This window comes from Piliocolobus tephrosceles, chromosome 19 (assembly GCF_002776525.5).
Source record: "Piliocolobus tephrosceles isolate RC106 chromosome 19, ASM277652v3, whole genome shotgun sequence".
In the NCBI taxonomy this organism is placed as follows: Eukaryota; Metazoa; Chordata; class Mammalia; order Primates; family Cercopithecidae; genus Piliocolobus; species Piliocolobus tephrosceles.
In genome coordinates this window covers 18,970,095-19,040,276 of record NC_045452.1, presented here as the reverse complement: position 1 = coordinate 19,040,276, position 70,182 = coordinate 18,970,095, and the positions used below count along the sequence as shown (strand labels likewise).

General features: G+C 52.5%; 1 protein-coding gene across 2 annotated transcripts; it reads right to left on the bottom strand.

Annotated features, from left to right (window-relative positions):
- Positions 1 to 11,847: 11,847 nt before the first annotated feature.
- CYTH4 (cytohesin 4) lies at positions 11,848 to 44,214 on the bottom strand. 2 transcript variants are annotated; one of them, XM_023222063.2, is made up of 13 exons: positions 44,060 to 44,214; positions 34,281 to 34,363; positions 32,301 to 32,365; positions 31,006 to 31,072; positions 29,343 to 29,461; positions 27,903 to 27,983; positions 26,163 to 26,275; positions 23,761 to 23,909; positions 17,899 to 18,010; positions 16,111 to 16,187; positions 15,648 to 15,719; positions 15,012 to 15,166; positions 11,848 to 13,754 (listed from the first exon to the last, which is right to left on the bottom strand). In XM_023222063.2, exons 1-13 carry the CDS (start codon positions 44,076 to 44,078, stop codon positions 13,682 to 13,684), a joined length of 1,185 nt encoding a protein of 394 aa, XP_023077831.1. In that variant the 5' UTR covers positions 44,079 to 44,214; the 3' UTR covers positions 11,848 to 13,681. The 2 variants fall into 2 exon arrangements, with proteins under 2 accessions (XP_023077831.1, XP_023077832.1); XM_023222064.3 differs by lacking the exons at positions 11,848 to 13,754; positions 15,012 to 15,166; positions 15,648 to 15,719; positions 16,111 to 16,187 and adding exons at positions 16,225 to 16,536; positions 17,119 to 17,222.
- Between the last annotated feature and the right edge of the window lie 25,968 nt (positions 44,215 to 70,182).

Genomic DNA, 70,182 nt, shown 5'->3' with positions numbered 1-70,182 from the left:
ATGGGGAGGCAGCAAGCAGCAGAGGCTTGGCAAAAGTCAAAGGCATTTTTTTTTTTTTACTTTTTCTTTTCTTTTTTCTTTTCCTTTTTTTTTTTTTTTTTTTTTTTTTTTTTTTTTTTGAGATGGAGTCTTGCTGTGTCACCCAGGCTGGAGTGCAGTGGCACAATCTTGGCTCACAGCAACTTCCATCTCCTGGGTTCAAGCGATTCTCCTGCCTCAGCCTCCTGGGTAGCTGGGATTACAGGCATGCATCACCACCCCCAGCTAATTTTGTATTTTCAGTACAGATGGCGTTTCTCCATGTTGGTCAGGCTGGTCTTGAACTCCTGACCTCAGGGGATCCATTCGCCTCAGCCTCCCAAAGTGCTGGGATTACAGGTGTGAGCCACTGCACCTGGCCAAAGGCATTTCTAAGACAGGTGTTTCCAACTGTGCTCAGGGCTTTCCCAGCCTTCACTTCATCCTCACTTAATAGCATTCCCATTCTTCCAGGTGAGAAAACCAAGGTGTAGAGGCTTCATCTTTGCCCCATTAGTGCAGGGATGGGCAAAGCTTTTCTGGGAAGGGCTACGTAGTAAATATTTTTTACTTTATGGGCCATGCTTCTTGGTCAAAACTATTCAGTGGTGCCACCATAGAGGGAAAGCAGCCATAGACAGTAGCAGAAATAAGTGGGTGTGGCTGTATTTTAATTAAAAATGTGGATGAACATGGAAATTCAAATTTCATGTAATTTCCACATGTCAGGAATTTCTTTTTAATATTCAAAATTAGAAAAAACCCAGCTGGGCGCAGTGTCTCATGTCTGTAATCCCAGCACTTTGGGAGGCTGAGAAGGGCGGATCACCTGAGGTCAGGAGTTTGAGACCAGCCTGGCCAATCTGGTGAAACCCCATCTCTACTGAAAATACAAAAAATTTAGCCGGATGTGGTGACAGACACCTGTAGTCCCACCTACTTGGGAGGCTGAGTCAGGAGACTTCTTTGAACCCAGGAGGAAGAGGCTGCAGTGAGCCGAGATCATACTACTGCACTCCAGCCTGGGCAACAAGAGTGGAAACTCCATCCAAAAAAAAGAAAGAAAAGAAAAGAAAAAAAAACATGTTTGGTTTCTGGTTGTACCAAAACCGTTGATGGACAGGATTTGGCCTAGGGGCTGTAGTTTGCCCATCCCTTGGGGGATGGTTGGGAGGTGGCAGAGCTGGGGTTCGAACTAGGTTCTGCGGGCCCACGGGTTTCTGGACCAGATGAGCTCCAAGTCTGTGCCGGACCTCAGTCCCCTCTTCTTTCCCTTTCGGGTTTGTTCTCCCATCTTGAGATGCACAGAGCATCCTGCTCCTAGGCTGCCCATTTTGGGCAGGAGGCAGTGTGCCGGGCAGGTCACGGGCTCTGAATTTCCCAACTCAGAAAAGGGTCCCCGCTCAGCCACTTGCCAGCTTGGAAGACTGGAAACCTCTCCAGGCCTCAGTTTTCCCACCTGTAAAGTGGGGCATAGTAGATAACTCACCCGCAGGGTCGCTGTGAGGCTGCAGTGAGAATGTATCCTGAAACTTCTCCCCACCCCGCGGCTGCCTCAGTTTCCCTCCTCCCCTCCTTGCCTCTGAGCCTGGTCTACTCCTGCGCCACCGCCTCTCCCACCTCCCCACACGGCCGTCCCCCTCTTTAATGCAGAGAACGACATCCTGGGTGTCTCCCAGCTGCCTCCTGCTCACGGACGGTTTCTCGAAAGCTTTTAAAAACGAGGCTCCCTCCGGGGCGGCGGCAGGGATGGTGGGGAGAGGGGCGCCCACCCTCGGGAGCTTCCCCGGTGGGCGGTGGCGGCCACTCCCAGCCTTTTCGGGAGATCTATGGCGATTATAATGGAAATCAGGCCCCAACAGCGCGCCTGGGTGGCACGGGAGCGGGAGGCGCTCGGTGCCGCTGAGACGCGCGCAGGACCCGGTCTGCCAGCCAAAGGAGCGGTGTAGGCGGAGGGGACGTGGGAGCCTCCAGCGCTCCTGGGACACGCGTGGCCTGTTCTGTCCCGGGTGCCCGGGTGACACTGTTCCCGCGCAGGGCCGATGGGCTGAGCTGCAGCCAGAGGGGCTGGGGGTCGCGCACGGGAACCTGGGCGCCCAAGTCTCGGAGTTCATTTCCGCGGGGCCCTGGGCCCTTGATATCAGCGGTGCTGGATATTTTCAGTGCAATCAAAGGCAAAAGCGGTGGGGTTCACGCCACCACCCCAGGAACAGAATTGGGGCGTGTAATGAGCTCAAGCCCTGTGTACTGGGCGCGTGCACTCAGCGCCCGGCACCGACTTCGGGCGCTGATCTAGTTAAATCCTTCCGTTGACTTGGGCATGGTCAGGCCCATTTTACAGATGAGACAACAGAGACTCAGAGAGGCAAAGCTCACACGGCCAAAGCAGTCGAGGAGAGACCTGAGCTGGGAGTTGTCCAACTCCTCTGGTCAGTTCTTACATCTTGGGTCATCCTGTCTCCAACCTAAGGATGACGCCTTTAACCTTCCAGCAGCGCATCCAGCTCTGGCCTGCCCTGTGCCTCTCTGCGGGGGGACTCCACAGATGAGGAGAGAGACAGCGTGGCTAATACTCGGGAGAGCTGAGGGTGAGGGGTTGTCCTGGTGCTGAGGGGCCCTTGGTTTCCGACTGTGCCTTCTATCACCACCACAGCGTTTGAGGTGAGCCAGGATCCCCCACCCTCGCCACCCCTCAAGGTGCAGGAAATCTCATCATTCAAAATCCGTTTCCTTTATATTGTCACATTCTGGAGAAGGGCTCCAATCTAAGCTTAAAAGTGATAGAGAAAATAAAAATGGGACAGTCAGATGGATTCAGCCACTCTGAAAGCCAGAAAAATGGCCCCAGCAGACAGGTGAGCAACAGCTTTGGAAAAATCTCTAGCAATCAAGAACAGCCATGGGGGTTTATCTTTGCTCTGTAATGAGCCCGGGCAGACAGAGAGGAAAGGCAGAGAAACCCGCAAGTGAATGAACGGGCAAAGGGCAGGAGCAATGATTCACACTAGAAAGGAAACACAAATACTTAACCCTAACAGGGAAAAGGTTCATTCCCACTCGGATATGAAAGGAATACAAATATTCATCAGTGCAATTCCATTCAAACTCACAAATATTTTAAAACATAAAGTTATTTAATCTACCACTGAATAACTGTAACTAGCTTTAACTGAACTCTTGGTTACCCTGGCAGTCCATCTTCCCAATGGCTCCAATTCACAGATAGGAACCTAGGCTAAGAGAGGCTAATTGCATAATTTGCTCCAGGTTAGACCTCTGGTGAGTAGCTGAGCAGGGTCACCTGTCCTGTGACAAAGCGGTGGCAGCTGGCCGGGCGTGGTGGCTCATGCCTGTAATCCCAGCACTTTGAGAGGCTGAGGCAGGTGGATCACCTGAGGTCGGGAGTTTGAGACCAGCCTAATCAACATGGAGGACCCCCCCCCCCCCACATCTCTACTAAAAATACAAAATTAGCCAGGCTTGGTGGTGCATGCCTGTAATCTCAGCTATTTGGGAGGCCGAGGCAGGAGAATCACTTGAACCCAGGAGGTGGAGGTTGCGGTGAGCCGAGATTGAGCCATTGCACTCTAGCCTGGGCGACAAGAGCGAAACTCCGTCACAACAAAACAAAACAAAACAAAACAAAACAAAACAAAACAAAACAAAAAACAAAACAAAAAAACAAAGCCATGGCATCCGTAGTTCTCAAGTGTGATTCGGAATTCAGAAAACAGCCGCATCAGCATTGCCTGGGGACACATTCAAAATGAAAAGGTTGGCCGGGCGCAGTGGCTCACGCCTGTAATCCCAGCACTTTGGGAGGCTGAGGAGGGCAGATCACGAGGTCAGGAGATCAAGACCATCCTGGCTAACATGGTGAAACCCCGTCTCTACTAAAAATACAAAAAATTAGCTGGGCGTGGTGGCGGGCTCCTGTAGTCCCAGCTACTCGGGAGGCTGAGACAGGAGAATGACGTGAACCCGGGAGGCGGAGCTTGCAGTGAGCTGAGATTACGCCACTGCATTCCAGCCTGGGCAACAGCGAGACTCCGTCTCAAAAAACAAACAAACAAACAAACAAAAAAACCGCAAAGGTTAAGCTTCACCCTACCCCTAGTGGATCAGAAACTCTAGGGCTGGGGCCCAGCAATCTGTTTTAAGGAGCTCTCCAGGTTGGAGAGTTGGAGGCCACAATTAGAGAATGACTGCTCTGGGCTCCAGGAGAAGGTAAGGAAAGCAGGCACACGCTTCCGCTGCAGAAGGCAAGTTATATTGGTCCAACCGTTTTGAATTACATATGGACAACAGGTATTGTGAGCCTGTAAACGGCCACCAGTGGCACCTCTGAGAAGCCACGTAGACATGGGTTTATCCATGGAGGTATTTAAGACAATGTATTTATAAACATGGCATACTGGAAACTGAGTCTCCAGCAATAGGGGACTGGGGACAGAAACCTTGGTTCATCTACGAGATGGCTGTTGTGCAGTTTTGAAAAGTGAGTGTGTGAAGGCCACACAACGTGGTACGATAGGAGCAGACAAGTCCTCCTGGGTTGCCCAGGACTTTCCCAGCTTTAGCATGAGAAAGCCTGCGTTTTGAAAAACTCCTTGGTCCTGAGAAAATGGGGACAATTGGTCACCCTAGCCATAATCGGCACTAGTGCCGCACACCAAGTGTTACTGTCCTCCCATGTTGCAGGGCCGGTGGTAGGATGGTATTTCATCTTCCCTTGCAGTGAGGTAGCTATGTGACATGTTTTGGTCAATGCAACGTGAGCAGAAGTGGTGTGTCACGTCCAGACAGCGATCCTGGCAATTCATGCCATGATGGCACCTCCTCAGCCTTGGTCCCTGAGTGACTATGAGCAGAGACTCCATGCCAGCCCCTCCCCTGCAATCCCAGGGCATAGGGTGTGAGCAAGACATAACCTCTTGTGGTGTGTGAAGCCACTGAGATTTAGGGATATTTGTTGCCATGGTGTAACCTAACCTGTCCTGGCTGGTATACACGTGGACATCTGGGTTTCATAGTCTTAAGGCTTAAGTGTTAGGCCGGGCACAGTGGCTTATGCCTGTAATCCCACTACTGTTGGAGACTGAGGCGGGCGGATCACCAGATCACTTGAGGTCAAGAGTTCGAGACCAGCCTGGGCAACATGGCGGAACCCTGCCCGCCTCCAGTAAAAATACAAAAATTAGCCAGGTGTGGTGGTGCATGCCTATAATCCCAGATACTTGGGAGGCTGAGGCAGAAGAATTGCTTGAACCTGGGAGGAGGAAGTTGCAGTGAGCTGAGATCATGTCACTGCACTCTAGCCTGGGGGACAGAGAGCGAGACTCTGTCTCACACACACAAAAAAAAGGCTTAAGTGTTAAGGTTACAAAACTGCATTTGCTGTATCATTGCAGAGACATAACACATAAAGCATACAGGTGTGCTGGAAATATTCTGAAATGTTTACAAAAATATCAGGTAGAGGAATTCTTGGTCTAGTTTTTTTTTTTTGTTTATTTGTTTTTAAACTTTTAGGTTTGGGATACATCTGCAGGTTTCTTATATAGATCAACTGCCATGTGAGTTTGGTATACAGACGATTTTGTTACCTAGGTAATAGGCATAGTACCCACCAGGTATTTTTTTCTAATCCTCTCCCTCCTCCCACTCTGCACCCTCCAGAAGGCCCCAATGTCTGTTGTCTCTCTCCTGGTATTCATGTGTCATCATTGTTTAGATTCCACTTATACGTGAGAACATGCGGTATTTGGTTTTCTGCTCCAGTCTATGTTTGTTTGCTTAGGATAATGGCCTCCAGCTCTAGCCATGTTGCAACAGAGGACATGATCTCATTCGTTTTTTGGTCTATGATTTTTCTTCCTCGTCATTGCGCTTTCCAATTTTCTGCAATGAGCATGTTTTATTAATTTTTAAATAGGGGATGTTTTCTTAAAAAATCATTTCTTTGGATCAAAGGTTGGTCCCCTCTGGGCTCTTATTTATGAACTAAAAATCCCTTGGGGGAAGGAGAAAGAGAAGAATTAAGCTTTAGCTTCAAAGGATCAAAGGGACTGGAAAGGTCACAGAATTAATCTTCCGCTTCTGCTGGAGCCTTCCGGCCAGTGGGTCCTCCTGGCCTTAACAATCGGATCAGATGCCTGTTCCTGGCTGTGTGACTCCGGGCAAGTCACAAGCTCTTTGAGCCTCCACATCCTCGTCTGTTAAATGGGAATAATCCTGTGTACCTTGTGGGTTCCTGGGAGGATCAGATTTGTATGTTCTACAAATGCCAGCGCCTTCTGCCTCGGCCTTCTTCATGGAGCCTCTGTGCTGGGTGATTTAGGGCTTGTCCCTGAATGTCTGTGAGCTTTGGTTTCCTCATGAAAGAACAGGAAGGATGCTTTTATAGGCCAGGGCATTTCTGGATGAGGCTGGAGGGCCCCGTACAGAAGTCGAGAAGGATGGAAAAGGAGAGGGCTTGTAGGCCTTGGCGTTCGGCAGCCGAACAAAAACTTTGAGCCTGGCAACCCCAGACCAGGAAGCCACCCCACCAAAAGCCAAATTGTGAAAGCTCTGTAGTCTTAAAGGAGCCCTCGGGACAGGGGTGGTCAGGGAGGGCTTCCTGTAGGAGGAGAGCTGGCAGGATGGCATAGACAGCCCCCATTACCTTCCATGCTTCTATCCTGTTCAGAGTCCTTGATCTCAGCCCTCTCAAGGGAGACTCCATCAAGAACATAACAGTGACAGCTAATATCTGCTGAGGGCATGCAGTAGACCAGGTTTACCCAATCTAGTGTCAGTCCACACGGTGCCACTTTGGGGTAGGACTTGGGGAGACTCACCGTGGAGAAAAGTTCGCTGGGTGAATTGGTAGCGGTAGAGGCTGAGTCGGAGGAAACAGCTGTCCTTTCCTTCTCCAGGATAAAGCAGCCACGGGGCACAACTCTTCCAGTCCACAGGACCACCCAGAGTGACCCCAGTTCCTTGCTGCGCCTTGTGCATATGTCTGATATCTAGGGTGATATCAGACATATGTCTTGGGGTGCCTGGAGCAATCCTGGTTTGTGCCTGTTGTCCTGGCATCCCCTGAAATCCAGATTCTAGCACTCATAGGAAGGGCCTATTATGGATGATGAGTTTGTGGCCGCCCTGACACAGGTTTCAAATCAGAACAAATCAGATGGCGCTGATTCCATGCCGGCTCAGGTCCTTCTTGGCTGGGCCAGATCAAGCCTCACGGCCCTTCTCTGTAAAGTGAGGATAGTCACGCCTGCTTAGGGAGTGCTGGAAGGTTAGAAGACAGCATGTAGGGGGAGGCGCTGGCCTTAGTGAGTGCTCCCTGGTTGGCGGCTTTGGCCATGACATATTGATGCTGGGCATGGTGGGGGTGGGCAGGGGTGTCCAGGACAAACCTGGGTCTTTGTGAGTTACTTTTGAGGGTCACGTGCTGTTAAGAACCCACACACTTGGATTGGAACCCAGGCCTGCAGGTGGACCCCAGGACTCAGGTGCCTGCCAGTACACACCACTGAGCCAAGACTAAATGGCCAAGAAGTGGGAGGGGGTGGAATCAGGTAGACAGGGGAGGGGGGGCAAGTGGGAGAGGTGAGAGGGGGGAGACGAGGAGGAGATAAGAGGGTGCGGAAGAGGAGGTGGGAAGGGCTGTCTGCTGAGCCCAGGGCCCTTGTCTAACTCGCAGCGGAAGGTGTCCACGGGGAGGCCCTGCTGCCCCTCTGACACAGTGTGACCTGTTCACCTCCCCTCTTCCCAACTCCTTCCCCCCAGCTGCCCTTTGCTGGGCTATTTTGGGGAATGCTGTCACCTCCCACAAGTCTTAGTCCCAGAGGCCCTTCAAGCCTCTTTCCTCCTGTTCAGGAACCGCTCTGTTCCTCCCTCACCTTCTCCAGCCCCCTGTGGCCCACCTAGCCTCCTTAATCCATCCCTTGAGGGGTCAATCTGAGGGGCTATCCCCAGACGGCCTCCAGCAGTGTCTCTCTCCTGCTTTGAACCCTTCCCTGGCTCCCCGTCATCGTCCTGGTAAAGTCACCCACGCAGGCTGGCCAGCGTGGCTCCGCTTCGGTTCCATTCCAAGTCCCGCTATTCCAGGCAGGCCTCCTCCAGGCCCACCAAAGAATTCACCGCTTCTCAAATGTGCCAAACTCCTGGGTGAGGTCTCTGTGCTTTGGTCTCCCCAGGCCCCACAGCCCCTCTTCCCTCATCCTTGCTGTCACTCCTCACCGCAAGGTCATTTCTTCCTCCTCCGCTGGCCCTGCCTGCAGACCAGATTCGCCCACGTTTCTCCAGAGCCCAGCGCCTGGCCTGGAACTGCCACGGGAAGAGCTTGTTCTCCCCAGCGAGGCCCTGCCGAGTCTGGCTTTTCTCCTGGAGGGTGGTTGGTGGATCTTGGGCAGAGGAGGCTGTGCTGTCAGGAAGAAGCTGAAATGGATGGGACAACATTGCCAGACAGGGAGGGAGGTGGAGCTGACTCGTGGGGACGGTCCAGAGAGGGTCTGCCACTGGGCCAGCTTCACATGGCAGTTTGGGACAAGGTCAGGATTTTGACCCAGATGTGTCTCACTCTCCGGCTTCATTCTTCAGCCATTCTGGGTGCAGTCTGGAGAGTTGGGGGGCATGCAGGTGTGAGTGGCTGGGTCTCTGGTACCCCTCAGAGGCCAGGCTCTCAGGACACTTGGGGTAGGAGGTGGTCCTCCCACTGCAGGGAAGGAGGGGCTGGAGCCTGCCAGTGTCCTGGTGGGAGCAGGCCTGTCTTTGATGCTCACCCTTGCAGACCCCTGGGGAAGGCCTGAGTCATTGCTGAGCCAGCAAACATATTTAGCTCCTTTCAGGTCCCTAATAAATCAATTTCTCCAGGTCTTTCACACCTGCCACTCGACTTGGGCTGCCTGTCCCCATCTCCTGTCCCCCGGCAGCTCTGTGTGCCAGGCCTCAAGATGGAGGGGCTCCTCCTCCCCAGGTACCTGGCAGGGGCCCATTCTGCCTTCTCCAAGCCCCGCTGCCCTGGTCTATTCCAACCCAGAGCCTTCTGTGCCAAGTTAGTCCTCCCTCAGGCTGTGATGTCTCCGTTCAGCAGCCACATTACTGGATGTCCCATTCAGAGCTTCATGTAGCCAGAGCTGCGGCCCCAGAGCTTTAAGGATCCTGCACTGTGCACGCAGCTCAGTCCCAGCCGGCACCCAGCCTCCCTCAACCTTGCGTTCTTTTGACCCACTGGGGCTTGTGTTTGGGGCCCAACGGAGTTCCAGAAATACCTTGCCTTGACCTGCATCCTTGTCCTGTCTCCTACTGGCCCCACTGGCTGGAAGGCTCAGGCCTCCACTTGGCTTATCTTTCCTAAGCACACCTCTTCCAAGAAGTCTTCCCAGATCTCCCCCACTGCCCCACTGCCCACATGAATCTTTCCCCCTCCAATGGCCCCAACTCCATGTTTTTGTAGCTGCATGAATGCACGCCCACAGTCTGCCTTGTGATCATAATAATAGTAGCACGTAACATCCCAGGAGCTGCCCAATGCTGTTGTTAGCATTTTACATATATTTAATTATTTCCTTTTTGTAGATGGGAAACCTGAGGCTCAGAGAGCTTAGGAAACCTGTTTAAGACACAGGGAAGAGGTGAGCCTTCACCGTGGCCCTCTGGGTGGCTCTTGCCGCTGCCACCCCCACCCCTGTGCCCTCTCACAGTAATGGCTTTCATGGCACCTGCTCATCTTTCTCCCCTGCCATCCCTCCCAGGGCAGGAGCTGTGTTGCACTGGGGCCTGAGACCCTCAAGGGCCCCTTTTGCATGTGGAAGTCCCCGTTCAAAGTTTTCATCATGGAACTCACCTGGCCCAACCCCTCAGGGAGGAAAATCCCGACCAGAGAGGGTAAGCAACTCGTTCGGGGCCCCACAGCCAGAAAGCAAGAGTACAAGAGTCTCCCAGTGCCAGGCCCAATGCCAGCCCTAGCAGGGTGACTGTGCCCAGCACGGGTGGCAGGGAGGCCCATGCTTGTTTGTGTCCATGGGTGTCTACTGGGCTGCTCGAGCCCTTGGGCCCTGGTAGATCAGATGCCTCCCCCTTTAGGATGTCCGGGCCAGGGCTCTACTGTGGACAGAGATCCCACCCCTGCAAGGGACAGCCGGTCAGTCCTGGGACCCAGTCTGGCTGCAGCGTTGAAACCTCTTATCCACGTGTGGTGGGAGCCCCCTGCTGACCAGAGCAAGGAGCGGCAGAATGGCAGGAAGGTGAGCAGAGATGCCCTGGAGAGACTCAGGGGGCCAGCGAGTCAGAGCCCAGCTCGCCATGCTCCTGGCTTGTGATGTGGCCTCTCCAGGTACTCCTGCATCTCCTGGAGGCACCAACGTTCTCATAGCTCTCGAGGCCTCCGGACATTTGCACCTGCTGATGCTGAGACCCAGAGGGCCTTTTATCAGTTAACTTCAGGTGAACTAGCAGTTATTATGCATCTATTGTGTGCTGGGCACTGAGCAGGTACACGGTCTGGCCCACAAGGAGCTCGCAGTTCTGTGTGGAGCAGACATGAAGTGAGCTCACTGCATTATCAGGTGTGTGTCCTGTTCCCGGCCTGGCTACCAACACTCGAGCACCCTCCTCAGAGAAGCCTCTCTGGATTGCCCTCTGCCCAGCCCAGCCCAGCCCTCCACTGCCTGCTCTGCCCCTCTGGAACAGCATGTGTTCAGGACTGCAGGGATGTGAGTCCTATGCAGGCAGAGATTCTGCCTTGTTGTACCAGTGTCTGGGACAGTGCCTGGCACACAGTAGGTGCTCCATAAACATTTGTGGGATGTACAGATAAATGAAGGTTATTGAATTCAAGCTCCTCTATTACCTGCCAAGTGATCCTTGGAGCAGCAGTGCTTGCACTCCTCCAGCAACGGGGAACGTACTACTCACCTCCCATGGCAGAGGCTCTTTTTCTCTTTCTTTTTCCTTCTTTTCTTTTCTTTCGAGTGTCACTCTGTTGCCCAGGCTGGAGTGCAGTGGCATGATCTCGGCTCACTGCAACTTCTGCCTCCCAGGTTCAAGCTATTTTCCTGCCTCAGCCTCCCAAGTAGCTGGGATTATAGGCGTGTACCATCACACCTGGCTACTTTTTTGTATTTTTAGACTGGGTCTCCCCAGGTTGGCCAGCCTGGTCTCGAACTCCTGACTTCAGGTGATCCGCCCGCCTCAGCCTCCTAAAGTGCTGGGATTACATGCTTGAGCCACCAAGCCCAGCTCTTTTTTTTTTCTTTTGGGATGGAGTCTTGCTCTGTCACCCAGGCTGGAGTACAGTGGCGCCATCTGGGCTCAATGACACCTCCGCCTCCTAGGTTCAAGCAATTCTCCTGCCTCAGCCTCCTGAGTAGCTGGGATTACAGGTGCCCACCACCACACCCAGCTAATTTTTGTATTTTTAGTAGAGACGGGGTTTCACCATGTTGGCCAGGCTGGTCTCGAGGTCCTGATCTCAAGTGATCCTCCCACCTCGGCCTTCACGAGGTGTTGGGATAACAGGCGTGAGCCACCACGCCTGGCCGGCAGAGGCTCTTTCTATCTTTAGACAGCATTGCCTGCTGGAAAGTTCTTTTGCCTTTCCATGGGCTTGTCAGAACCAGCTTGCCTACCCCTGCTTTGTGGAAGCCCCATTGGCTGTCCAGCCTCTGGTGATGGCTCCTGTGCCAATGTCCCGGGGATGGCGTCCTAGGGCCCTCTGAGTGACCAGCTTCCCTGCCTGGCCCTCCTTTCCTCCACTGGGACAGGGACGGAGGTGGAGGGCCCAGGTGGGGTCAAGGTGGCAGCCGCAGTCACAGAGAGGACAGAGCGCACTCATGAGTTGGATCATGAGTTTTATTCTCTCTTTGGAGTGACTCTCAGAATAGCCATTTATGCCCAGAAAATCCATGATGCCATCCCCTCCATGATGGAGGAAGCTGAGGACCAGAGAGGGGAAGGGAGTCGACTAAGGGAGTAGCCAGTGTATCCCAGGGGCAGGACAGAATCTCTGACCCCTGACCCCTAGCCCAGTGCTCCTTCCACCACCCCTGGCTGCTCCTTCATGGACCAATGAGGTGACAGAGGCAGGGCTTAGTTCCCAGGCTGACAAGAATCTGTGGATGTCCTCAAATGTCCCATAAGGTCTCCTCCTACAGACGCCCAACCCAGACCTTGTCTGGTGCAATATCACTATTGGGTGCTTGCAGATCTCCAGAGACAGGAGTCTCACCACCTCACAAGGCAGTTACTCCATCCTGACCCTGTGGAAGGTGTGCACATGTGGGGGTGGGTGGGGACGAGGAGAGGCGCCTCGCGAGCTGCGGTTCCTTCTGGGGGATCCACCTGCTTCCTTGCCTACTCAGGCTGGCAGTGGGGCAGAGGCGACCACATTTCCTGCTCCCCCGCCAAGGAATTTCCCTCTAGGGGCTCCCCTGGGCCTGTGTGAGGGGGTGAGAAGTGTTTCCTGTTAGTGGACTCCTCCTCCAGGCAGGCCTCCCTGGAGACAGAGCTGGCTGCTCGGGTACTGGAAGTCAGCTCTACTCTGACGATACTGCTGCAGAGGGTCTCGAGATGCTGGGACCTGCCAGTCTGCCCCTTATCACCATGGAACTGCTGGTCAGTGGTCTCGAAGGAAAGCCATGGCCAAGACTCTGCCTCTCCAAGCATGAGTTCTGTGTTACTTGCTGGCTCAGCCACTGCCTCCAGGCAGCCCTCCTGGTAACCACAGTGCACAAAACTCTCTCTTCTTGGCTTCTTGGATATAGCACCCATCCTGCTTGAGTCCCATCTGTCTGGGATGTTCTCTGTCATTTTCTCGAGGGTCCCACCTGCTCCTCTCCTCAAAATGAACATCCTTGAAAGGTGGAGTGTCTACTGCTCTTCTCTTCCCAGCAACCTTGAATCCAGGGTCTGCCCCGGCTCCGTAAACAAGGGCTGCCGTCTCCAGCTGAAAGCTGGGGCACAGGGCTAGCAGGGGCCAAGAGATTTCTAGTCCAAACACTGCAGTTTTGCAAGAACTAGAGAATGGGCATGACTTGGCAGAGGGCACACAGCGAGTCAGACGTGGAGCTGGGACTGAGCTCGTGGGGTCCGGGCTCCTAGGGCAGTGCTCCTAGAGTTCCGTCCTGTGGTCCTGTCCGTGGGTTTGAGCTGTGTGTACGCTGAGCTCTGCTCAGGCAGAGACGGTCAAGTCCAACCTGAGGGCAGGGGAGGGGCTGGCAGAGATACCCCTGAAAAGGAAGAGCCTTGCCAGGGAGAAGAAGCACTTAGGGACCCCACAGCTCCTCCTACGTTGAGGGCTGAGAGCATCTGAGTGCAGAGAGCTCCTTCAGAGCTGAGGACATGGAAGTCCAGAGAGAAGAGAAGATCCAGCCTTCTGGGGCTGGTTTTCCTCTGGCTGCTCTCATCACCCCTTCCTGTAGTGCATATAGGGCAGGGGCTTGCAGCTGGGTGCCCAGGCCAGGGGGCCTCATTGCTGGACTCAGCCCGCTACAGCTCCCACCCACCCTCCTGAGCTCTGCCTTCCCCACTAGAGTCAGCTCAAGGTAACGGGGGAGAGCAGTGATGTCTGTGGCCCAAAAGAGTGTGCTGGGGTGGGAGGTGGGCCTCCAGGTACTGCAGGCGATGGGACTCTCAGGATGACCAGACCCCAGTGCCACCTCCAGGAACCTCACTGCTTGCTGGCAATCTTCTTCTTCCGAGTAGAGACCAGGTCATAGAAGGGGACACGAGTGATGCTGGCTCTAGAATGAGAGTGGGAGGAAAGATTTTAGGGCTGGACTGGCCATCAAGGGGGTCTGGTCTCTCAGGGCTTGTATCAGGGGCATGAGACTCCCAGGGAGGTGTCAGCCTGCTCTGCCGCAGGGGAAAAGCCACATGGCCCCAACAAGAGCTGTGCCAGCCTTGCTAGCCTAGCTCAGTGTCCCATGGGCAGGGCCAGAGTGGGTGAGGCCTCTGATCAGGAGCTGAGAGCCTTGGGAATTCTATCCCCAAATGTCTCTGGGCCCTTCTCCAGGCTCTCACTGTAGACCTTCGGAAGGTAATGGGAAGAGCGTGGGGTGGAGCTGGCAGACCTGCCTGTTGGACCCTGCTCTGTCCCTGGTTCTGTGGCCTGGGCGGGTCCCTCCCATCTCTGGGCCGCAGTTTCCTCATCTGTAAGATGGAGGTGAGAATGGGTCTGCCTGGCAGCCTCACAGGCTGTTCCACTGCAAGGCCCAGGTGAAAAGACCCTGCAGGTCCCCGGGACACGGCCCCTGCCCAGCAACCACTTCTGCCTTCCTCTGGCTACCAGGCCTCACCCTCGCCAATGTCTTGGGCTGGCTCAGAGTCAAGCTTTGAGCAGGTTTGCCATCTTGCCCTTTACCAGGTGCATCTTCCTCGTGTCTCTCCTGTTGGTGGCACCACAGAACCAGTCCCTACACTTTGGCTTTCCTCACCCAGCCACCCCTCCCTATTTATCAGTCTATGGCTCCCCCGTGCCCCAGGAGAAACCGAAGCTCTTCACCACAGTGGCTGTGGCTTTGCCATGCTCAGCAGTTTCAGCTCCCACATTGCTTAGCCTCACTTGGACTCTGGGATGCTGTGCAGGTAGGCTGCCTGCTGATTGCCCACACCGGTCCTTTTACCTGGAAGTTTATCTGGAAAGCCCTTCCCTCTACCTCCACCAGGTCCTTCCCAGGCCACTTTGGATAGTGAAGCCAACAAGAGCACTCACCATGTGCCAGGCAAGCACGGGGCAAGAGTTTTATATGCAACTCTTTGCTCTATTCTCCCACCAACCCCATGCAGTGGGTCTCTCCCTTCCCTGTGTCCTGGGGGCTGGCCTGGTGCCGGGCACACAGAAAGTGCCCGTGGAATACGGGTGGAAGGGGTTTGCTGGCCAGAAACAGGAGGGAGAGACTGGAGTTAGCCCCCTTTACAGAAAAGGAAGCAAGACCCAAAAGAAGCAGGGCCTTCTGGAAGGTGATGGAAAGCCATCCCCAGACCTGGGCACCCCTTACCGGATGGCCTCGATCCACTGGTCACGCTCCTCGGCACTGGTGGCTGAGATCCGGTAGGACTCGTGCTTGCCCTCCACCACCCTGCCGTCGCCATCGGTCTTGCAGGCCTTGATTTTCTGGCCTCGGCAGCTGGGGTTGTAGAGCTCCAGGCAGAACTGTGGAGAGGTGGCCAGGCGGGGGTGGGAAGAGAGGGAGGCTGGGTGAGCTCTCCAGGAGGCCCAGATGCTGGTGTCCCTGATCAGCGTGACAGCCCCATGACAGGCGAAGGGGCAGGAGCTGCTCCTCCCACACTGAGCACTCTGTCTGTGCCAGGCTCCTGAATCTACCATCCTCCCTAAAGTCTCTATGTGACACGTGGGCTCACTGAGGTTCTGAATGGAGTGGCGCTTATGCAGGGCCATCCAGCCAGTCGGGCTGTGTGGGACAACAGGGGACAACCACGTCCTTGGACCGACATTGATCTTTTCCCATGTCCATGGGCCCAGGAGGGAGAGAAGGCAGCCCTGAGCCATAGGGAAGATGTGAGGGACACAGCCTGGCTTCCTGGAGAGCCCAGCCTCAGGCCCTCTCCCCACGTTCTGTTTAGGAAATTTCCCAGTGACTCCAGCCTCCGAGCCCCCCAGCCTGAACACCTACTGGCTTCTTGGGGTCATCCACCTTCTGCACGGAGAGGTTCTCAAGTGGTATGATTCCCCGTGGCTCCTTGTCCTACAGGGAAAGGGGAAGGAAGGTCAGGGTCAGGAAGTGGAACCCTGAGGCCCAAGGCAGGGCGTGAATGTGTGGGGTTCCCCAAACTCAAAGAGGAGCGTGCTCGTCTTCCGAGACTGTCCAGTCATGGGGGGATGGAAGTTAGAAGCAGCATGTGAAGAGCTCTGGCTGGAAGTTAGGAGGCCCAGCTTTAAGCCTGGGCTCTGCCTAGGACCTTGGCCCGTCCCTCCTCAGTGTACCCGTTTTCCCCATCTGTAAAATGGGCATGGAGGGGAACTGAGTGATCTCAAAGGATCCAAAGCTGTGTTAGTCGACTGCTCAGTGGGCGTTGGGAAGGGAGTTGTGCGGGGAGAGGCGGGGGCGGGGGAAGGCCCAGGGGACCCCTGCTCACAGCGGTGAACTCGAAGTAGTAGAGGCAGTTGTCAGTCAGGATGAACCAGCGCCGTTTCCACGTCTTCACGCGGCCCCCTGCGCAAGGCCAATGTAGCAAGCTGGTCAGTCCTCCTCCTGGGTCACTGACACCTCTCCCAGGGAAGGGCAGGGCCTCGGATGCTTTCCCCTGGACCCCCAGCTGAGTGCCCTAACCCTCATCCACCACACCTTCCCCCACATCTATCCCTTTCTCAGACAAGAACCTTAGTGGCTCCTGTCACCCCCAGGCTTCCCTGGAGCTGCTTGAGCTGGCGTTTGGGTGGTCTCTGTGATCAGGTCCTAGAAATGGTCTTCCTGGCTACCATGATCCATTGCTTCATTCCTTAGCTTGATCCCTGCCTGGCACTGTGCTAAGCATTTCATCCTTCATTTGCCAGGCACTGCTCTAGAGGTTTTAAAAAATATTACTTATTAATCCTCATAACCATGTATGAAGAGAGGACCATTGTTAACTCCATTTTACAGATGAGGAAACAGTCATGGAGAGGTAAAATTGCCTGCCCACGGTTCAGCAGCAGAGCTGGGATTCGAACCCCAGTGTCCTAGTACCAGAGCCCAACTCTTGGCCATTTTGCTGCACATTTAACCCTCCCAGAGATCATTCTTCCCATCTTACAGCTACAGAAACTGAGGCTGAAGAAACTGACCATCAGCACTTGGGTGGAGGAGCTGGGATTTGGGCCCAGGACTGCGTGACTCTGAGACCCCCTCTCCCACCTGAGTTGGGATTTATGACAGAGAGCTTCTCAGGGGCAGACAGCACGTGGCTGGGGCAGGACAGGAGGCCAAGTGCTCTGGAGGAGGATGGACTGGGGTGTGGTGTGGAGAGTCAGAGGACTTGGGGGCTCCTGGGGGCACTGGGCAGGACTGGCACAGGGCTTGGTAGACAGGAGGTTCTGGAGGCTCAACGTTGCTGGAGGTGAGCCAGGTTGAGACCTCTGCTTCAACGTGAGGCATCTGTCCTCACCTGCCCTGGAGGTGCTGTCCCCGGCTGGGCTGTCCCTGCTGGAGAGGCTTCAGGAAGTGTGTGTGGGACGCAGGGGCAGATGGCCGGGCACTGGGGTTCCCCTGCTGGACTGTGCAGCCACTGTTACTGCAGCACCCACCCCAGCTGCTCTCTGCAGGGTGCAGGTCCTCCCTGCCCCCAGTCAGCTTGAAGGGAGCCTCCCTCTAAGCCACATCCTGTCATCCTTCCCCCCCTCCTTAGGGACACCTAACCCTCTGCCCCCTCAAATCTGCCCCTGGCTGGCTGTGTGGCCTCAGGCAGATCCCTGGCTTTACTGTTTGGCTGTAGGGGATCCAGCACCTTGCCTGAGCTCAGTAGGTTCTGAACAAATGGTACTTCTTGCTATGACTTCTCTCCCCATTCCTTTGGGGACAGAGAAACAGAACTGCAGCTGAAGCGTTTGTCAGTGGGTCTGTCTGCCTCTCGCCGGGCTTACAGCTCAGACCCCTCCACCGGTTCCCTGCATTCTCAGGACAGACGGATGGATGGGGCAGGCAGACGGCTGCACTGGGGGCCGGGAGACCTGGAGGCTGTCCAACTCCGTCTCCCAGGATGCATGTGAGCCTCGTGTCAGTCGTGTGTCTGTGCGTGTATAAGTGTGCATGCAACGACGTGTGCCCGCGCGTGTATCAGTGTGCGTGTGACGATGTGTGCCCGCGTGTGCATGAGTGTGTGTGTGGCAATGTGTGCCCGCGCATGCGTGAATGTGCGTGCGACGACGTGTGTCTGTTGGCCTCTCACCCAGCTTGAGCAGCCAGCCCTCCCGGTCTGGGTTGAAGAAGGTGTGAGTGAGGTCATTGCCGTCGTCCTCAGGGATGGAGAAGGGCTCACTCTTGATGCTGTCGAAGAGGTTCTGCCCCAAGAGAATAGAGAGAAAGACCTGGCTGTGAGTCCACCCGAGCCCGAGGCCTAGGCCTGGCCTGGCCTGTGTGGCCTTGAGCAGGTCACTCACCTGCAGGCATACTCTTTCCTCACCTGTTAGTTTATCGTGGCCCCTGGGCTTTTCTTGGTGAGCCCCTCTCTGGTTCCCTCCATTCAGCCTGGGCCTGGCCTTGCCTCCCTGCCACCCCCGCCACCCCCGTCATGCTTCCCTCTGTGCTACTGTAGGGCAGGTGAGCAGGGCTCAGCCACTCAAACACACACATATACAAACATGCATGCTCGCACACACACGTGCACACTCACACGCACATGCACATGCGGGCACGTTCACACACATGCATGCACACTTATATAAATGCATGCTCACACATACATACATACACACACATGCACACACATGCACGCTCACACACATGCACACTTGTATGCATGCACACACATGCGTGCACACTCACACACAAGTGCACACTCACACACATGCATGCTCACACATATACATGCATACTTACACGTGCATGCATGCTCTCACACATATATGCACAATATACATGCATGCTCACACATATACATGCATGGTTATGCACATGCACACACATACATACACACTCACACATATAGGTACACACATGCACACTTACACACATACATGCACACTAATATACATGCACGTTCACACACATGCATGCTTGCGCACACATACATGCCCTCTTACACATACCGGCATGCACACTCACAATATACATGCACACATATATACATGCATGCTCACACACACACATGCATGCTTACACACACAGACACAGACACACACAAACACACGTATTCTCTCTCTGTCTCTGGGGCACAGCAACCTTGGCAAAAGCCATGGGAGGAGGGTCCTCTCTTGCTTAGGTGTAGCAGCAGGGACGTCCCTGAGTTGAGGGGCCACTGAGGAGCCAGCAGGGAGGAGGATATAGGCCACTTCATGTTGAGAGGCCCAGCTGAGTGACAGCCCAGGATGGGATCCTGTCTGTGACTCTCAAAAACCCCTCTCCTAAGCAGACCTATTCTGGATGGGCCAGGGTAGGGTCTGGGGAGCTCCCAGAAAGCAGACTGCAGTTCTCCATGGAAGCCTTTCGGGCAGTAAGAGCTGGTGACATGTGCGAGAGCAGCCTTGTAGAGTAATGAGCTCTTTGTCACTGGAAGTAAGTAAGCCAGGTCTGCAAGTTCCCTGTGGGCAAGGTGTGGCTGCTGGCGCCAGATCACCCCATGTGCTTTGAATCTCCTGCCATGAGATAATGCGTTCTATGAGCAACCTGCCTAGATTTCCAAGTGTTTGGAGAACCAGTCTAAACTGTCCATTTCTGCTTATTAAAAGCAAGCGCAGTGTTGTCTCAGAGGATGAAATCATTTCCTTTCGCTGTGTTTGTGTGTGCTGCTGCTCAGATGTTTCTATTCAGATGCTTCTTTGAGATTTTAAATGAAAATTCTCTGAAATATCGTCTGATTCTCTCAAAGATTTAGAAACGGGGCTTGCTGGTTCTTTAAGGTCTTTTCTGACCTCAGAGCTCAGGGGTCCAGAGTCAGGGCTGGGCTGGGAGTGGCTTCCCTGGGCTCAGTCTGGCTGTGGGGCTATGGGGGTGGGGAAGAGCGGGCACCAGTTTCTCTCTGGGAAGCCCCTACGTGCATCCCCGGGAATTCCCAGGTGGCACTGGCTGGTTGAACAAGGGCCTGAAACAGGAAGGCCCCATCAACAAAGCTGGCAGCACAGACAGATATTTGCAAGCCCAAGGAGCTATGCAGGGGAGCACGCAAGGGCTCTTGACCGCCACAAAACCCACAGGGGGACCCAGCAGCTTCTGCGGTCACTGTATCAGCCTGTGTGTTCTGCCCTCGCAAAGAAAACGGCTGAGTTCACCCACATTTCCTGTCCCCTGTAAACACCAACCTCTCCTGCAAGAAAACGCCCTGCACGCACTGCCGCCAAACCCCTAGGCTCAGCTGTCTTCTCCCGGTTGGGTGGATGTGCAGAAATGCAAGGGCCTCCTCCTTCCAGTGGCCCCGCTGACTCTGGGTCCCTCCACCCCCACCTCCCCAGTTTCCCTCTGGGGTGTCTCTGCTCCTCTGTGTTCTGTTCAGGTCACTCAGCAGTGTTGACACCCACAGGTCCTCAGCCCCAGGCTCCAGGAGGGGGTGAATGACTCACATCTGGCTGATTAGAGCATTTCATTCTGCTAGCCGCAGTTCAGGGAGTTCAGTTCAGGCTCAAGCCAGCCAATAAGCATTAATCCTAGGACTTTAGCTGAAACCACTGAGGAGGAGGACTGTGAGGGCACAGGAAGGCCAGGCCATCTCTGCCACTCCTGGGCAGAGCTGATTTAAGAGAGAAATTAACACAGAGGAGGGGGTTGTTGAGAGATGGGGCAACTGGATCAGGCCCTGATGTCACCGGGCACCTGGATCTAGCTGAGCCTGAAGCCAACATTTCTGAAGGCAGATCGATCTCTGATCTTTTCAGTGACATGAATCAAGATTCCGCTAGCTAGGAAGTAACTGGTAGCTGGAAAGCACAGCCAAGTCCTCCATCCCCAAGTCTTGCCTTATGGCCTCTGCAGAGGGATAGGCTCTGAAGTCAGTCATGGGTTCCAATCAGGACTCCAACTATGAGACCTCTGGCCAGCTACCTCTCATGGAGCTCAGTGTCTTCTGCTGTAAACTGGGGATGGGATGACTTAATACGAACATAAAGTACTTAGCACTGTGCCCAGTCCACAGTCCATTCTGACCGAGGGGCCTGGGCAAGGACCCAGGAGGTGCAGGGCTGCCTATGGCAGAAGATGCCCGAAACTGGGAGACTGTTACCCTGCCTGGGCCTCAGTTTCTCCAGCTTTGACATCGGAGAGTGGAGTTCTTGGTCCCCTCATCCCCTGTGCCTCCTCCACCCTAGCTCCCCCTCCCACAGCCCTCAGGGTGGGTGGTTCCTCTCCTAGCTTTTCTCAAGGCCTGCTGAGTGCCAGACGCCTGACAGCTTCTCAGAAAACGATATGAAGCCAGCATCATCAGCCCACTTTGCAGATGAGGAAACTGAGGCTCATGTCCAAGGTCACATAGACATAAGGGCAGAGCTGGGATTTGACCTCCCATCCCTGTGAGTCTGAACACTGTGCCTTCGCCCTGAGCTTCTTGGGAGCTCTGCCCCCTGCCCCATCTGGATGGCCAGAGCAAGGTTGGTTCAACTCTCCTGTTCCCCGACTACCACTGTGCACCTCTCCACAGCCTTTCCCAGCTGTGCATCCTTGTGGTCTGTGTACCCTTGGGGTGACCTCTCTTTGGGTCGTATCTATGTAGACTTAATTTTGCAAATTGGGTCACTTAAAAGCATTATGTGTCCTCCTCACTTAACGGGCCCAAACTGGAGAATCCTTCTGCCGAGTGGTGACCTTGGACCGTCTGAAGGTGCTTAAAGCTGAATCCTTGCTTCACGTATGGGGAAAATGAGGCCCCGACAGAAGGCAAGAGGATCCCCAAATCCACGCAGCTGCCTGTGTGGGAAGCTTCAGGATTGATTAGCCACTCCAACTACAGCAGGCACTTGGCTGAATACCTTACACTTCTGCACTAATCCTGTGAACTGGGGCTCACAGAGGTCAAGCCACTTTCCCAAGGTCACACAACCAGAAAGTGGGGTAGCCGGGGCTGGAGGTGGTTCTGACTCTGGTGCTCTGTTCTTTCCCCTAGTCTGTGTCTGCCTCTCTGGGCTGCCAAAGAGGATAATAAGGGCTTCCTAGGCTAGGCCTCCCGGGCAGATTTTGTAGCTAAATTGAGATAATAGACCCCAAAGCCTGGTGAGAAGAAACTTACAAGTTCCATACAAATGTGGTGCATTGTTATTAACAAAAGGCTCCAACTGGGAAAAACAGCTAAGGAGGGAGATGCTGAAAAGGGCTCACTGGGAGCTGGAGGCAATAATGTGGCACCTGGGAGAGCGGCAGGACCAGTGCTGGGAGGTAATTAACTCATTCCCTGCCAGACAAGGTGTGCCCGCATAGCCCCATGAGGACCCCAAATGAAATGAGTCACCAATGCTCAAATGCCTTTTAAAATGTTTCTGGCATTTTACTAAGTGCTGGGGCTTTTTTTCATTATTAATTATTTTTAATAGTGACATAAGCCACAGGCCCTACCTTAGCTGGGGAGCCACGCAGGGGGCAGGTATTATATACCTGGCACAGGCTCTGCCCGTAACATTTAAAACAGTTACTCCCTGTGGCAGGTATTATTATCCCCACTCTCCCGGCAGAGGGGATGTGGCTTGGACGCCAGTGAGTCATTGCCCAAGGTCACCTAGCAGGCAAATGGGGAAGACGGGAGTAGACCTGAGCTCCAACCAGCTTTCACGCTCTCATGCTATGGAGTGGCTCCGCTCTGATGCTCTTTCTCCTCTTGGGACCAGGCAAGAGGTGGGTTAAGGGTGAGGCAGTTCTCAAACACCGAGGGGGCACCAGAATCATTCCAGATCCAGGATCCACCCCAGCCTTGGAGGCAGGAGGTATAGGTATAATCGGTGCCCAGCTGGGACGTGGTGTTCACGCCCCCTCCGCCCCTCCCCTGCTGGGCTCTGACCATAGAGGAGATTGAAGCTCACGGGACTCCAGAGCATCTCCAGTCTTTGAAGTGAACTTGTCTGTTCATGTTTCCTAAGCCGGGCTCTGAATCTCTCCTTCCTGTTCTTACAAATTCCCACTGGCTCCCTGTGGCCCGGAGGAAACAGGCAAACTCCTGAGGCTGTCATTGGAAGCCCTGGACACTCTGGCCCCACCCTGTCACCCACTACTGGGCATATATACCACACCTCGGCCACACTGGACACCTCTCCTTCCCCAACCAGGACACGGCTCCGTTCTGGCCACTTCTTTATGAAATCTCATTTCCCAGCTTCTCCTTTGGGAACACTCCCATGTAACCTTCAAGGCCCAGTTCAGAAGTCACCTCCTCTGTGGAGACTTCCAGGATGGCACCCTTCCCTGCCCCCAGAGCAATGACAGCCGCAGTGACAACAGATCTGCGTCTCCAGAGCTCCATCCCCACAGCCAGCACGGCATGAATCATGCAGCCTTGTAATTCACATGTGTACGGTCCTCCCACCAGACCCTGAACTTGGTCAGAGCAGCATATGTGGTTGATTCATCCCTGTGGCCCCCCGTGCTGGGCGCGGAGCCTGGCATGGTGTGGCAGGGGTGCAGGCTATTTGAGGAAGCAACTGGAGGTTTGGCGCCTGCTTGGCTCCCCAGCTTAAGTAGTGCCTTGTGGGAGACCTCAGTTTCCTCCTCTCTAAGGGACAGGGGGCCTAGAGCAGAGACTGAGGGTTTTCAGGCCTGACGCGCTGAGCGTCTAAGAATCTCTATTCTAATAAGTAGACCTGGGCTGTGTGAGGTACCCTTTTGGGAAGATGTGAACGATGGCTGCCCAGAGTCCCCCAAAGGCTTAAATCTGGGTGGACCTCCTGGGTGGTCTATCTGGGACATCCTTCTCAAAATGGGGGCCTCTCTTGGGCAGGTGGGTTTCAGTACCAACGTGCTTTGTGACGGTGCCTCTCAAGATAGTGACAGCCTGGCTGGGCCACATCAGCAGAGTCCCCGCTGGAGGCTGTCTATCTCAGAGGAGCCCCTCCCGGGCTGTCCACTAAGGACAGGTCCCTCCTGGATTCCCCGGGCCGGGCTGGGTGGGCTGCGCCTCTCTCACCCGCAGCTGGTCCTCGGGCAGGTCACTACCATTGTTGATGCCACGGTTCATGGACACAAAGCGCTCAAAAGGCGGCCTGTCCCGGACGTTGGGGTTGTGGAGGCTGGTGTTGAGCATGATGATGGAGAAGGACAGCACGTAGCAGGTGTCTGCGGAGGGGACAGCGGTCACAGTTCTGGCCCTGGCCACTCTCCCTGCCTCTGCCCCAGCCCCAGCCCCTTCTAGGGCCCAGAATCTGCCATGGCAAGTCCCCGAAGGTCCACCTTGTCCCCCTGACTTGGGCTTTGAGGCCCAGCCTCCCCTCCCCTCCCACTCTTGCTGGTCCCCACCCCCTTTTAAACTATCCTCAGCCTGTCTTTCTGAGTCCCTTTCCACCTCCATGCTTTGGCTCCTGCTGGACCCCCTGCCAGGCCTGCCCTTCCTTCCCTCCTGTCCACTTCTATCCTCCTTCTCGTTCAGCTCGGGGCTTCCTCCCTGCAGAGCCCTTCCAGCCCCCTTCCCACTCTATTCTCTGCCTCTCAGAACCCAGAGAACACTCATTGTTAGCAGCGTTGTTCAGGGCTGAGCCACTGCTGCTCTGTAATCTTGCTGGCGTTCCTCCTGAGCCCCAGCGCCTCTCCCATTATTCAGACTTTCAAGTGCTCAGGAGGGAGGGCTGGGCTGATGGCTGGGAAGGGAGGTGATTGCTACTCTGGCGGGGTCTTTTGTGGAGTATTTGGGCCCTGGATCCAGAGCCAGGGAAGTTCAGCTGCGTCTCCAACTCTCTGGTTGACCTTGGGAAGTACGTGACCTCCCTGACCTTCAGCTTCCCCATCCTTGACATTCAGAGGTTAATCTTTGAAGTAACTGCCTGTTCTGGAACATCAATGATTCTATCTCTGATGGCAGTGGCACCGAGCATTGTTGGTGCTTGCCCTGTGCTAAGCTCTCACATCCCCATGCCCAACCTATGAGGCAAGTCCTGTTGTCACTTCCACTCTACAGATGAGGAAACCGAGGTACAGGAGGTTAAGCTATATGCCCAACAAAATTAAGAAGTAATTGGACCGTGATTCAAATCTGGTGCTTTAAGATGCCTTCTTTCCTACCTACAACTATTTATTGAGTACATACTCTGTGCTGTGGGCCTGGGAGTCATTGATGATGAGTCTGATAGGGTCCCTGCCCTTGCAGGCTGTTTAGACTTGTGACAGATAATAAACAAGCAAACACTAAATTAAGATCTAACTACAAAGTAGAGCAAATATGCTGGAAGGTTTGTCCATGGACACAGCCAGGAGGCGGCGTGCTCGCGGACAAGTCATTTCATCTCTCTGAAGCTATATTCCATATGTCAGGGAGGGATGAGAAGACTACTGACCTCAAACAGTTGATGTATGGATTGAGTGACTTTGGCCGGTGGTGGTGGCTCATGCCTGTAATCCCAACACTTTGGGAGGCCGGGGAAGGTGGATCACCTGAGGTCAGGAGTTCGAGACCAGCCTGTCCAACATGGTGAAACCCCGTCTCTACTAAAAATACAAAAAATTAGCCAGGCATGGTGGTGGGCACCTGTAATCCCAGCTACTTGGGAGGCTGAGGCTGGAGAATTGCATGAACCTGGGAGGTGCAGGTTGCAGTGAGCTGAGATCATGCCATTGCACTCCAGCCTGGGTAAAAGAGAGAGACTCTGTCTCTCAAAATAAAATAAAATAAAATAAAATAAAAATACAAAAATAAAAAAATGATTGAGTGATTTTGCCTGTGTAAAGCACTCAGTGCACAGGGATTACTCAATACACAGGGTTGGTTATTGTTGTTATGATAACTAGATCCAGAGAAGAGGCCAGGACAAGTTGGCCTTGATGGTCCCTCACCCACCCTGTCCTCTGGATGTCTTCACATGGGCATTGGGTTAGCCCTGGGAGACAGGGCTATGGAGGACTGACCTTTGTGGATCTCCTTCTATGCCCCTTTTTTGCCCCTACACCCTGCCCAGGCCGTTTCATGCTTCTGGGCCTTTGTTCCTACTGAAACTCCTGCCAAAAAGGCCCTTTCTCCCCTTAACCTCCTGGAAAACTCCTATTCATCCTTCAAAACCCCATTCAGACCTCACTGTCTCTGAGAAGCCGTCTTGGACATGCTAATTCCCCTACTCCTGCCCTCAGACAGGGGTGCTGCTGCCTTAGCCTTAGCATCCTATGCTATCATCTCCTGCCTCCTCTCCTAAGAACTGTGTCTCAAGGCAGCTCTGTCAGACAAGCACCCAGCCGCAATGAAGTTGGTGCTCAGCGAGGGATCATGAAGGGGTCTGGGCTGCCAGGATCTGGGTACTTGGGGGAAGCTTGAGGGGGTCTGTGAAATCTATGCCTGGCAATGATGAAGAGGTCCCAGAGCCCTGGGTCCCACTCCCCTCCTGGCACCTGTGGACTGGAAGACGCCGGGGTTGCAGAGGCAGTAACGAGTGGCAAAGGCCTCCATCATCCGGTCTATCTTCTGGGCCTCGCCCGGCAGCCGGAAGCTCCACAGGAACTGCCTGGGGGAGAAACGGGGCCATGGGCAGTGGAGTGGGTGGGGGCTCTCAGGGGCCCCAGACAAGCTGCCCTATCTCTCTCAGGTTTAGTCTCTGTATCCTGTAAGTGGGGGAATCTGCAACTGTCATCTGGGCTCACAGGGAAGTGGGATTGGCACCAGGGAGTCCCAAGCACGCGGGGAGGTAGCCAAGAAATGCCTTTTCTTGTAGAATACGGAACTAAGCACACGCCCCGCTCTGCATATCTGAATCCCAGCACTGACGGCAGCCCAGTCTGCCTCAGCTGGAAAGGCGGCCTTTGCCTGGCCCGGGGTCTGTGGTTCCCTACATCTGGCCTTTGGGCTCTGAGATCTGGCTGTGGGACACAGTTGAGGAGGGGTGAGGCAGGGGTTTCCCCTTGCTAGGGCTCCCTTTCTTGGAATCTCGACTTCCCTCTAGCTCTGGAAGTTTGTGGTTTCCACAGCTTCAAGCTAAGTTCTCTGAGGGTGAGAACTGGGCCTGTATCTCTCGCTTTCCTGGTGGGCTTCACACAGTCCTGGGCCCCTAGCAATGGCTCAGTAAATAAGTGAATGAATGAATGAATATGTCAATGAATGAATGAAAGAATGAATATGGGAGACTCCCAAGTCACCCACCCCTCTCCCTTAAAGAGCTGGGAGTTAGAGAACACTGGATGGTGGTGGCTTCTTCCTTCTCTGTATTGTAAACTCCTACTTACCCTCCAAAGCCCAGATCAGATACCCCTTCTCGGAATCTGAGTTTTCCAGCAGCATCAAGACTTACTAAGCACTTACTGCGGACCAATTCTAAACCCTTGCTCATTTAGCCTTCACAACCCTATGAAGTTGGTACTATTATTATCCCCATTCTACGGATGAGGAATCTTAGGCACAGGGAGGTTTACTTTTTATTTCTTGTGAGACAGAGCCTCACTCTGTTGCCCAGGCTGGAGTGCAGTGGCGTGATCTCGGATCACTGCAACCTCCACCTCCCGGGTTCAGGTGATTCTCCTGCCTCAGCCTCCCGAGTAGCTGGGATTACAGGCACCTCAGCCTCCCGAGCAGCCGGGATGACAGGTGCCTGCCACCATGCCTGGCTAATTTTTGTATTTTGTGCGTGTGTATGGCTTTTGCTCAACGTCACATGGGGGTGAGCAGCAGAGCTGGGATTTGAACTGTATAGTCTGGCTCAAGAGTTTGTGCTTCAAACTGATAATTGTACTGCCTCTGTAGCTGTAAAAATGAGTACCAACAACGGTACCCTAATTAGAAGCTAATAAGTAATAATAAATGGAATAGCTACCAAGCAGTCTTATAAAATAAATAAAACATGCACTAATCCAAAAAGTAGGAGAATGACCGTAATAAAGCAATAATGATGAGAATGATTAAATACGGGCGTGACAGAATTCTAACGTAGCAAGAAGGCAGTATTTGCAAGGAACTAGGCCCTTTCCCGGGCGGTCCACCCCAGCTCTTTGAGGCAGTACTATCATGAAGTCATTCTTCTTCCTCGCCTCCTCTTCTTTGCTCCCAACCCTTTGTGCTGTTAGCTGTGTGGATCGCGACACCCCCAGCCACTGGGGCTGTGCCACTCTTGAGGGCCGGGACCCTGCTCCAGGACTACTCACCTGAGGGCCTGGACAAGGTTGAGGTTGGCGAACTCATGGCAGTCCACGAAGGCCTGGAGGACCTGCAGGTTGACGGGGTCCCTAGGGAGGGGGCGGAAGGGAGGGTGAGACACACTTGGATACTGGCTGGCCCCCACCTCCTGGAGGGGGTTGAAGTGGGGGAGGGAGAGGAGAGAGACATCTGTCCTTACGGGGTCCAGCTGCCATCTGGTGTGTTCACATCTGTCCCACCCATATGACACCCCGAGGGCACACCCTTGTCCTCCCACGCAGAAACACACACCTTCACTGCTCACCAGCGCTGCTCTGGCCCGGGAGGGGAGCCCTGGCTTTGGAGCGGCCTGCCCTCAGCCCAGGCCTTCCTCATTTCCTATAACTTCCCACCTGGCGACCTCCCGGAAGCCACCTGACCTTCCCAGTCCCAGCTTCCTCATCTGTACAAGGGAGAGAAGCTGACCTCCCCCATCTCCTCCCTCTCCCCAGCTCCTGAAGCAGGAAATTGCCCTTCTCACCATCTGCATGCCCTGCTCACCCCGGGAGGGAGGGGTGTCCTTGGGAGCTGGGGAGAGGGCTGTTGACTCCCTGGTCCAGCTTCACCCCTATCCCCTTGCCCGCCCCTTAGACCAGTCCTTTGCCCAGAGCCCTCTCACAGATCCTCACCTCCTCATCCACTATATCCTCCCTCTCTCCTCCCATCCAGTCTAGATTCTTGAGGCTGTTTCTGACCCCAGGGCCTTTGCACTTGCTGCTCCTGGACTGCTCCTCCCCCAGATGTCTGTACTGATTTGGTCAAATGTCACCTTCTCCATGAGATGCTTCCTGCCCACACTATTCTAAGTCACGGCCCCCAACCTATGGTGCCCAGAGTGTCTTCCTTCCTTCCTTCCACCACCACATCTGGCTAATTTTTGTATTCTTAGTAGAGACGGGGTTTCACCATGTTGGCCAGGCTGGTCTCGAACTCCTGACCTGGTGATCCACCCGCCTCAGCCTCCCAAAGTGCTGGGATTACAGGTGTGAGCCACCATGCCTGGCCGGTCCCCGGCATTTCTGACTTCCTTTCCCCGCTTGATTTGTATTCCACAGAGCTTATCATTCTCTAACATATTTTGCATCTATTGAGACCTGTCTCTCCCATTAGTGTGGACCTCTGAGGATAAGAGTTTTGTCTGTCTTATTCACTGGTGTACACCCAGGGCTTAGGATGGTGCCTGGAACACAGTAGACCCTAAGCAACATTTATTTGTTGAATAAATTACTAAATGAATGAAGGCAGTCAGGCTTTGACTCAGAATCTGGAGGGGATGATCCCTGAGCCCCTCAAGCCCTAGGAGTAATGACTTTCCTGACATAATTCATCCTCTCACCTGCACATTCACACACCTGTACACACCTGCACACCTTCACTTCCTGCCTCCCTAAGGCTCCACTCCTTCTTACCTCTCCCCCAAGTAGGTACCAATGGCTGTCTTGTTGAGGCCCTCGCCTTTATACAGGAACCGTGCGATGTCCTGGATGTCAGGGGTCAGCAGCTTGTGCTCAATGAAATACTGGATACCCTGGAGGGGGTACAGAGAAGCCGTGAGCAGCTGCTGCACGGAAGCAGGCCTGGGAGGGGGAAGGGAGGAAGGAGCTCCCGTGGCCAGAGCCCTGGAGCCTGGCATTCTGGTGTTGGCACGGTCTGTTCTGGGAAGTTGTGATCCCCTCCTTCACAGGAGCTGCCTTTGTGAGGTGGTGGGTTCCCCATCACTGGAGGTGTGCAAAGAAAGTCAGCCTTCCTGCCGTGAACCAGGTTCATGCCGTGAGCCAGGTTCGTGCCGGGTACTCCCCAGGGTCCCCTTCGGTCTGACATTCTTTGATTATATGCTTCAGTGATTCGAGGAATTTGTAATTCTGAGATTCAATGATTCAGCCATTTCTTTTGTTCCCCTAAAACTCATATTATTTAAAAATAGCATTTCACTCTTTCACACAAGTAATCTATGTCTATTGTATAAAAGTTAGAAAAAACCAGCTCAATCCAAAGGGGAGGAAATTGCCCGGGCCTTACCGCTCGGAGGCAGACAGCTTCCATTGTGGTGACCTTCCTTCCCTTTCTGTATGAAAATGGGCTCAGACCATGCCTGTTGCATTTAAATCTGCTTTTCGGATTTGACAATATCACAAACATCTCTCCTCTCCACCGAGGCACTCAGAGTTTGTCATCCTAGTTTTAGGAGTTGGAGGTCAGGGTCTCTGGCTCTCCGTGAAGATTGCCCTGTGTTCCACTGCTGGAAGGTGGGCACAGGCCACGAGGGCAGAGTGACAGGCAGAGGATGCAGAGGACACCCCGGGTGCTGGGTGGGGTGAGAGTGTGAGCCTGCGGGGGTCTCTGTGGATGGGAGCAGGAGTCCAGAGGTCTGTGGCCATGAGAGGTGAATGGTTGTAACACTTTGGGCCTGCGATGCGGACAGGGAGCCTTCTAAGCCAGAGCGAGAAATTTCCAGGGACCCCAGCTTGGCACTCTCTGCTGGCTGCCCTGACCCCACCTCAGTGTATCTGCCTGCGGTTTCCTTCTGTCTCCGTCCTTTCAGAAAAGGAAGCCCAGCTGCCACCTGGCGGGGTGAGGGGTGGGGCTGGGGTTGCTCTGAGGCCAGGGGGCTTGGGAGTGGTGTGGGGGAGCGAGGTAACCCAGCCCTGAGCTGCTGCTCCTGCTAGCAGAGGGGTGGGTGGTGGGACCGCAGGACTGGCCTTCCCTGAGCCCAGGGCTGGAAGTTGCTTCTGGAGCCTGAGCCCCAGATCCAAGGGCTCCCCTGTCCCAAGCCACATTCATGGAGAAGGAAATGGAGGCCCGGAGTGAGGAAGGGACTAGGCCAAGTGCACGGACATCATGGCCTCCTCCATGCTCCTGGCTCCTCCTGCCCCGGGGCGCTTATGCCTCAGAGTAGACGGGGCCCCCAGCCACAGCTGGCCATGGGGCACTGGACAAGATGCTCAGCTCTGCTGGGCCCAGCTTCCTCCTCTGGAAAGGGGTCTTGTCAGCCGAGGGGAGTGAGAGGACATCGGCCAGATGCTCCCATGCAGTCCCCATACCCTGTGGCCCGGGCCCTCCACAGCCACCTACCTTTGCAGGGTCCATGTTGAACTTCTTGCGTCCAGTGCACAGCTCCTTCTCCTTCTGGGCCATCCGGCTGTGGACATGAGGACATCAGCTTAGGCTGTACCAGGACCCTGAATTACCCTCTTCACTCCCCAAGGACCCTTGCCTCAGCAGGAGCCCATACCCTCTAGGGACCTCCAAGTGGGGCCTCCAGGTCCTGCCTGGGAACCATCTGGAGGGGAGAGAGAAGTGCAAGGCCTGGCTCCTCCCAGAACTCTGCAGCTGACTCCTCTGATGGCCCCGGAGCTGCCGGAGGAGGGGCCCTATGCAAGAAACCGGGGGTGAGGGTGAGAGGGGTGGGGGGCCGGGAGGAGGCAAGGGCTGAGCATGCAGGCGCTAGAGCCAGGCTCCTGGATGCGAATCTGAGATGGGCTGCTTTGGGCGAGTCACTTCCTCTCTCTGGGCCTCAGTTTCCTCATCTATAAAATGGAGGTGACACCACCTGCCTCCCAGCGTTGTTGAGAGGTTAAAGCACCTAAAACAGTGAGGTGTAGGTGTGTTATTTGTTATTGTTGTGGCTGGAACAGGGGAGCTGGAGAAACGGCCACTTGTGTATGTGTGTGCATGCGTGTGTGTGTGTGCATGCGTGTGTGTGTGTGTCTGTGTGCATGTGTTGGTGGTGGAGGGGAGGAGGCTGGACAGGTGGAGACCTAAGGGGTGGCAGGCGCAGGAGGGGAAATTCCCAGGACATCGCATGTCAGAGTCAGTGCCCTGGGACCCTAGGAGACAGTGTAGCAGCCAACCTTCTTGTTGCACAAATGGGGAAACTGAGACCCAGAGAGGGACAGGATCTGTCCCAGGTCACAAAACAGTGAGAATTTTCCATAGAGGCGGTGGGAGTGGCCGGCTCCGGGTTAGTGGTGAGTGGGGCGGGGTGGGGCCAGGCTCCTGTCCCCGTGGGGCCCTGGGCTTCCTTGTCCTCGCCCTTGGGGCTGAGCTTCCCTTCTCCTCGCCCATCCCAGGATGGATGTGGTCAGTGATCGGCCAGGGCTGGACCACAGTGGGTCAGGAGAGACTTTGGGTTGGGGGAGGGGAGGACGCAGTGTCTCTCAAGAGAGGGTCAGCCTGGAAGCAGGGATCAGGCCTGGGATGGGGCCTGGGTCACCCTGTTCCGGTCTCGTTGCTGCCTCCTTCTCCCTGGCCAATCACTGATTTCACCAGGCCCAGGGGTCAGGGGTGGCCCCTGCTCATTCAAGGTGTATGACATCCTTGGGAAGCAACCATGGCAGCTTCTGGGGGTCCCCACCCAGGCCCCTCACCTCTCCTCCGCACTCTCGAAGCAGTCGATTTGGGCAAACACATCTGCGATCTCATCCTTCAGCTTCTGTGGGGTGGCAGGGGTAAGACAGGGAGAGTCAGGGGTGAAGGCCAGAATCCCGGGGGTTTAAGACCCCAGTGACCACTCCTGCCCCGGGCGTGACTCTCAAACCTGGCCCCTCTCCCTGACCTCTGTCCTGAGTCCCCACTCTGAAGGGCCCTCCATGGACGGGTGCCCTCCCTCGATGTCTCATAATTTCAAAGTCCCATGCTAAACTATCACCTCTGTCTGCACCCATGCCTCCACTTGCCTTGGGGAGGGGGAACCCCCAAGCCCCCACCCCTTGCCCATCCTATTTCCAACCTTCCCATCTCTCCCCTCTGCAGCCATGAAGTCTGCTCTCTAGCTGAGCCTACCGGACAAGTCGGCCTCCTCGCTGCCCGCCTCCCCCCTGCCCACCTCCACCCTGCCCGCCTCCACCCTGCCCGCCTCCCCCGGCTGCTGTCTTTCTGGAGCACTGCATGGAGCCTGCCCTTCCCCTGCTCAAATCCCTCCCATGGCTTCCTACTGCTTCCTCAGCTTCTGCCCCAGCTTCTCTCTGGCTTTCCTCCATTTACTCTGTTGCTCACCCTTGACGAAGTGCCCGCTATGTGCCTGCCAGGTACTATGGGGACACCACGCACAGGCAGCATAGGCCCTTTTTCCAGGGACTTTGCAATTCCCCTGGACTTTACAGAAGAGGACACTGAGGCGTAGGGAGATGACACGACATGCCCACCTTCTGACTCCAAACCTATGCTTCCCCCAGCTCTATCCCAAGCCCATTTCATCTTGACTCTGCAGGAGGCACCCAGTGGCAGAGGGGACCCCCTAACACCTCCCCCTGTCAACCACCAGCACCCCCTGCAGGAGAGCAGCATGAGCCCCTGGCAGGCACTCCCAAGAGGCACCCAGCCCCCTTCTCCCCAGGATCTGTGGGGTGCTGGTGAGGGGCTGGTTCCAGGGGCTTGTCCTGAGACTCAAGGCCAGCATGGGACTTGGGAGCCTGTGTCTGAGCCCTGTCAGCTCCTGTTCATGCCATCTTGGCAGAGCCACTGAGTGGTTGCCCCAGAAATAGAATGGGGATTTATTTGCAGGTATTAACTGAGCACCTATTAATGCTGCACCCAGCAGGCTGGGGATGAGTGGTGGGCAAGACACAGACCTCGGCTCAATGTTCATGGAGGGCATAGTCTGGTGGGGTTGGGATCATGGGTGGTCATAGGGCAATGACCATGCAAAGCACCATCAGAGCAAGGTAGAGAAAGCCTGGCACATAGTAGATGCTCAATAAAACACCAGCTGAGTGAATAATTTTGTGCCTTCATTCCTCACTGAAATCCTAAGTTCACGTGCATGGGAGTGGGAGTGGATACAGCCACTGCAGCCCAGGCAGATGAGACTGCGAGTGCAAAGGCCCAGGGGCAGGGCTGAGCAAGGCACGTTCCAGGAACAGAACCCAGCCTGTCTCGGAATCTGCCGACCTAGATGAGCTGACATCTAAGTCTGATTGGTGAAGTGGTAAGTGCTGGGCACATACTGGGAGTTATCATGACCAGGTGGTCTACACTCTGCAGGGGTGAGACCTGGCTAAAGCTTCACCACTGGGGTCAGAGCCTGTCCTGTGACGAAGCGAGTAAAGGCCGGGATGGGGCTGGGCACACAGTGGGTGCCAAATTGGATCACTGCCTTCCTCCCCAGCTATCTTGGTCCTCCCTGGGTCTCAGGGTGTCTGTCTGCAGTCTTGCTGTTCTCCCTGCTCCTGGCGCTGGGAGCAAGGCTGATATGGGCCAGAGTTGGCCACACTGTCTGACCAGGCTGGGTCAGGAGCTGGTGGGGCGTGTGCAAGCGTGCAGGAGTGTCTGCTTACGGGCGCATGTGGTGTGGCGTGTGTGGGCATGGACACGTGTGCGAGCGTGTGTGGACACGGGTGTGCGCTCACCTGGATGTCCTCCAGGAGCTGCTTCCGGTGCCACTTGATCCTCTGCAACTCTTCTGTCTCCCCGCTGCTCAGCTCCGCGGGCTCTACAGAGAGATAACCGGCCTTCCCCATCACTCGGCTCCAGCCACACCCACTTGCCCTCACTTCTGCAGGGCCTCCTTCCCTCCAGAAACCCAGGATTTGCCCTCTTCACAGAGGCCCACCTCCTCCAGGAGGCCTCCCCTGACTGCCCTGTCTAAAGCAGCCCCTGCTCCCTCCCCTCCTGCCCTGCTTCCTGTTTCTCCCACCCCCTGGATAGACACCCCCCCCCAAAAGGATCTTGTTTCCTTTTATCTTTTCTGTCCCTCCTGTTAGACTCTTGGCTCTGTGAGAGTTCAGCTGTTCTATTCTTTTGCTCACTGCTGTGTCCCCAGCACCCAGAAAGAGTCTGACCCGCCATAAGCACTCAGTTAAACACTTGCTGAAGGCATGCATTTCTTCCCTGGAACTTGAATCCCCTCCTCCACTGACTCACAGGCTCATTATTTATTCACTGATTTATTTGAGCAACCAGGAAGTGGCATACCATTTTCCTCACATCCCATTGGCCAGAATGTAGTCATGTGGCCACACCTAGCTGCAAGGGAGGCTGGGAAATGAGCCTGTATCAGGGTGGTCCTGATGTCCTTACTATGTAAAATGGGGAGGCTGGATTTGGGGGATATTTTGTAGTCCCTGCCGCCAGATACTGAGGCTCAGGGAGGTGAGGTGACTCAACCAAGGTCCCACAGGGAAGTGGTCACTGAGCCAGGATGGGACCTTGAATTGGGCTGACTCCAAAGCCTGTGCTCTTTCATCTCCACTTGGAAATGAATAAATTAAATAAGATTTGTATGTGCTGGCATTCTATGCAAGGTGCTATGATGATGCCCACAACTAGGTCAGCTGTCCTATCTTCATGCTTATCGTGGCTTCAGTTTCATCCACAACACTCTCCTTCTCTGAGTAATATGGCCTCCCTATTACTCAGAGAGAGAGTCCTCATCCTAGGCCTGGGGCCTCCACAACCTCTCCAGCCTTGGCAGCGAGACTTATTCCCTGCCATTCCCAACAAGAGCCTGCCAGTCCAGCCTGCCAGCTCCTCCCTGTTCCAGAGCCATCCAGGACTCGGTCCCACTTCCCTGTGTTTGCCCAGGCAGCTCCTGTACTCTGGGATGCCTTCTCCTGTCTGCCTGCCCAAATCCTCGCTGACCTTCAAGTTCCAGTGTCAGGAACTGCCTGGCTGCATTTCTTAAAGGTTTTACAAGGATAGACATCATTTCCCCCAAAAGAATGCAGAGGGAATGTTGAATGCTCCCTTTCCCTACTTCTCCCTCTCATGACAAAGCAGGCATTGTGGATGTTGAGATTAAAGCCCCATGTGGAGATGGCAGGACACCAGGCTAGATGGAGCCCAGGTCCCCAGGCAGTGGTGTGGAGAAGACTCATCATATTCACCTGGACCACCTATCCATCTGGACTTTTCAATGAGAGAGAAATCAGTTTTGAGAACGTTTCGGTCACTGTTATTCTGAGTCTCTTTAAGCAGCTAAACTTGAGATATACCTAATACAGCATCTTCATCTGTGGAATATGAACCATAACACTTGCCTCAGAGGGCAGCTGTCAGGAAGGAAAGAGCTAAACTTTGTCAAACACCCAGCAAGAATCCAACATATGCTGAGTCCAACATGCGTACAATGGGTGCTGTCTGCATCCATCCTCCTCTTCAGGACCAAGGCGCCATACCCCCAGCTGCTGGGAGGAAAGCCTGCTGATGGCTCCCAGCTGAGTCCCTCCCCAGACACTAGCCTCAGCCAAAGGAAGGTGCCTCACCCAGGAGTCCCCCTGACCAAGAGCAGACCCTGCAATAAAAAGCCAAGACCCCTTGCTTGGTTTTAGGACCCGCCCCAGTTTTCAGATCCAGAACCTTGGGACTGAAGGAGAGGCTAGGTCCCAAAGGAAGAGTCCTGCAACACTGTGGCAAGTATATATGGCAATGACTCCCTGGTTCTTCCCTAAAAACACCTGTGGCCATTAACTCCAGTAACTGTACATGGGGGAAATGGGAATATCCAAACATTCTGAGGATTGTTGGACACAGGGTCCAAGTTGACATCAGCGCTCAAGACTGAAGTGTCTTCAAGGCCACATTTGAGTGGGGGTGCATAGAGACCAGGTGATAAATGAAGTCTTGGCCAGGTGTAGCTCACTAGGGGTCTGCTTGATTCATGGCCGCTTTCCTGGTCTACAGATGTAGAATTGGAATGAACATCCTTGGTTCTTGACCCCATATTGGTACCTTGGCCTACGGGGTCAGAATCATTGTAGTGGGAATAGCTATTGGGAAATTCATGAAGCTGACCCATTGTCCCCACAGCAAAGAGAGGAAATAAAAAACTATATCCTGAGGAGAATGGCAGGTGTGGGTGCCACTCTTGAGACCTAATGGATGCAGGAGCAATGGCCCTCGTCACATTCCCAAGCACTTCCCCAGGTGGGAGATGGCCTGCTTCTTCCAGCTGTTCCTTTTAGCAGAGAATTGTATACTATGCAGAAAACAGTTCCTGGAATGGCACCGGGTGCTGGTAGAGATAGAGTGCCAGCCCGCAGAACATCATGTAACTAAGTAGCCCAGATGGCTCCATCTGACCCACTAAGTCAGAAGGTCAAGCGAGCCCAATAGTAACCCTTTGTGAGTGGTACATCCAGGAGCAGGTGTGAGCAGAGACAGAGGGCTCCAGTAGGCTCCAGGGATAGGTGGCCCAGACCCTTGTGACACCCGCTGCTGGCGCACCAGGGCCTACCCCTCTGCTTACACCATCACCCACATGGGTGGCTCCCTGGTGACTTTCTGACAATGGAGGAAAATGCCAAGGTTGGCTGCAGAATGAGTTGGCTCAGAGTTTGGGCACAAGTGAAAACTGGGTAGCTACTGAACTACAGCCCTGCTCAAAGGTGTGCTGGAAAGACAATGGTGAGGGCAAGTCCTCCCAGGGGGCAGGGCTTCAGGCAGGGCACCTGGCCATCCACTTCCTGTGGAAAGAGAAGTGGCTTCTTGAAGTCAGAATATCCATGCATCATGGGCAGTGGTGAATGGCTTGACTTCTTTGTCAGAGGCCAGAAAGAAGGAAGATGGGAAGATCAGAAACACAGAAGTCAGGAGAAGAGGCAGGTGGATGACCCCATGGGAGCGGAGTGTCCACTCTGCCAGCAACAGGGACGCATGCTGAGCCCATCGTTTCTCCAGAAGACCAGGGAGCAAACTGATTCCATGAAACCCCTTCTATTCTGCAAAAGTGAATCATCCATCTTGCCTGGAGTCAACACGTGTTGGAAATGTGTTTGCCTTTCCTGCCCACAGGGCCTCAGCCAGCACCACTATCCAGAGGCTTAGGGTGTTTGACCCGCCAACACAGCACACCACGTAACTTCACAGAAGACCAAGGGACGCTCTCTACAGCAAAGGTGGTCTGAAGTGAGCACGTGGCCATGAGATCCACCGGTCCTCTCTAGCATTTCACTGGAAGGTGCTGGCCTGATGGAGTGGAGGGATGGGCAGCCTTGAGAAGATGCAGCAGAGGTGTCAGCCTGGAGGTGATATCCTGCTTGGATGGGGCACCATACGCCCTAAATCTACCACCACTGTGTGGTGCTCTGTCTCCAGCAGGCGGTCCACAAGGGTTCAGGAACCGAGGGGTGGGAGTGGGAGTGGCCCCACCTGCCATTCTCCTAGCGACCCACTCTGGAGTTTCCTTTATTTTATTTATTTATTTACTTTTTTGAGAGAGTCTTGCTCTGTCACCCAGGCCGGAGTGCAGTGACATGACCTTGGCTCACTGCAACCTCTGCTTCCCCGGGCTCAAGGGAGTTTCCTGCCTCAGCCTCCCCAGTAGCTGGGATTACAGGCATATACCACCATACCCAGCTAATTTCTTTTTTTTTTTTTTTAGACGGAGCCTCGCTCTGTCACCGGGCTGGAGTGCAGTGGCACGACTTTGCCTCACTGCAACCTCCGCCTCCTGGGCTCAAGGGACTCTCCTGTCTCAGTCTCCCAAGCAGCTGGGACCACAGAGACGAGCCACCACATCCAGCCAATCTCCGCATTTTTAGTAGAGATGGGGTTTCACCACGTCGGCCAGGATAGTCTCGATCTCTTGATCTCACAATCTGCCCACCTCGGCCTCCCAAAGTGCTGAGATTACAGGCGAGAGTCACCGCGCCCGGCCAATTTTTGTATTTTTAACAGAGACGGGGGCTTCACTATGTTGGCCAGGCTGGTCTCGAACTCCTGACCTCAGCCTCCCAAAGTGCTGGGATTACAGGTGTGAGCCACCGTGCCTGGCCCACTCTGGAGTTTCTTTCCTCTGCAGGTCTAGAGGTCCTGTTTCCAGGAGGGAGTTGGAGGGGGGAGGACACCTTATACCAGGGGACAAAGCAGGAGTCTTGTGACACTTTAAGCTCACAAACACCTGCTCCATGCCAGCCTCTGTATAAGTGCTGTCATTCATTTAATCTTGAAGTAGGTATTTTCCAGTTTGAGACACTGAAGCTTAGGAAGGTGAGGCACGGGAAGTGGCAGTGCTGGAATCCGCACCCTGTTTTGCTGACCCCCACGCCTCTGCCCCAGGAGAGATGGATTCTGAAACTGTTTGGGACATGCAGGGATGGAAGGTGTAAGGGGCCACCTGTGTGGAGACGCAGAGCAGGGACAGCCGGGGAGGCAGTGCTGGAAGCTGGCTCCGGAACTCTTCTGGCAGGAGCTGGAGGCCATCGGTCTCATCCACAGAGAAAAACCAATCACCTCGAGTTGCCTTGGAGATGAACAATCGGTTGTGCTTTGTTTTGTTTGTTGGCTTTATACAGTTTTCCTGTTGGCCTGGGCTTGTGCTTCTGCCTGGGGCGCACCTGCTGGAGGAGGCTGAGTGGATTCCAGACTGGCTGCTTGTCTGAGGGAAGCCAGCTTGGGCTCCAGCATTTCTACGGATGCTCCACGGTGCGGATGGCCAGAAGTGAGTGATGGGGTTTCTGAAGCTCCTCCAAGGCCGACCTTCCTGCTCCCTACGGGGTTTCACCAGCTCCTGGCTCCCACCTGCCCTCAGGGTCCAGGGAATCATTCACACATCCTGTGTTCCAGCCCCTCCTCTGAGCTTCAGATCCGACCATCGCCATATGTATTGGTCACCACCGCTCCTGTCATTGTGCCCCAGATTGAACTTCTAGAATGTTCCTTCCTCCCCGTCCTCTTCCTGAATTCCTGAGCCCTGGAAATGGTCCACATTTCCCCAGGAGGCACCCTGACACCCACCTGGCTTTCACCCCTTGGGTCTCCTCCATCACCAAGTCCTGCCTAATTCTTTCCCCTTCCAGGTCCCACTGTTGTCCCGGCAACTATCACTTGGCTCGAGGGGACTTCAGGGCGTCCGGATGCCTCCCTGCCTCTTCTACCCATCCTGGTCCAGTTTCCCATGGCATCCCATTGTCCTGGGGACAAAGACTGCAAATCTCACCAGTCCTCCTGCTCTGTCCCCTCCACGCTCCTCTCACACTGCGCTCCTCTCCTGCCCCAGCTCCGTGCTCAGCCTCCCTGGCTGCCCTTCGTTCACTCCCCTGAGCTCTCGCCTTCCGAAAGCCTTTGCGCCGCCATTCCTTGCACCCAGAATGCCCTCTCCTCTCTGCCAGCAGATCCTCCTTATCTCCTACTCCAGATCCCCTTTCAGGGGTCCTCCTGGGTTCCACTGAGGAGCCATCCCTGCCCCCACCCCTTCCCATTCCCCACAGCGTTTCCGGGATCTGCATGGCTCAATAACCAAGTCACGCCCTTGGTTAAGGAAGGCATGGTGGCTGAGCACCTATGGTGTGCCAGGCCCTGTGTGTTCCAGGCTCTTCCCATCCACTCTCTCATTGAATCCCACAACCACTCCGAAAGGAAAGGTATTTCTAAGCTCATCCTACAGGCGAGGCCCCGAGACTCAGAGAGGTGAAGTGTCCTGCCAAAGGTGACACAGCTGGAGTGTGGCAGAGCTGGGATTCACATCTGGGCCCATCTGGGGCTCGGAGGCTACAGCCCTGATGTTGATCTTCCAAAGCCTGATCTCTTCATACGAATCATCAAACACCTGTTGGACGCTAAATCTGGGTTTCTGACAGGGTTACATGTTTGAGAATACAGGCAAGATGCAGAATGATGCCTGCAGTTGCCCCCACCCAACCCCTGCAAAGCCAATACTGTAGAGCTGGGGACACCGAGGCACGGTTCCTAGGGGAGTGGGATTTCATGGGAATAGTGAGCAAGTTGCTTGTATTTTTGCCGCACACAGCTCCTTTCATACTTCCTTGTGGTTGACAAGTGTGTTCATGAATCCTCAGTCCCCTGTCCCCTTCTGACGGGGGTCCTGTCCCCAACAGGTGGCAACTGGTCAAAGCATCTGAGTCCACAGGAGGGTGGTGATGGCCCCAGGCTTGCTGTATCTTACATGGTGCACATGGAGCCCACTGACCCTTCCTCTATTTGTTAAAAAGAGGAGATTCCTCCCCATTTCAGAGTTTCAGGCACTGGTGTAGGCTCATGGGATATGTTTTTTTTTTTTGGTTGTTATTTGTTTGTTTTTTTGAGATGGTCTCTCTCTCTGTTACCCAGGCTGAATTGCAGTGGCGTGATCTCGGCTCACTGCGACCTCCGCCTCCCAGGTTCAAGTGATTCTCCTGCATCAGCCTCCTGAGGAGTAGCTGGAATTACAGGCACCTGCCACCACGCCCAACTAAATTTTTTTTTTTTTTGTATTTTTAGTAGAGACGGGGTTTCACTATGTTGGCCAGGTTGATCTCAAACTCCTGACCTCTGGTGATCCTCCTGCCTTGGCCTCCCAAAGTGCTGGGATTATAGGTGTGAGCCACCGTGCTTGGCTGGGAGATGTATTTTTAATACTAATAATAATGCACACAAATAATAAAATTACCACCACCACCACAGACCCCGTTTCCTTCTCACTTATCTCTGTGCTTCTCACAGCCTCACAATGTGTGACATGAACCCCCACCCCAAACCCACAGGCTGGTGCTGCCCTTGTGCCCAGGCCTGTGAATGTGCCTGTCTCCGCGGCTCCTCCCCACTTCCTCTTTGTCCTTCCTCTTTTCCATCGTATTTTTAGAAATCTTTGAGCTTGCAGCCCTACTTCCAGAACAGCTGGCCTCACTTCCCCTTTCCAGGGCAGGAGGAGGACGCCATCTCAGGGCCCTAAATAAAGAGGCCCCTCAAAGTCTCAGTAGGAGGGACCTTGGGGCAGAGGGGGTGTGGGCGGAGCTGCTCCCCTCCCCAGCCCCACAAGCCCCACAAGCCCCACAGGCTCTGCAGAGTGTGGCTTCCTCTCCTCAAGCCGAGCTGGCTCTATTTTTAACTGCACCTGCCTGTCTTATCTGCACCAGCGCAGTGCTCATCTTTGGCCACCCCGGGGCTTTGCTGTCTGGTGTTCTCGTCTTCCCGGCAGGCCTTGGGGGAGGGTGCCTTCCTTACCTGCTTCCGGACACAGGCCCACCTCAGGAGAGGAGGGGAGGCAGCCCTGGGGAACCCTGAGTCACCAGCCTGTCCATAATAAAGGTAGGAAAACTGAGGCCCACAGAAGGAAGAGACCATGACCACTGGCAGGGTGGTGCAGAGCTGGAACCTGAGCGAGGTCTGGCTAACTCCCAATCCCCGCTTCCCCAGGCCAGGCCAGGATGATGGCACCCACGTAGAGATGACAAATCGGAACTCAGAGAGGGGAAGTCACTGGGCCATGGAGAAGCCCGAATTAAGACCCAGTCTGGGCAACAGGGAAATGACCTTTCCTCCCTCCCCCGGCCTCCTCCTCCAGGAAGTCTTCCCAGATCTCCTCTGCCCCAGTGGGAAAAGTTGCTTCCTCCCATCTCTAAGCCTGTGTCCATTTGCACGGCTGGGTCAGGGTCCTGCAGGGTCTGACTCCTGCCTCTCCACCCCACCCCCAACATTCCAGACCAACACCCATCCCCCAAGGTTAGGCCCATGGCTGGGTCACTGCTGTCCCCAGCACTCCTTAGCACACTGGAAGTTCATTTGTAGAGTGAATGAATGAAAAGACTAACTACTTAATGGAGAACCAATCGACCCCATTAATCCATTGCTGCATTGACCCCATTTAATTCATTTCCTCTCTAGTACCGGATGAAGCAAAGCAGATTCTCCCCTCCCGTGCCCTCTCCACAGCCCCGGCCAACCTGGGGCTTTCTCCCTCAGGTTCTCATCCCTGCTCTGCTGCTGACTGGCCGTGTGACCTCAAGCAAGTCAGTGCTCGCCTCCAGTTCACCTCTGGGACCCTCAGTTTCCTTATCTGCAATATGGGGACAGCCATCCCTGTAACCTTAGTATGTTAGGACCCCAAAGGACAAAGTGCCCTGCTGGGGACACAGGCGGGGGTCCTGCATCTCAGTGGGTGCCCTCCCCGCCTCATCCCCACCCCTCTGTCTACTGAGAGGCCTGAGCCAGGTGCTGCCCCTTGCTGGGTCTCCCTGTGCTGACCAGGTGTCCTCCAGCTGTGCTCACTGAGCTGTGATTTTGGGAACCTCCAAAGCCCACAGGAGAGGCAGGAGTCAGAGAGTGAGCCCTGGGCAGGGAGTCAGGGCACAGGGTTTGGTCCTGCCCCTGCCTCAGAGAGGCTGCTTTCCTCCCTTGGCCTCTTTTCTCCCTTCTGCCACTGGGGGGGCTGTTGAAATGGATCAGTGGTTCTCTAACTGTGTTCCCTGGGGCCTGAGGCTTCCATCTGGGGGTGGGCGGGTAGGGGGAAGGGGGATGCTCAGTGGGCGGGGCCAGGCTGCTCCATGTTAGGTGCATTTGAAGCCAGGGTGCTCCTGGACAAGGCTGAGGTCATCTGGACCTGGGGAGCAGACAGCTCCCACCAGCTTTTAGGTTCTGGAATTCCAGCAGCCGTGTTCACCAGAACTGTTGCAGCTCTGGAGAACGCTGACATCCAGGGTGCAGAAACTTGGCCCCTCTTCTGGGCCTTTGATTTACCTCCCCAAACACAATCCTGATGTTCTTTTCCTCACCATCTTTGCAGCCTCCTTTCTCCTCTTTCTCCCCAGACACATTGTCCTAGTAGCTGGGGAGGGTTTCAATCAGAGCCTCTGTTGCTCGCTCCTGGCCCTCCCCTGGCTCTAGGCTGCGTCCTCAGCCTCCCCAAAGACCACCCCAAGCCCCGGCCAGAAAGGGACCTCAAGTCCCTTGTATCACCCAGACAAGCATCGCCGTCACCAACATCACATCATCATCTTAATCACAAGTCACTTTTCTCAGTTCACCTCTGAGCCTTTGGACTGGCTGTTCCTTCTGGCTGAAATGTTTGTTCCTTAGAAGGCCCCTTAGCTGACACCTTCCTCAGGTCCCTCATTAGACAGCATCTTGGGGCCTTTTCCACCATGCACTCCCCCCTTCCTTATCCTGCTTTACTGTTCTTCATCCCACCTGCCACCAACTGACGTACGGCATCACATTAGAGTCACTGCCTGTTTCTCCCACTAGAGGACAAGCCCGTGAAGGGGGGAACAGCGTCTGCTTTGCTCACTGCTGTGTGCCCAGCCCCCAGATCACAACTGGACGCCTAGGCTGAGCCCACAAATGTTTGCTTTGCGCAGCTGCATTTTCCGCCTGTGCTGTATTCCTTTATCTAGGACCCTGTGAGGCAGGGGCTGCTGTCCCATTCTAGAAGAGAGCACCCTGAGGCCCAGAGAGGTTGACTGCAGTTGCTTACCTGGGTGGCACAGGTCCATTCCGATGCCCCTGGGGAAAAGATGACCCGTGTTCCTGTCGCTTGTCAACCCAGCTGCTGCTCGGGCTGACCGGGCAAGGATGCGTCACCTTGACTGTAACAGGCCCCTTCCTGCTTGCTCCGCCCAGCCCTGTGTGGGGAGGAAGTCAGTCCTGGCCCACTGGGGTCTCGTGTGCAGGCTTTTGACACAACAGCACTTCCTAAAAACTGGCAGAGTTTCGAGCAGCAGGGACCTTTGCCAGGGAGGGACAGAGGTGGAAAAAAACAAACAAACAAACAAACAAACAGATGAAGTGAGGGGAGGGCCACATAAAAAAGAGAAAGACAGTGAGACAGAAAGAAACACACGGACACATATGTACACACACACGCACACACGCACAGACACCGAGGGTGATGTTCACTGAGGACGAACATTTTCCAGGGAATCATGGGCGTTTACCCGGCAACCTCCTCACATGAATGCCATAGGAGCACCCAACTTGGACAGTCCTAGCAGGGCCCCCTCTGCTCCACCCCACAAGCTCTCTTCTAACTCCCACTTAAGAAAAGACAAATGAATTCAGTGCTAGGAAGGGCTTTCCTTCCCTTCAAAGAAATATCTGGCTTTTTCTTGTCTAGTGAACAATCGGGTAATATGTTCCATTTTCCTTCTCCCCCAGGCTGCTGGGAAACTCATCGTCAAATCCAAAGCTCATCGACGGCTATTCTGTGATGTCGTGTGAACTTTGGGGACTGACTCAGCTGTTTGACTCTCAGCTAGGGCTAGTCAGCCTTGCTTTGTTATCTGTGAAAGGGGAATAACACTAACTCGGGGATATGGAAATGATGGAGTGAGAGGATGTGTCAGAGATGCTTGGGACATAGTAGGTGCTCAATAAACACTTTCTCCTTTGATTTTAATTTTCTTCTTTGGTTAAAATGTATCACGTTATTGCTTGTGTCTTTTCTGGCAGGTTGGTTCAAATCCTTTCTGGAAAAAGCTGTGCTGTAAAGAAACAGGTATAAATTAAATGCAAATTCCCTATAACTTCAGGACACATGCAGATTTATTCATCTGCTTCCCCATTACCATCCAGGTCCCATGAGGGCAAGGTTACTTTTTGTGCTCTGGTGTGTGGTAAAATGCTGGGGACATAGAGGGTATGCAAGCGTGGAATGAATGAATGAATGAATGAATGAATGAATGGAACATGGTGGAGATCACAGTGAATGTGAAAGCCAGCTACAAGTTCACCTCTTTCACTATGCTGCCACTCCTGCCGTCAAGGGGCGAAGTCTATTTCTCCTTCCTTGGAAGCTGAGCTGGCCTTGGCCGTGTCTTTGACCAAAAGCACGTGGCAGAAGTGATGTTCAGTGATGTTCAAGGCTGAGCTTTGAAAGGTCTTGCAGCTCCTGCTCTTGCTCTCAGCCCTCTGCCTGGCTGCCATGAGAACAAGCCTGGGCTAGCATGTTGGAAGACCACAAGGAGATAGGCCGGGCTGTCCTGGCTGTCCCCTGGTTGCTGCCTCATCAGTGAGGCCAGGGGACACCAGAAGAAGAACGATTAAGTGGAGTCCCACCCAAACTGCTGACCCATAGCACTGTGGGAAATAATACATTTTTGTGGTTTAAGCCATGAACTTTTGGGATGCTTTGTTATGCAGTCAAAGCTTGCTGATACAGAAGAAATCCAATGCTATCATTTCCTTGGAGAGAAAACTGAGGCTTATTTCTGGGAAACACTTGACCAAGTCAGAACTTGAGTGAGTGCCAATTCAGGCCCAGAAGCCAGGCCTACTAAGTCCCCGTCTAGTGTGCTCAGGATTTTTGAACCCCACACCCCTGCTGCTTCTCCCCTGCCATGCCCCCACCTGGGTTCTTGTATAACTCATGGTTATTTTCTGGAAAACTTGTTACAATTATTTCCATGGTAAACTAGATTTTTCTCAACTGCTTTGGGCCTGAGGAACCACAAACCATGTCCTTGGCCATTTTAAAACTAGAAATTTGGGCCGGGCGTGGTGGCTCGCGTCTGTAATTCCAGCACTTTGGGAGGCTGAGGCGGGTAGATCACAAGGTCAGGAGATCGAGACCATCCTGGCCAACATGATGAAACCCCGTCTCTACTAAAAATACAAAAATTAGCTGGGCATGGTGGCGGGTGCCTGTCATCCCAGCTATTCAGGAGGCTGAAGCGGGAGAATTGCTTGAACCAGGGATTCGGAGTTTGGAGTGAGTCGAGATTGCGCCACCGCACTCCAGCCTGGCAACAGAGTAAGACTCTGTCTCAAAAAACAAAATGAAACAAACAAAACAAACAAACAAAAAAACCCCTAGAAATGTGGAGAAAGGTATAATTCCCTATGCAGAAAGACTTCACACTGCAGGCTGGAGACTGCTATCTTTAGAAAGTCATGCTTGCAAAGTTGACCCTTGGCTGGCACCTGGGAGCTTGGATCTGGGGAGGGCTCCCACCACCCTAACTGATGAGAGCGGCTTACTGAGCCTACCCTATTTGCCTAGCATCCCTGGTAGCATCCCATCTCACAGGTGCTTTCACGACTTGTTGCTGGAGCAATTGAGCGTGTCCCGTGTGACTCCGTTGGGAGAGGACTCTTGGAAGCTGCACCTGCTTTCCTCTGGACTTTGCCACTGCGCCTTTGCTGATTTTGCTTTGAGTCCTTTCGCTGCCATAGATCATAGCTGTTAAGTATGACCATGTGCTGAGTCCTGGGAGTCCACCTAGTAAACCACCGAACCTGGGATGGCCTTGGGGAACGCTGACCCATCTTGTGGCTGACCCAGTAAATGTGCCTTGCCCAGGGCCACGATTTGGCATCTGGCACTTCCCTTTTGTCTGACAGATCGTCACGGTCGTGTGGTTCAGTTATTGTTACCGTCTTATTCTCTAAGAGGTACCTCAAATACCAGCTCCTCTGTGAAGCCTGTTGTGATAACACCTCCCCTTCCTCTCTCCCACAACCCTGGTCGTGTTTAATAGCTTGTATGCAGTCAGCCTGGGAGGGAGGGAATTTTTCACCGTGGGCAGCAAAGAGTTTGGCAGAACTGACTTCATCATTTTCGCTGTCACTCCCTGTCTAGGTTTGGCTGTAAGATTAGCTGGGAACCACTAGCACAGGCAATGGGAGAGAAGAAAGCTGGGCCCAGGGGAGCCACGGAGAACTGGATTCGAATCCTGACTCAGCTCTTGTGAGCTGTGTGATCTTCTTCCTTCCCCTCTGAGCCTCATTTTTAGTCATTTTAAATCATCTACAAAATGAAGACAGTTCAGGTTAGGTTTGCCTACATGAAACAGAAAACCCACATAATAATAATGGTTTAAAGAAACTAGAAGTTTATTAATCTCTTACAAGAAAGAAGCCTGAAGTGGACAACACAGGGCTGCCCCGGTAGCAGCCTGGGCGTGGATCCAGGATCCTTCTAACTTTCTGCTGCTGTCCTCAAGTTCTCCTCATGGTCCAAAGTGGCTGCTTGATCTCCAGCTATCATGACTACATTCCAGGTAGGAGGAAGGATGAAAATGGGAAGGAATCCCTTTAAAACTCTTTCTGGCCTGAGATCAGTCCTTCTGCAGTACATCGGGCTTTGGTTCCCACCTGTATACCAGGCAGGGCGTCTGCAGTTGGTTTTGGTACAACAAATGAGAGTCTCCAAACATGGGATCTGAGATGTCCTAAAACAACCACCACTGCTGTTTCTGGAGTGCCTGCTATGGAGTGCCAGACACTGTGCTAAGTGCTTGTCATCTCATTTAACCTTTTCTACCATTCAACAAATAACATTATTACAATCCCTCTTTTATAGATGAGGGAACTGAGTTCAGAGAGGTTAAGTCACTTGCCCAAGGTCACACAGCCAGGAGGAGGCAAAGTTCAGATTCAAGCCCTGAACTGTCTGACTTCAGATCCCCACACTCGGCTTGTACAAGCATCACTTTAAACATTTCAGAAGTTCACCGGCCTGCCCTCCTCCCTCCCTGCTCTTCCCTCCAGGGAGAGACAGGAAGGGCCTAGCACCTTAATCAAATCATAGCAAAACCATCTGGGTAACACTTTCTGTTTGTCCAAAGGCTCACAATTCCTCACGTGATGCCAATGGCCCAAGGGCGAGAGAGATGGAAGAAACTTAGAGGAGGTCTAATTCCGTGGCCTCATCTTACAGATGGGAAACTGAGGCTGGGAGAGGAAACGGACTTAATAGAGTGAGTTAGAAGCAGAATCTGCCCTTGAGCCCATTTTGGCTGCACAGTCAGAGTGCCTATTCATCCATCTATCCATCCATCCATCCACCCATCCACCCATCCACCCATCCACCCATCCATCCATCCATCCATCCATCCATCCATCCATCCATCCACCCACCCACCCACCCATCCATTCATCCATCTGTCCATTCATTCATTTATTTACTCCTTTGATGTTTATTGAAGGCCTGCTATGAGCCATGCACTGTTCCTGGCATTGACACAGACACACGTCCTGCCCTCATGGGGCACATGGTTGAGTCACTAGGCCAGGTGGGAGGTGGCAGGTGGTGGGCAAGGTGTGTGTTGGGAGAGTGAATCCTCTCTGCAGTCCTTCCCCTTCCTCATTTTCTCTGACTTCCAATTTTCTTCTCAAGGACTCAGAACTGGAGGCAGCATCCTGCAGGCTCGCAGAGTGGAGCATCCCAGCATCCTGAGACTGCGGAAGGTCTGCCTGTGAGCCCAAGCTGTGGGTAGGGTTTCCAGAGCACAGATCAGATGTGCCTGATTTCCACCAGACCTGTCACTCCCCGTCCAGTGACCAAGAGCATGGGCAATGGGAGAGAAGGAAGCTGGATCCAGGAGGGAGGGCCTGAGACCCGGTAAGCCATAGGCAGGGATGGGGGTCAAGGGCAGTGGGGCACATGCTGATGTTCAAGTTCTAGGACTTGCCCCTAACACAGAAGCTCCTCCTAGCACCACTGATCACCGGAGAATTTGGGGAAGAGCCCAAATGCTCATCGGAGAGCGAATGGTTAATAAATTGTACTGTGTCTGGATGATGGGTCACTGTGAGTCATGAAAGAGGAATGATGATGTAGGATTCAAGCATCTACTTCCAGTTGTATGTAACAGCAACTCAGACCGACTTAAATGGGTATTTAGCAGCTCAGTCCCTGAACACTCTGGAACAGGGTTGGCCTTGGGGGTACAGATACCAGAGACTTTTTTTTTTTTTGATGGAGTCTCACTCTGTCACCCAGGCTGGAGTGCAGTGGTGCAGTCTTGGCTCACTGCAACCTCTGCCTCCCAGGTTCAAGCCATTCTCCTGTCTCAGCCTCCCAAGTAGCTGGGATTACAGGTGCCTGCAACCACGCCTGGCTAATTTTTTTTGTAGTTGTAGTAGAGACGGGCTTTCACCATATTGGCCAGGCTGGTCTCGAACTCCTGACCTCGTGATCTGCCCTCCTTGGCCTCCCAAAGTGCTGGGATTACAGGCGTGAGCCACTGCATGTGGCCTACCAGAGACTCTTAAGTGTCCTTGTTAGTTTTCTCCTTCCCTCTCTGTCTCTCAGTTCCAGGCTCACATCAAATCATCCTTGATTTCAGAGTGCCTACCAAAAAGAAATTTCCCAGGGAAAGGCTGTGATTGGCTAGACCTGGGTCATGTGCCCCACCCTGGAACAATCTTTGCAACAGCGTGGAAGAAACACCATGGTGGGTCAGGCCTGGGTTATGTGCCCAGCCATGTAGCCAGAAGGGAGGTGAAAGGGGATGGACAGGCCCACCAGAGCCACAAGGTAAGGCGCATTTCTCTAAAAAAAGGAAAGCTAGGCAGATTAAAAAAAACAAAAAACAAAAAACAGACATTCATTCTTGCTATGTATTTATTTATTGAGATAGAATCTCTCTCTGTCTCCCAGGCTGGAGTGCAGTGGCGCAGTCTCAGCTCACTGCAACCACTGATTCCCAGGCTCAAGTGATTCTCATGCCTCAGCCTCCTGAGTAGCTGGGACTACAGGCACGCACCACCATGCTTGGATAATTTTTTGTATTTTTTTTGGTAGAGACAGGGTTTTACCATGTTGGCTGGGCTAGTCTCGAACTCCTGGCCTCAAGTAATCAGCCCACTTCAGCCTGAGGATAACATGGACAGTTATCTTCAACATAGAACTGCGAATTTGTGTGTTTCCATGGATCATGGGGATCAGGAGCCCAGACTCGGCAGCCAGACGGCCCGGGCTCAAATCCTAGCCCTGCCACTTTCTTATCATGGTCTTAGGTGATTGACTTCACCTCCTTGAGCCTCAGTTTCTTCATCTGTAAAATAGGCATAATAATGGTGCTTGCCTCACATCATTGGTGACGGGTTCACTAAGTCAAGCCATGTCAAGCGTGTTGGAGTGGCGCTTGGTGTGTAGTCGGTTTTTGATCAATGTTAGCGGTTGGAGAGGCCTAAAGCAGGGGTCGCCAGCTTGAATGCCCTGAAGGGCCAGACAATAAGTGAATGAGGGGAGTGGGCCCACTTAGGCACACAGCAGGGAATGGCGGGGACTGTAGCAAAATGGAGTGGCTTGTCCCATATGAAGTGGGCAGCTGGTCCCGGCCCTAGCTGACTGCCACCATGAAGGGACAAGAGTACAGGATGGCTAGTTTCTCTGTTTTCCAAGGATAGCTGCATTCATCTGCTTTTGTGTGAGACTAATCATCAAGTAGTTTGACAAAGTGGCAAAATGCTGAGCTGGAGAACATGGTGGAGGCTAATGCCATGGGCTGGATGTGGTTCATGGCTCACCCACTCACTGCCTTCCAGGTAAGCAGATGAGGAAAGATGTTATCTGGAAAGGATGATCAATGTGGTGACAGTCACTGTCCCTGTGTTGTAGGTTTTATGGTGATTTGAATCTTCTTGGTATTTAGACGTTTTATTCATCACCACCAACAACAAAAGAGAGGCTAGGAGCTGTGGGGAAAGGGGTTGGGAGGAGCGTGGGCAGAGAAGCTGGAGAGGGTGGTGGCCACATTCAGGGTGCTCACAGGAGCCCAGAACGTCAGTGTCCACCTGTTAACAGGCACCAGCCTTAATGCCTAGCAGAGGCTGAGCAGGGTGGGGGCCAAAGCCGCCTTCTCTGTTTCTCTGTAATGGTGTCCCATGTAGGTGACCTCCCTCTTGCCTGAGAACCCCTGGACTTGGGTTCAAATCCCAACATTACCAGAGTGGGATTTGCGACTTTACCTCTGCGTCTGTGTCCTTGTCTATAAAGGGAAGGTAGTCATGCCTCCTTTCCTGTGTAGACGAAGGGATTGCAAAAACAAGCCAGGCAGAACATAGCCCAGCTTTGCGCAACAGGTGTGCCCCACACGCGGATGTCTGAGCACCAGGTCCTGCCGTCTGGAGATGGTGTGCATTCCGGATCTGTGGGCACTTCAACCCAGGCATGGGACTCAAGTGCCAGGATTTCAAATGGAGGGACAATTTTAGGTGAGAACACCATCTCATACCTCGTCGATGGCTGCGAGTTCTGAGCACAGACTCTGAGCCAGGCTGACAGCTGGGTGCTGGGGACAGAAAGTTAAACAGCCGGCACCCGTACTCTGCAATAAGCCCAGGGCACAGAGGGGCTCTTAACCCATTCAGTGAGCATGAATATCCCTCCGGAGTCTTGGCTGTTTGGTCTGAGGATTGAAATCAGTAGTTTGACACTATCGAAGGTCAAACAGGACTCTTTGAGGGAGAAGGTGAGGAGCAAGTGTCCCTGGCTATAGGAACAGCCAAGTGCAAGGGCTGGGCGGCTTGAGAGGGAATGGAGAGGCACATAGTGCGAGCCTGGTCTAGTTCTGTTTTGGGTCTCTCCCTCTCCCCCACGCCCCTGGGCCTCTACCCTCAACTCAGCTGCTCCCTGACTCCCACTTCCCCTTTCCAACCAGGCGGCTGTAGTTTTGGGACTGAGCCCTTTTCTGCTAGGGACAGGAAGACACACTTGCAGGTCCAGTGCATGCGTGCGTATCATATGCACGAAGAGGGGTCCTGGGTTCTGCCCCGCGCCAAAGTCACTGCAGTAGGGGCCTGGAGGAAGCCCAAGGTCTCCTGCGGGCCCAGGAGGTGTGTCATGGGGTGGGATGGATGGAGGTTCCAACCAAACCAGGGGCAGCCTCTCCCTGTGTCGCTCCTCCCTGAGGTCACAGATGGCTGCTGCAGTCTCAGGTGTCACATCCTGACTTGACCATTGCTCACCCTGGCTGTGCTCAGCCCCTGTGGCCAGGGCGGGTCCAGGCTCACATCTGGATGCAAGGGATCCTGGGAATATAGCCCCTGGCATTGGCAGCATCGAGGTGGGAGGTGGGGAGGAGAGGGCTGCTGGAATGAAGGGACCAGCCTGTGAGATCCTGGAGGGGCCACCATGGGGATAAGGGGGAGCAGCAGAGGGATGGGAAGGAACCCAGGTGTGGCCAGAGGCTCCCAGATGAGGGCCTTCCAGGAAGTGACTGGCTGTAGCCCTGGCTGCTGAGAGGTCGAGGTCTCCAATATCCATGGGGTCAGCAGCAAGGGGCTGGGGGTGAGCAGTGGGGAGGAAAGTGGGGGAGGAAGTGGAAGGTGTGAGGTGGGGCAGGGAGAGGGCTGTGAGGTGGGATCCGCTGCTGCCTGAGGGGGTGGGTTGAAGAGGGTGTTTTCAAGGAGGAAGAAACTTGACTAGAGTGAAGCTGCGAGAGGCCCAAGGCGTTTCTAAGTAGAGAGGAGGAGGAGGAGAGCAGGGCAGGGGAGGGGACGGCAGGTTGAGAGGAAAGTCTGGAGGACCTCCCTCCCGGCGGGGAGGGTAAGGCTGGACCCGGCAATCCTGCAATCCTGTCGCCTGAAGGCGACTGTTCCCCATTTGACAGACCAGGAAACTGAGGTTCAGGGAGTCCTCGCTGACAGGCCAGGGCTCCAGCCCGGAGTTTGGTTGTGACTTCTGGGTGGTCATGGTTCAGACTGACTCATCTTTCAGGGACGTGAGTTCTAGCTCTTTCAGAGCCCACTCCTTCAGTGTTTGTGGGGAGTCCTTTAAAAGATTGAAATCAGTAGTTAAACCCATGACCACTTCAGTCTACCATGCAACCTCACTTTTTTGCCCAAAAGTATAATTGTAGCGCTCCAACCAAATGTATTTACACACAATCTCCGGTTACGCATGCTTGCTGGGTCCCTCTGTCCCCGTTTCTGCATTGCATTCTTGTCTCTTTGGCTTCTATGTCCACATTCATGGGCCCTGGCGCATGGGGGAGGCCAGGGCTACTTGTTGGACGCCCTCCAGAACCAACCCCACCCCAGGGCAGCGCTGGGGCTCCCCGGGTCCTCCTGCTTTGAAAATTGAGTGCCCAAAACCACTTCTGTGGACTCTGAGGGCAGGGCTGGGTGATTTTGTGTTTTGTGTTTCTTTGAGACAAGGTCTAGCTCTGTTACCCAGGCCGTAGTGCAGTGGAGCAAACGCAGCTCACTCCAGCCTTGACCTCCCAGGTTCAAGTGATCCTTCCACCTCAGCCTTCCAAGTAGCAGGACTACAGTCACATGCCACCATGCCCGGTCACACGCCACCATGCCCGGTCACACGCCACCATGCCTGACCAATTTTTTTTTTTTTTTTTTTTTTTGTGGAGACAGGAGGCTTGCCATGTTGTCTAGGCTGGTCTCTAAACCCTGGGCTCAAGGGATCCTCCTGCTTTGGTCTCCGAAAGTGCTGGCGTTATAGGCGTGAGCCACTGTGCCGGGGCCGGGGCCAGGGCCGGGGCCAGGGCTGGGTGTTTTAAAAGACACTCAGGGCTGGGTGTGGTGGCTGATGCCTGTAATCCCAGCATTTCAGGAGGCCAAGGTGGGCAGATTGCCTGTGGTCAGGAGTTCGAGACCAACCTGGCCAACATGGTGAAACCCATCTCTACTAAAAATACAAACAAATTAGCTGTGTGTGGTGATGCGTGACTGTAATCACGCACTCGTGAGGCCGAGACGGGGAATCACTTGAACATGGGAGGCCGAGGTTCGGGGAATCACTTGAACCTGGGAGGCAGAGGTCGCAGTGAGCTGAGATTTCACCACTGCACTCCAGCCTCAGCAACAGAATGAAAACGAAAACAAAAACAAAAACAAAAACAAAAAACAAGATACTCAGGATTTTGCCTTCTAGAGTGTAAAGCCAGTCAGCGGCACCTCAGAATTGGTTGCTTTGCACGTGAAAGTCATTTGCTCTCTCTAGGAATTAGCTAACCCTAGGAGAGGTGCTAATTCTTAGTCACGAGGTTCCACATGCCGGAGCATCAAGAATATAGAAAGTAAGAAAATACAGTTAATACACTACATCTAGTTAGTACACTGGGCCGCTTTGGCTTCCTGCTGCATCTCCAGCACTTAGAACAACCTGGCACACAATAGGTGGTCAATACATGCTTCTTGAAGGAATGAGGCTGGGGTTGTGTTTGTGAAGGGCTGATGTGTGTCACATGAGGTGCCACTGTCTGCTTTTACACTCTAGCAGGCAAAACCCTGAGCATCTTTTTTTTTTTTTTTGTTCTGTCACCAAAGCTGGAGTGCAGTGGTGAAGTCTGGGTTCACTGCAGCATCCACCTCCCGGGTTCAAGCGATTCCTCTGCCTTGGCCTCCCAGGTAGCTTCGATTACAGGCACGTGCCACCATGCACAGCTAATTTTTTTTTTTGTATTATTAGTAGAGGTGGGGTTTCACCATGTTGGCCAGGCTGGTCTCGAACTCCTGACCTCAGGCAATCTGTCCGCCTCGGCCTCCCAAAGTGCTGGGAGGAATGGGTTCTCTCTGGTGTCAGCCAGCAGCTTCTTGGATTCCGATGAGTCACCCTGGCTTTGAACCTCAGTACCTCCACCCGTGAGCTGCAGCAGTGTCAGTCAGGCTCAGCATCCCCATCTGTAAAATGGGGATACCGTGGAATGTCTCAGCAGCTTAGGAAGATCAGAGAGAGCAAGGTCAGAAGACAGGGGCTTGCTGTGTTTTCTTGAGATTCAGGAAAGACGATCTTAGGGAGGGAAACTCAAACCTGGATACACACCAGCCTCACCTGGGGTACCTGTTAAGATACAGACTTCCAAGTTCTGAGTCTGTCTCTCCAATGGAGGGACCTGGAATCATTATTTCAAACATGCTGTCAGATGCCTGTGACCCCAGTAAGTGCCATGCTGTCCTCTGGGTCCTGTAAAGATATCAGGACATGCTCTGGCCTTTGGGCTTCAGTGAAGTTCTTTTAAGTAACACGGAAACCACTTCTTTGCTTGCTATTGAAGGCATGATGTCACCCAATGCCTCTTACACCAGAGCACGTAAGAGCTTTTGTCTGGCATGGTGTTAAGAAAACCTATCTCACTAAGAAACTGACATGCTTCTCCTTTTCCAGTAAGGAGAACTGAGTAATGTATCCTGTTTCCCTTTTTGCCCCAGCTGCCAGGAAGCTCAGGCAAATCCGAATCTTATCAGCAACAACTCATCATTTGGCATGTTTCCCTCTGCTTTTCTTCTTGATCTTGATCTTCCACTTTCATATTCCTAGCTTTTTGTGTATGTGGGAGATGGAGATTCTCAATATATAAGTAAAGGAGGAGGGAAGGAAGAAAGGCAGAATAAAGATCTCCATCACGGAAGACCACACTTAAAATTTTGGCAGCCAGCCCTCTGTGTGCCCTCGGGTCACTCACTCTCACTCTCTGATTCCCTCCTCCCTTCTCACCCCCACCAGTCTCCCCTGCAGCCTCCCCTTTCTCTGTCTTCCCTGAAATGTTTATTCCCTTATTCATTCAACACATATTTATGGAGTACCTATCTGTTCTGCTCCATAACAAACGACTTCGAAACGTCTTAGTGGATTTAAACAGCATTGATTTTGCTCACGAATCTGCAGTCTAGGCAGGGTCCCTCTGGGAGAGCTGGTCTCTGCTCTTCTCAAGGTCGGCTGGGGTGTTAATATCTGAAGACTCCAACATGCGTCATTTCTTGGTGTTGGGGGAACACTATTTTCAAAATCTTCCCATCTAGCTATTTTGAAATATACAAAAATCGCCCGCTGTAGACTTCCTGCTATGTTATAGAACAATAGAGATGATTCCTCCTATCTGGCTGTCATTTTGTACTTGTTAACCAATCTCTCCCTCCCCTCTGCTCCCTGATCCCCTTTCTATCCTCTGGTGATCACCATTCTACTCTTTGCCTCTGTGAGATCGACTTTTTAGCTCCTATATATGAGAGACAATATACAGTATTTGTCTTCCTGCGCCTGACTTAATTCACTAACATAACGTCCTCCAGACTCATCCGTGTTGTCGCAAATGATGATATTTCATTATTTTTTATGGCTGAATAATATTCCACTGTGTATATATACCGCATTTTCTTTATCCATTCACCCACTGATAGACACTTAGGTTGCTCCCATATCTTGGCTATTGTGAATAATGACCCAATAAACATGGGAGTACAGACATCTCTTCATTTTCTTTCCTCTGGACATATACCCAAGAGTGGGATTGCAGGATCATGTGGTAGTGCTAGTTGCAGTTGTTTGAGGAATCTCCGGGCTGTTTTCCATAACAGCTGTACTGATTTACATCCCCACCAACAGTGGCCGAGTTCTCCTTTCTCTGCATTCTTGCCAACATTTGCCATGTTCTGTCTTTTTGATTATAGCAATTTTAACTGGGGTGAGATAATATCTTACTGTGCTTTTATTGTATTTCCCTGATGACTGGCAATGTTGAGCATTTGTTTTTCATGTATCTGTGGGCTATCTGTATGTTTTCTTTTGAGAAATGTCTATCCAAGTCTTTTGCTCATTTAAAAATTGTATTTTTTTTTTCCTGTTGAGTTGTTTGAGCTCCTTCTGTGTTCTGGATATTGAACCTTTGTTGGGTGGATAGTTTGCAAATATTCTCTCCCATTCTGTAGGCTGCCTCTTCTCTCTGTTGTTTCCTTTGCTAAGCAGATGTTTTTGGTTTGTTGCTTTGTCCGTTTGTCTATTTTTGCTTTTGTTACCTGTGCTTTCGAGGTCTTATAAAACAAAACAAAACAAAACAAACAAACAAAAAAACACTTTGTCCAGACCAATGTCCTGAAGCATTTTCTCTATGCTTTCTTCTAGTAGTTTCATAGTTTCGAGTCTTACATTTGTGTATTTAATCCATTTTGAGCTGATTTTTGTGTGTGGTGGGAGATAGGGGTCTAGGTTTATTCTTCTACATGCTGATATCCAGTTTTTCTGGCACCACTTACTGAAGAGACTGTCCTTTCCCCAATGTATATTCTTGGTGCCTTTGTAAAAAATCATTTGGCTGTAAATACCTGGATTTTTATCTGGGTTTTCTCTTCTGTTCCATTGGTCTATGTGTCCATTTTGTTTTTGCTTTTGTTTTCTGAGACAGAGTCTTACTCTCTTGCCCAGGCGGGAGTGCAGTGGCGTGATCTCGGCTCACTGCAACCTCCACCTCCCAGGTTCAAGCAATCCTCCCACCTCAGCCTCCCGAGTAGCTAGGAATACAGGCATGAGCCACCATGCTTGGCTGATTTTTGTATTTTTAGTAGAGACGGGGTTTCACCTTGTTGGCCAGGCTGGTCTTGAACTCCTGACCTCAGGTGAACTCTTGCCTCGGCCTCCCAAAGTGCTGGGAATCCAGGTGTGAGCCACTGCACCTGGCCTATGTGTCTATTCTTATGCCAGTACCATGCTGTTTTGGTTACTATAACCTGGTAGTATATTTTGAAGTCAGGTAGTGTGATGCCTCCAGCTTTCTTGCTTTTGCTCAAAGGCCCGGAATACTTTGTCCATACAGATTGCATACAGATTTTAGGAGTTTTTTTTCTATTTCTGTGATGAATGTCATTGGTATTTTGGTAGAGATTATATGGAATCTGTAGATCCCTTTGGGTGGTATGGACATTTTAACAATATTCATTCTTCCAATCAATGATCATGGGTTATTTTTTCATGATTTTGTGTCCTCTTGAGTTTCTCTCATCAGGGTTTTATAATTTTCATCATAGAGCTCTTTTACCTCTTGGGTTAAATTTATTCATGGCCAGGTGCAGTGGTTCACACCTGTAATCCCAGAACTTTGGGAAGCCGAGGTGGGCAGATCACGAGGTCAGGAGATCGAGACCATACTGGCTAACATGGTGAAACCCTGTCTCTACTAAAATACTACTACTACTACTACTACTACTACTACTACTACTAATAATTAGCCAGGCAAGGTAGCGGGCACCATGTAGTCCCAGCTACTTGAGAGGCTGAGGCAGGAGAATGGCGTGAACCCGGGAGGCGGAGCTTGCAGTGAGCAGAGATCGCAGCACTGCACTCCAGCCTGGGCAACAGAGCGAGACTCCGTCTCAAAAAAAAGAAAAAAATTATTTATAAGTGTTTTATTATTATTTTTTCAGCTATTATAAATGAGATTCCTCTCTTCTTTTTCAAATTGCTTCTTACCAGTATAAAGAAAGATTCCTGATTTTTGTATGTTGATTTTGTATCTTGCAACTTCACTGAATTTATTAGTTCTAACCATTTTTGAATGGAGTGTTTGGGTTTTTGTAAATATAAGATCATGTCATCTGCAAAAAGGGACCATTTTACTTCCTCCTTTCCAGTTTGGATGCCAGTTTTTTCTTTCTCTTGCCCAACTGCTCTGGGTAGGACTAGAGTTTCAATTTTGCAAACTTAAAAAAGTTGCACATTGTGAATGTACTTAATGTCACTGAACTTTACACTTCAAATGGTAAAAATGGTGTATTTTCTGTTATGTATATTTCACTACAATTAAAACAACACAAACGAAGCCCTATAGAAAAGTTTTTTAAAAGGCCATCAAAACCCCTAGAAAGCTCTGGGAGGCACCCAGTGCGAGACCCGTGCAGAGGGGCTAAGGCCTGAGATCAGGCCACCAAGTCGGGCAGACACGGCCAGCTCCTCCTCGTTACTGCTGGCTGCCCCACTGTAGTGAGCTTTCCTCTCTGGGCGTCAGTTTCCTTTTCTGTAAAAATGGAGTTAGTGGCCTGGCGCAGTGGCTCATGCCTGTAATTCCAGCACTTTGGGAGGCCGAGGTGGGTAGATCACCTGAGGTCAGGAGTTCGAGACCAGGCTGACCAACATGGAGAAACGCCACCTCTACTAAAAACACAAAAATTAGCTGGGTGTGGTGGCGGGCGCCTGTAGTCCCAGCTACTCAGGAGGCTGAGACGGGAGAATTGTTTGAACTCGGGAGGTGGAGGTTGCAGTGAGCAGAGATCATACCACTGCACTCCAGCCTGAGTGATGGAGCGAGACTCCATCTCAAAAAAACCCACAAAAACCAAAAAACAAAAAAAAAAACAGGGGTTAGTGACGACGCCTCCCTCAAGGGAAGGTTGTTTTTTTTTTTCATTTTTTCAAACAAGGGAAGTTTTGCAGAATGTGATGAAATAATCCATGTAAGGCAGTCAGCACAGAGAGCGGCCACCGAGGGGAGTGGGCCTGAGGTCTCTCAGCTCTCCAGAGCTGGGGCCACAGGAGGAGCCAGACCGGAGACTGGGCAGAGTCTGACCCTCTTGCCCCACCCCTCGTCGGTTTCCTCGGTGACCAAAGCCAGCCCGCGGGCTCCCCTGCGTGGTCGCCGCGAGGATGGCACTCAGAGAACCCACCGCCTGGGGCTCCCCTGTGAACGAGGGGACCTCTGAGGGTACTTCAGCCCCAACACCCAGGGATCCGTGGGGCTGGATTCTGGGCGGGGACAGGGCTGGACCCCTAGGAGCCCGTCACATGGGGCAGGCAATCCAATCCAGGATGATTCTGCTGACACGAACGAGTTCTTGAAGCAGTATGAACGGGAGTGGTAAGGATGGATTCCACATGCGGAGAACTGGGGAAGGGGTTGTCAGGTGTGGGAGTTGGGTTAGGAGAGCTGGCTTGGAAGTGGGAAGAGCATCGGCTGGTGGAGACTGGGCGACCTTTGTGTACAGTGGTGGGCAGGAGCACACGCTTAATGCTGAGTGAGTGTATGCGTGTGGCTTTAGCAGGAAGCAGGAGGGATGAACCTCGAAAGAGAAATGGGCCAGGTGCCCACACCTGTAATCCCAGCACTTTGAGAGGCCGAGGCCAGCGGATCATCTGAGGTCAAGAGTTTGAGACCAACCTGGCCAACATGGTGAAACCCTGTCTCTACTAAAAATAGAAAAATTAGCTGGGTGTGGTGGTGCGCCCCTGTAATCCCAGCTACTTGGGAGTCCCAGGCAGGAGAATCGCTTGAACCTGGGAGGCGGAGGTTGCAGTGAGCTGAGATCTCACCACTGCACTCCAGCCTGGGCCATAGAGTAAGACTGTTTCAAAAAAAAAAAAAAAAAAAAAAAAATGGGAGCCAGGTGGTGAGAGGCTCTGAATGCCAGAACACCATTTACTCTTCCTATTTTTTTGGATTGGCAATAGGTAAGAAGAAACCTTCCTTGGTGGGAAATGTCTCTTGTGCCAGATGCCACCAAGGGGTCTTTCAGTGTCTTGTCCCAAGTGCTCCTCAGTGCAGCCCATCTGGGTCACACACCAGATGGTGGTGAGCCGAGAACCAGGAACCAAGGTGAGCCCTGATTTGCAGTTTAGAAAGGTCACTCTGGCTGTCATATGAAGGAAGGACTTGATGGACAGATTAAATGCAGACAGGCCTGTTAGGAGGCTGTTACAGAGGACTCGGACAGGGATGCTGATGGTTGGGGGTAGGCTCACTCAACAGCTATTCTCAACTCTCTCTCCAGCTCTCCTTTCTCTACTAACTACAGAGTCTGTAAAACCTAAATTGTTACTTCCCAGCCTCCTTTGAGGCCAAGGATGGCCATGTGACCTTTCTGGCCAACCAGGATGCCTGGAGAGGGTGGCCCTTCCTGAATAAAAGGAAATTCTCATGAGAAGAAGTCAGTGTTTGGCCTCCTTCCCTGCTGCTTGGAAAGTGGGTGTGAGGCTGGTAGGTGCAGCCAACTTGTAGCTCTCAACAGTAAGCATGAGGGGCAGAGCAAGTGCTGAGGGTGATGGAACCAAAACACAGAAGGGCCCAGGTTTCTGACAGTACTGCTGGGCTGCAGCTCCAGTTCCAGGCTGCCTCCTGACACCCTACTGAGTGAGATCAACTAACCCCTGCCCGTGCAAGCCCTGCTGCTTGTTGGCAGTGGAGTATGAGTGTGCTGACACATGGAGTGAGGTAGAGGAGCCCAAACCAGTGCAAGGAGAGGACTGGAAAAGTATTGAAAAAGAGAGGGAGTGGCCCTAGCCAAGTGATGCAGAGAGGCAGGGTAGGAGTGGGCTAGAGGCCATGGTCGACTCACTCACCTTCCATTCTACCCCTGCTCCACCCTCCTATACTGCAGAGGCTAGCAAGCTAAAGCCACCCTTTCTCCCGGATCCCTTGCAGCTATGATTCTGGATGTGAATTAGATCCTACCAATGGTATTTGCTCCCATGAGATTTGGAAGGCAACTGTCTTCTTGCTGCTCTTGGCAGTCATTGCTGGCAAGTGACCTTGTGGGTGTCAAGAAGCAGTTGTATTAGAGGAGGCAGTGCTGGACCCTGTGTCATAGTGTCTGGACTCCCACTTCCTGAGGCTCAAGATTCAAGTAAAGCAGTGGTGGTAGCATCCTAACCCCTGGGTGGCAGCCACAGTGGAGGGTTTGGGTGTGGCCCCTGACTCCTCACCTTCCTGTCTGTGGCCTCGGTGGACGTCCCTCTTGGTCAGTTCTGTGGTGTTCTGGGAGTCATTTCTGGAAACCTGCTCTGGAGCGTGCTCCCTGAGTACATCTTATGATGTTGTAGGCACTGAATTTCCTATGTTCAATCTCTTTCTGCTTAAGATACCTAATGTGGCTTCTAGTCCTTACACTGAAACATGACTGATACAAGGACCAAGAAGTGATCTTTGGATTTAGAAATCTGGATGTCATACGTAGGTGAGCCTTGAGGGAGTATTTTCACTGGAGTGAAATACTCAAAAGAGTGGTGGTGTACGGCCGTCCATTGTAGGAGCCCTGTTAGCACCTGTATTAATTTGCCACGGCTGCCATGTCAAAGGACCACAGATCAGGAGGCTTCAATAACAGGAATGTACTTTCTCACAGCTCTGGAGTCTGGAAGTCCAAGATCAATGTGTCAGCAGGCTTGTTTCTTCTGAGGGCTCCCCTTGGCTGATAGTGGCCGTCTTCTCCCTGTGTCCCCACGTGGGCTTCCCTCTGTGTGTGTCTGTGTCCAATTCTCTTCTTATGTGGACACCAGGCATACTGGGTGAGGGTCCACTTTCATGAACTCACTCTACCTGAATCATCTCTTTTTTCTTTTCTTTTTTTTGTTTTTTGAGACTGAGTCTTGCTCTGTCTCCCAGGCTGGAGTGCAATGGCGCGATCTCGGCTCACTGTAGTCTCTGCCTCCTGGGTTCAAGCGATTATCCTGCCTCAGCCTCCCGAGTAGCTGGAATTATAGGCACGCACCGCCATGCCTGGCTAATTTTTGTACTGTTAGTAGAGACAGGGTTTCACCATATTGACCAGGCTGATATTGAATTCCTCACTTCATGATCCACCTGCCTTGGCCTCCCAAAGTGCTGGGATGAATCACCTCTTTTAAGACCCTGTCTCCAAATACAGTCACAGGTGGAGGTACTGGGGCTTCAACATATGAATTTTAGGGGAACACAATTCAGTCTGCAGTTCCCCTAAAAACACACTCTAATCCACAGAAGTGGGTCAAACCCCAGGAGGACACTGCTGTGGCAGAGGATGGAGATTTAGCTTCCAAGGTTTTGGCTCCCTGGGGTTCCTGGTTCCCAGCCCTCCTTGGCCCAGTCTCCAGATTCCCCATCTTTGTGTGCCAATACTGGTGTCCAATCTCACTCTCACTGACCATGGAGGAAACCAGACTGCATTGGGCACTTCCTGGAGGCGAGGGCAGGGAGGAGAGGTAGGGCGGGTGGATGGCAGCCGGAGGGGTCCCGAAGACAAAACCCCTGGGCTGCTTCTTTGTAAGATGGGAGAGACCAGATGCGAGATGAGGGAGTCCGTAGAACGAGGTTGAGAACATTGGAGAAAGAGCAGAGTATTACCCTAGAAGTGGGGAGAGGAATACAAGATAAAAAGGAGAAAGCCAGACCCACCACACTCATGCTGACATTTATCCAGTGTCTGCTATGTGCCAGTTTCCTTCTAGGTACATGACACACATACTTGTACCCCGTGCTCATGGCTATCCAGAGAGGGAGGTGCCCCCATCAGCAATGGGAGAGTAGTTTGCAGAGGTGAAGCCACTCACTGGGGACACATGGCCAGTTAGCAGAGGAGGCGGGTGGAGACACAGCCTGACCCCAGAGCCCATGAGTAGGAGAGGTAGGAAATTGGAGGAAGAGGACACAGTCATCTTGAGATGGGCTTGAGCAGAGTGGAGACTGAGGTCATCTCTGGAAGGAGAGGTTGGTGTTTGAGAATGGGGTTGGTGGGAGGTGGGGAGTAGGCGTGAGAGAGAGCCCCTTAGCATTCAGCAAGGGTCCTTGCTGAGGCTGAAAGTGGAGTTTGCCCCCTAGACTTTCTCCCACTACTATCTGCTGCTGCTGGGTGGATGGGGTGTTGAGCTGCATTCCTTCCCTGGGTGGCCTCCTGCTGCTTTAAATACTGCCTTAGTCTCTGGAGTCATAAAAGAAATGGAAGAAAACACAAATAAACGGAATGACATCTTGTGTTCATGGAATGGAAGAATCAGTATTGTTAAAATGTTTGTAGCACCCAAAGAGAGCTACAGATTCAGTGCAATCCTTATCAAAATCCCAATGTCATTTTTCACAGAAAAAAATACCCTAAAATTTTTATGGAACTACAAAAGGCCCTGAGTAGCCAAAGCAATCTAGAACAAAAAGAACAAAGCTGGAGGCATCACACTACCTGATTTCAAAATATACTATGAAGCTATAGTAATCAAAGCAGCATGGTGCTAGCTTAAAATCAGACACATAGACCAAATGGAGCACAATAGAGAGTCCATAAACAAGTTCATGCATTTCCAGTCAATTGATTTTCAACAAAGGTGCCAAGAACACACAACAGGGAAAGGATGGTCTCTTCAATAAATTTTGCTGGGAAAACTGGGTATCCACATGCAGAAGAACGAAACTGGACCCTTACCTCACACCGTATACAATATCAACACAAAGCTTAAACATAAGACTTGAAACTGTAAAACTACTAGAAGAAAATAGGAAAAAAGCTGCTTGGCATTGGGAGCCATAATTTTTTTGGCTATAACCCCAAAACACAGGCAACAAAAGCAAAAATAAGCAAGTGGTATTGCATCACAATAAAAAGCTGCACAGCAAAAGAGACAATCAGCATAGTGAAGAAACAACCTGTGGAATGGTTGAAAATATTTGCAAATCATAATCTGATAAGGGTTTAATATCCAGAATACATAAGAAACTCAAACAACTTAATAGCAAGAAAACAAATAACCTGATTAAAAAATGAGCAGATGACATGAATAGACATTTCTACAAAGAAGACATACAAACGTCCAACAGATATATGAAAAATGTTCAACATCACTAATCATCAGGGAAATGCAAATTAAAACTGGAACGAGATATGACCTTGCCTATTAGAATGACTGTTATCAAAAAGGCAAAAGATAACAAGTGTTGCCTAGGACACAGAGAAAAGGGAACCCTTGTATACTATTGGTGGGAATGTCACTTAGTACAGCCATTATGAAAAACAGTATGGAGTTTTCTCAAAAAACTAAAAATAAAACTACCATATGATCTAGCTATCCCACTTCTGGGTATATATCCAAAGGAAATAAAATATTGAAGAGATATCTGCATGCTCGTGCTCATCGCAGCATTATTCATAATAGCTAAGCTATGGGAGCAACCTGGGCGTCTATCAGTGGATGAATGGATAGAGAAAATGTGGTACAAATACACGGTGGAATATTCTTCAGCCATAAACAATAATGAAATAAGGCCAGGCACGGTGGCTGGGAGGTAGAGGCAGGTGGATTGCCTGAGGTCAGGAGTTTGAGACCAGCCTGGCCAAGATGGTGAAACCTCAATGCTACTAAAAAATACAAAAATTAGCCCGATGCAGTGGTGCATGCCTGTAATCCCAGCTACTTGGGAGGCTGAGGCTGAAGAATTGCTTGAATCCGGGAGGTGGAGGTTGCAGTGAGCCAAGATCGTGCCACTGCACTCCAGCCTAGGTGACAGAGGAAGCCTCCATCTGAAAAAAAAAAAAAAAAAAAAAAAAAGAAATAAAGAAATATCATTATTTGTGACAACATGGATGAGGCTGGAGGACATTATGCTAAGTAAAGTAAGCCAAGCACAAAATGACAAATACCGCATGACTTCTCTTACATGCAGAATCTAAAAAAAATTGAACTCAGAGAAGCAGAGAGTAGAATGGTGGTTGGCAGGGGTGGGGGGGAGGGTGGAAATGGAGAGATGTTGGTCAAAGGATACAGAGTTTCCTTTAGACAGGGTTAATATGTCCTGGTGATTTCTTGTACATCATGGGACTACAATGAAAAATAATGGGCTATATAAGTGAAAATTGCTAAGGGAGTCTATCTTATATGTTATCATCACCAAAAAAAATTATGTGAGTTAATGAGCATGTTAGTTAGCTTGATAGAATCACTTCACTATGTATACATATATCAAAAGATCACATTGTACCCCCTAAACAGATGCATTATTTATTTATTTATTTAGCTATTTTTTTTAAGATGGAGTCTTTCTTTTGTTGCCCAGGCTGGGGTGCAATGGTGTGATTTCGGCTCACTGCAACCTCTGCCTCTTGGGTTCAAGTGATTCTCCTGCCTCAGCCTACCAAGTAGCTGGGATTACAGATGCCCGCTACCATGCCCAGCTAATTTTTGTATTTTTAGTGGAGACGGGGTTTCACCATGTTGGACAGGCTGCTCTTGAACCCCTGACCGCAGGTGATCCACCTGTCTCAGCCTCCCAAAGTATTGGGATTACAGGCGTGAGCCACTGCACCTGGCCAATAGATGTGTTTTTTATTTGCCAACTATACCTTAATAAAGGTGTAGTTGGGAGAAAAACAAAGTAAATCCCAAACATCATAGCATTTCACACAAACAAACAGAAATAAATACTGTCTCAGTCTGTTCTGGCTGCTATAACTGGGTGCCATAGACTGGTTTATAAACAACAGAAACAGCCAGGTGCTGGTGGCTCATGCCTGTAATCCCAGCACTTTGGGAGGCTGAGGCAGGCAGATCACCTGAGGTCAGGAGTTTGAGACCAGCCTGGCCAACACAGTGAAACCCCGTTTCTACCAAAAAAATTAGCAAGGCAGGTTGGTGTAGCGCATGCCTGTAATCCCAGCTACTGGGGAGGCTGAAGTGAAGAATCACTTGAACCCGGGAGGCGGAGGTTGCAGTGAGCTGAGATCTTGCCACTGCACTCCAGCCTGGGCGACAGAGTGAGACAGTGTCTCCAAAAACAAACCAAACAACCCCCAAAACTCATTTCTCCGAGTTCTGGAACCTGGGGAGTCCAAGACCACGGTGCTGGCAGATTCAAAGTCCGGTGAGACCTGCTTTCTGGTTCATAGATGGCGATCTTGTCACTGCATCCTCATGTGGTGGAAGGGGCTAGTTAGCTCTAGGGACCTGTATTATAAAGGTGATAAGCCCACTTAGGAGGGCTCTTCCATAATGACCTAATCATCTCCCAGAGGCTTCTCCTCCAAATGCCATCATGCTGGAATTAGTTTTCGACATATGAATTCAATATATAAATTCTCAGGGATGTAGACACTCGCTCAATAGCAAATGCCATCTACATTGGGACAAGTCCACGCTCATGCCTCCAGCCTGGACCCTTCCCCTTTTCCAGAATCTTCTATCCAAACACTCAACAGCTCCATGTCCAGCAGTATTCTCACCCAAAATGTCCAGGACAGAAGCTTGATTCCTGGATGCTGCAAGCCCACTCCTCCCGCGACCGCCCCCTCCTAGTTAAATGGTGCCTCCATCTGCCAAGGTGCTAAGAATGAAACCCAGCATCACTCTTGACTCCCTCAGCAAGTTCTAAAGGCTCTACAATACCAACTCTCCGTCCAGCCACTTCTTACACTTCCCACTATCACCTCCCTGGCCCAAGCCTCCCTCCCCTTGCCTAGACACTGCCATGGCCTCGCCAGGTCTCCCGGCTTCCCCGCTGGTGTCACTGTGGACTATTCCTCACATGGCCACCAGAGGGTGCCTTCTTGATCTGGATTTGCCGGTTTTTCTGCTCACACCCAGAAGAAATCCAAAGTGTGTGAGTGAAGGCTACTTGGTTATTTTTTCTTTTTTTTTCTTTTTTTTTTTTTTTGAGACGGAGTCTCACTCTGTCGCCCAGGCGGAAGTGCAGTGGCCGGATCTCAGCTCACTGCAAGCTCCGCTTCCCGGGTTTACGCCATCCTCCTGCCTCAGCCTTCCGAGTAGCTGGGACTACAGGCGTCCGCCACCTCGCCTGGCTAGTTTTTTGTATTTTTTCATGGCGCTTTCACCACCTGTCATTATGATTATAGTTGTTGCTAGCTTGTGTATTGTCTGTCTCCCAACTGGAATGTGAGCTCCCTGGGGGCAGGGACTTCTATTTGTACACTGCCATTTACCCAGAGAAACGGACCCAGAACGAGCTTGTTAAGAATGGCGTGCTGGCCTGACAGGGGACTTGCTGGCGGGGGCCACTCTTCTCCACCCTTCTCCCTGACTATTCAAGAAGCCTTTTCCTCCAATCTCCATGTCCAGATGCCCAGCATCAGAAGCCCCTGGCCCACCCAGAGCTGGAGGATGGACACCTGTGGCCAGGGCTTGAGGATAAAGGCAGGAACCGCAGGGCCATGGGGAAGGGAGGGTGATTTTTTGAGTGAGAATTAAGCCCTGCCCAAGACCTGCCCATGGGAGATGAGATGAAATGGGGACGGAGGGGTGCATTGTTGGAGAGGAGAAGCCGTCCCACGTCTCCCAGACTCTGTGGACTAGCGTAGGGATCCCCAGAGAAGCTTCATCTGTATTTACAGCTGCTCCCCGTTGCTCACATTATTGCCTGAGCCCCTTCTCCTGTCAGATCAGCGGTGGCATAAGATTCTCATAGGAGCACGAACCCCATTGTGAACTGCGCATACGAGGGATCTGGGTTGCAGGCTCCTGATGAGAATCTAATGCCTGATGATGATCCGTCACTGTCTCCCGTCACCCCCAGATGGGACTGTCTAGTTGGAGGAAGACAAGCTCAGGGCTCCCACCGATTCTACATGATGGTGAGTTGCGTAATAATTTCATTATGTATTACAATGAAATAATAGTAGAAATAAAGTGCACATTAAATGTGCTTGAATCATCCCAAAAGCATCCCCCCAAATCCGTGGAAAAACGGTCTTCCACAAAACCAGTCCCTAGTGCCTAAAAGGTTGGGGACCGCTGGCCTAGAGCAATGGCGGGTGCAGACCTCGGGGTGTTCCGTGCCTGAAGGTGGACAGGCAAGCTGGGGCTGGAACTCGGTTCCTACCCTTCCACGATAAGGTTGGGGTGGGCTAAGAAAGGGAGGGGGTGAGTGGTGACTGCTGAGGGCCTAGAGGGGGGCACCCCAATGCCCAGTCTTGGCGGAGGAAGAGGATTTGGTTGGGTAGGAAAGAGAGGAGGGCTTTGTCCCCGGGCAACGGGGAAAACAGGATGCCACGCGCAATCTGGAAATCTCGCAGCGCCCTCTCCAGGTGTAGCAGGACGAGCCGCAGACAAAACTCCTCAGACACCAGATTAAAGAAGGAAGAGGTTTTTAATTCGGCCGGGAGCGTCGGCAGACTCGCTTCTTAAGAACCGAGCTCCCCGAGAAAGAAATATTTGGCCTTTTTAAAGGCTTACAACTTTAAGGGGTCCACGTGAAAGGGTCGTGATAAATCGAGCAAGCGTGGGAAACGCGACTGGGGGCTACATGCATCAGCTAACAGAAAGTTTTACAATGATTTTTTCGTACAGTGTCTGGAATTTACAGATAACACAAGTAGTTTAGGCCAGGGGTTGATGTTATTATTATTACTTTGTTTAACTCCTAGGGCTGGGTGGTGGTGCCAAGGTTGTCTGGCTATTTATCTTACTTTTGTTTCTTTCTCGCTTTCCTCCTGTCTTGTGAACTAGGCAAGGTGTGGGGAGGAGGGCAGCAGGAGTAGTAGTGGTCTCCTTCCTTACCGGCACTAAGGCATCTCTACATTCCCAGGGAGAAATGCGAAGTTCTGAATAAAGCTTCAAGGTGGAGAGCCAGAGAAGCTAAGAGTCCAGGTGGGAGGGATTTGCAGCTGCTCCCACAGGCACCGGGCCAGGCCTCACCCTCAGTGCCAACCCACAGGACAGCAAGACCGAGACCCTCCGGAACGCCCACAGCATGGCCCTGCCAATCCTGGAGCCCTCCACCAGATACTGGGCCAGGGTGAGGGTCAGGACCTCCCGCACCGGCTACAATGGAACCTGGAGCGACTGGAGTGAGGTGTGCTCCTGGGACACCGAGTCTGGTAGGTGAAGGCTGGAGTCCAGAGCTTCTGGCCAGGACCAGCTCGTAGTTTCTCACTGCCATATAATCCCCAATGCAGTAGCTGTAGTAGGCCTGCAACAACTTGTTGGTGAGCCCTCTCCCCAATTAGATGGTGGTCAAATAGAAAGGGAAGGCCTTTGCAGACAGCACCTCCCACCTGGTCGGCAGACCCGCAAGTTGAAAGAGGCAAAGGGTAAGCAGGCATTGGAAAGTGACACCTGGTGTGCAATACAGACTGCAAGTGAGGACTTGAGGGAGCAGAGGAGAGCAGATCTCATGATCACTCCTCCTTTAAACAGGGACTTAGGCCTCTGTTAATACGGCCCTTGATTTCTTAGCTTTTGGGACTACCAAGTTTTTGTGGTTGCTCCGCCCGAGTTTCCTGTTACCATGGAAGCAAGAAAATCTAGAGCCGCAGACTGGGTCCTTGGATTGCAAGGTTTTGCTGTGATTCCTTCATCTTCCCACCTATCTGCACTTGCCTCATGAAATATTTCAGAGAGAGGAGTCACGAGGCCCTGAGGGTGGCAGAGGCTGCCGAGAGGTAAAGCACCAAGAGCACCGCCCA

Bases quoted from the DNA above. Each gene is read 5' to 3' on its own strand.
- CYTH4 (XM_023222063.2), bottom strand. The intron at 29,462-31,005 runs GTAGGTGGCTGT...TACCCCCTCCAG, and splicing joins TCAACATGGACCCTGCAAAG to GGTATCCAGTATTTCATTGA. The intron at 13,755-15,011 runs GTAAGGGGTGCC...CTCTCATTCTAG, and splicing joins CAGTGGATCGAGGCCATCCG to AGCCAGCATCACTCGTGTCC.